Raw genomic sequence first — 72,089 nt, forward strand, 5'->3', positions numbered from 1 at the left:
CTTACCTGCTGCCCTGTTCACATGTTTCAGGAAGACGGTGGCGTGCCTGCCATACAGATGACCCCACCATGAGACCACACCATAAAAACAAGACTAGAAAGTTCCACTCAGAAAATCCTCCAAAGGAAGGTTGAAACTTCCTAGCTAACGACCCAGAATCAGTTTTATATTATGGAGCTTTTTCCAAAATATGGACTATTTTTTAAAAGATTTTATTTATTTATTTTTAGAGAGAGGGAAAGGAGGGAGAAAGAGGAAAGAAACATCAGTGTGTAGCTGCCTCTCATGAACCCTGCAGCGGGGACCTGGTCTGCAACCCAGGCATGTGCCCTGACTGGGAATCAAACCGGTGACTCTTTGGTTCACAGGCCAGTGTTCAATCCACTGAGCTACACCAGCCAGGGCTTGACTATTTTTTAAATAAAAACATATAACTTAGGAGCTCTGAGATTTCTCAAAATTCCTATTAAAAATCAAATATTTTCTAGCAATTGTTTTTCAAACATCTGAGAATACACTGAAATTTGTAATTGTCATATTACCAAGATATTTTGCTGTTATAGTTTTTGGTTCTTCATGTGTTAGTTGTTGAGCTACATTTATTACTAAATGTGATTTCCAAGAAACTGTGCTATTATTTTACCTGAATCCAACTCAAAGCAGTTAAACAAATTCTACATTTCATGTGGTTATGGGATGCATGCATATAACATCTCTGAAGTATGGGGGTGTAGATATACCTCAAAATATGATATGTCATAAATAAATTTACAGCATTTTTTTCTTTCATGGTCTATAAAAATAATTCACCCCATGATGGACAATGTATTGAATTCAATTAAACTTATTGACTCTTTGATTATTTCACTTTATCACTTAAAATCAATAATGTGAAGTCTTGATTATCTAAACACCAAATTACCAAACTCTAAACCTTAAGAACACCCTCTAAGTTCAGAGCTCTTCTCTCAAAAATAATGAACCCCTTAACCTGAGAAATAAGAATTGCTTTCTGGAATAAAAGACAGGCAGGACATGGACAAGTGTGCTGTTTCCAAAGTCTGTATAGGACAAAGTACCCAGCAGCACTATAAACATGTTCATGATCTTTTCAAGTTTGCCATGAATAATATATAAATAAACTATTTGACACCGATGGCCAAAGACATTGCAAACATGTCAAGGCCAGCTTGGCTGGGACTCTGAAAATGGACAGTCAGCATAAAGGCATAACACCATCTAAGCTTCATACTCAGCTAGGAGAGTGACACACTGCTTTCTGACAAGTACTTTAAATATCTCTGGCAGATGGCTCAGAACCTGGGTGAGGGCGATCATGTTATTCCTGAAGAAGGACAGGCAGCTCATTGTGGCCCTGGGTCCCTGATTTCACGCTAAAAAGAAATCTTCAATCAATATAGCATTTTTAAAAATGTGTATGTAATGAATACAAATACTACTTTATTTTGTTTTTCCCAAACTAAGGGCATGTTTCACTTAGGACAAACACCCATTTCCAACAGATCTGATAAAGAAGAGCAGGTTAGTTATGATACCTGCTTAGTTATAATCAGTATTTCTGTCACATAGGAAATTTTTTTTCCATTTGGCTAGTGATATCTATTAGAGATCATCTGTTAAAAAAGGCAAAAGACACAGACAGAGAACATGAAAATAAAGAAAAAAGAATATAAAGTAACAAAGCCCATCATCCAGGGCAGTAATAGCAGGGCCTTTCACAACAGCTGTTACAGTGCATGACCAGACGGCCATCAGTAGGAGAGAAGACTGTGATAGAACCAAAAGATGGAAATATCTTTGCAGCTGAGGAATTCACACATTCATCTGCATCAGTCTCTTTTATAGGCCTATATTATATTCACAATAAATTTATAAATGGATAAATAACACACTATATATTGGCAGCGTACATCACCCCTATCTAACTTCTGGTTACACCTCTCTTAACCTTAATACCAACATTCTTAAAACTATGGAATCACTACAGTGTGTATGTGGTAGAAAATAGATATAGTAATGCCCTATTCCCTTAAAGAGCATCTTATTTATTAGTTTGTTTAATGTTTATTTTCTTCAACTAGGAAGTAAGCTCAGTAAAGACAAAGGGGTTTTGTTTATGTGTTTCTTTGTCTTCATCCAATGCTGTATTCTCAGCACCAAGAATAGTTCCAGCATATAACATATGTCTGATACATATCTGTGGAATAAATAAAGTGTACATATCATTTAGGAATTTCATATAATTCACTATATCTTTATAACATTGAAGATAAAATGTTTACTATTCCTTAAAACTGAGTAAGTGCAGCAAGTTCAGAAATTTGTCGTCTGGTGTCATATCAGCTGAAGTGTATTTCAACTTGATAATTAAATAGAAGGTTCACACTTTCCAGTAAGCACTTCCAAATACTCTAGCCCAAATACTTGAAAATTGTAAAAGTCAAATACACTCCTTCATGGCCCATCAACAAACTCATAAGAAGTAAGTGAGAACATAAGATATAAGTAGACATGAGGAAACCTGGGTTCTACTCTTCTGTGCTATAAAAACAATATACAGTATGGTTAATAATATTCCCCTATTTCATTCATTGCCAGGGATGCAATGAAAGCTAAGCAGCTCTGGTGGATGGGTGCCGGTAGAGGGCAGCAGAGAGCTACTTTGAAGAAAATGCACACAAAAGGAAGATTAAGCTCCCCTCTGAGAGTAGTAGTGTCCTTAGCCAGATCCACGGTGTGCTAATGAAGAGACAGTACGTTTGGAACACCAGTCCACAGGGTAGCCAGAAAGAAGTGAGTTCCCAAATACATTAATATATGAAGCCAAGAAGCAAGGGAGATGGCAGGAAGCACCAGAATACTCAGAATAATCCAGATTCTGACTCAGCACAGCTCCCAGGAGCCACTGATTCAGACAGAGAGTGATTGCTCTGCAGAGCTTCTGAATCAGATGAAGTCTCACATTTATTCCAAATCCAAATTTTTGGATCTGAAGATCATGAACAAACATGTTGTGAATACAGTCTGTATGCAAATACTATTTCTTCTGTAGAAATAATAGAAAATTGTTAGTATTAAGAGAGGAAAATCATATTTGAATAAAGAGTAGCAAGCACTGACTCCACCATGTAGCAAGCACTGACTCCACCATGTTGCAGGTCCCTGAAATTCTCTAAAAGTTGAGATTTCTCAAATGGAATCTTCGTGAGAGCCCTAATGTACAGCAGCAGGGTCAGTCAGTAACCTTGGGCCCCAGTGTGAGGGCCCCAACTGAGGACAACAAGGGGTGAAATGCAACCTCTTCAAGAACAGGATTCACACTCCTTTTCTCTGTCTTCCTAGTGGTATGAGCTTAAGTGAGTAATTTAGCCTCTGTAGATCAGTTTCCTCACTTCTAAAACAAAACAATGTCTGTTACTCTTTGGTCTAAGATGAACTCACAAGAGAAAACATGCCTCGTTAACTTTATACAAATACAGGGTATTGTTATTACCTGCCTAAATAGTAAGAAGAGCAGGAAGATATCTAGGGAACAAAAGAAAAGCATCTAAAAATGAACCTTTGACCGATTCAGAATTTTCTTTGTAATGAATGCACCCAGTTCTATTAGTCCAGGTCACTATAGTTCTGATTCTCCTTGTATGTGTCTCGGGCTTGGCTGGGGCATACATTAAATGTTGAGCTTATTCTCATCATGGAGTAATATTTGCCTCCTGTGAACAGTCTTCTCCTTGCTGAATGTGGGTAACGAAGTTCCAAGGCCATCTTCTAAAGGAATATGTTTGTAAGGCCACAGGAGCAAAGAAGAAATGTGAGCAGTTTGCAGCCAGAACACTTTGGCTCTGGTTAATAATAATAATAATAATAATAATAATAATAAATAATCATTACCATGAGGATATGGGAACAAGTTAGAGAAACTCAAATACAGTTGCCTCAGTTTTGTGTTCAGCTTATTCCCATACTGTGATAATTCTGGATGGACAGCAAGAGAGAGCAGAATGCATGCCAATGAGTTAGTAAATGCTGACTGAAAAGCTAAGATTTTTGTCATTCTTGAAATCAGAGAAAGAGGGAGGTAGTTGCAACATAAAGAAGGATTTGTCAATTCAGAATAAATATTTAAGAGTCAAAAATGAAAGCAGGGCACCAGAACAGGGTCATCATAAAAGAGGATTGATGATTTATAGATATTTTGAACTATAAAAGAAAATGGAGAGTTCAACCTCCTAATTTTGTATATAAGAAAACTAATGTTGAAAGAAGTGGTGTGACTAGCTCAAATTCTCCCAGGTGTTAACAAGTCCAGTTATATTATTATTCTAGAATACTAACTGCTAAACTAGATAGTATCCCATAGTAAGCACATAGGAAATAGGGGTTGAAATAAATGGAATAGACAAAATTGGCTTCCTTTAAAGTTACAAATTACAAAACATGGATCCTTATATTCCAGTAGTCATCAGCTGCTTTGCTGATAGGAAATGAAACACACTTGTGCTTCAGCCAGTGCATGAATGAACTTATGCCCACACACATGGCCAGCTTATAGTCACAGGGAAAGAGATGAACTCTTCTTTACCTCTGCCAAAAGTGCTAAATGCCAAGAAAATGCTAAATTGTTACTCTGAAAAGCCTTGGGCTATATGTCTCTCTGCCATTGCTAAGACCTGTGCTCAGATATTCCACTTAATTTATGCTATATAAAGAAGAGATCAAATTCCTCCAGAAATGGGAATCCCATTTCTTTGAAGTTCAAAATGTTTTGAGAAAAGGCTGGTTTATATACAGGGAATATATGTGGTGAGTTAAAACATATTTTTAGTATGCTCCCTGATATTGACTACACAGCTATCTCAAGTTAACTAGATGGTTGGTTCAGACAAAAGGAAATCTCAGAAGTTTCTACCTTTTTCAATTTTGTTAAGCATTTGTGAAGTAATACATTTGACTTTAATTTGGAAATTTATTTAAATAAAGCACAACCCACAAAATCATTTTTTAGAATAAGTCTTTACATGAAATTTAAAACATTAGAAGAATATTCTTACAAATTTTAATTCCCCTGTGTACAGACTTGAGGTAGTTAAGAATATTTTCATCTCTATATCTTAACATAATCTAAATTCAGCAAAATACCCTTTGATATCAAAAAAGTACTGTTTGCCAGGCAGACTATTCCGAAACCCCGGGTAAGCGATTCCTTACCTCCATCCGTGTTATTGAGCATTATTGTCACTAGATGTCGCTGATGCCGTTTGAATGGGATTCTTCCCCCCCTCCTCTCCACCCCCCCCCCACCTTTTTAAGATTCTTATATATTTGGGGAATTGTTTTTTTATTGTGCTTGGGATTTTGGTGAGTGGATAATATTTTATATATTAATGAATGCAGATCACTTATTTTTAGATGAAAAATGAACTGGAATGGTGAAGTAACTTGCCTAAAGATCCGTAGGAAGAAAGCCAGAGTTGAAAAAGTCTGTTCTCATGTTTACACTTACAGGCTTTTAAAAAGCAAAAGTGTTCCAGATGGAAGCAATGAAGGCAATCATCTTTTTATACCAAAATCCATTGAATAATAGTTATTACATATTACATTGGTTTTATTTTGCTTTCTCCCTGATGGCCTTCTCCTTGGAAACTGGATACACATGAAGCATGAGGTCACATGACTTTCCCAGGCCAGACTTTAAAGAGTAAGAGAAACTGACAAAAAGGTTTCATGTAAGTCTAGGTGAATTCTGCCCTCCAGGGAGGTTCCTGGGGGGTGTGGGAAGGAGGACAGAAAGCCCAGGAGAGTCTCTCCTATAAAATTGTTAAAACTAGACAAACATGCACAACAAACCATCTTATAAAGAAAGCATCTCCAACTCAGCTTTTCTGCCAACAGAAATGAAAGCCAGCGGAGTTTTCTTCAGAAGGCTACAGCTAAGCAGGATGCAGAGGAGGCTGTGAGAGCAATGCTGAACCATTTTCACAGACTGAGCTGAGAAGAAAGGAAATGGATAACTGAAGCAAATATGAAGGCAAATTAATTAAGTGCCACAGATGAAGCTTTCAGATATTCCTGCTCTCAAGAGAAATCCAAAAATTCACCACCTCCCGGGTGGATTGGCAGGCAGGAGATAGAAGAGGGAGCTCTCATACACTCATTCAAAGTTGTTGGACCCTTTATTCAGCCCCACTGCAAGAAAAAAAAAAAAGTGCGGGAGGAATGGACAGGCTCCGAAAAGAAAGGAAAAAGGAGCCAGCATCGAGGCCAGCCTTGGGGAAATCTCCGCAGATGAGCATTTTTGCTGCGTTAAGGGGCTGGCATTAGCATCCTAAACACGTAGGAGAAGGCTAACATCGCCTGTTAATATCATGCGGAAGAAGAATGATAGACCTGGGAGTTGAGAGTGGAAGCTCTAGTTTTATATAAAACAAAAACGAAACATTGCTGAGGACTTAAGTCCTTGTTGGGGGTGGACAGATGGAGTGAGTTTGGGGTGAGCCCTCACTCCATGGGGTGGGGGAGGGAAAATTATCTGGGACGTCAATTTTAGAGGCTTTTAAAAATATATATATTTATTTTGACAATCTTAAAAATTAATTTCTGCAACATGAAAATATCTTCTTGGTCCATGGTTCTGAAGTCATGCCTGGGAGGGAGGGAAGAAAGAATCATCTTCAGTATGCCTTCTTTAAACCCCTGCATTGGGACTGAGAACTGAAAATAAGTAGATTCTGCAACTCAGCATTATAACAGTCCCTTCCAAAGCCTTTCTGCTGCTTCCTTTCTTTACACTTAGAAGAGATAGAGATAGCAAAAAGGATAAAGATAGGGATGGGGATGAGGGGAGGGTGCAGGAAAGAGAAGAGGAATGAGGAAGGGGAAAGTGCTAAACTGAAGGAGGAAATGAAAGGGAGGGGGAGGGAAAAAGAGGGGGAAGTAAAAACTGCAGGAATAAAACCCATTTGAAGTCCAATTATTTACCAGAGTGTTTTTTTTTTTTCAAAAGAAATTCAATGTGCTTGTTTCTTCCTCATCTTTCTAGCAAACTTTCAGCTTGAACAATGTTCTAGGTACATAAATGAAAGCTTTGGATGGATGAGGCAATGTTTGGAGGGCCAGTGCACAGATGTGGAAAATCTGCCACTCTGGAAGGAGCCAGACACTGAGAGCACTCAGAACTCTGGTCACTCCTCTTTCCATGGCCCCTACACCCTCACTTAGCATCCGCTGTCCCCAAGAAACGCCTGAGACTGGCTAGGCAAGATTCCAGAGTGAGGACGGCTTTTTCTGCCTGAGGAGCCTATGGGTTCCACCAGACTAAATGGGAAAAGCCTCTAGTTGCTTCGGGTCCTGCCCCAACCGCAGTCCTCTCCCACGCTGTGCTGATTTCTGGAAACTCGGGGACTTGAGGGTAAAGACCGGGGATTTCGCCTCTCTGTTAATGCCTTTACCTCATGAGTCAAGCAATCCATGTAGGGGGATCAGAAGACCGGTTAGACTCGAAGAATTAATCAGGCAGAGACAGGATCACAAACCTTAGTGTCTAGGGATGCGTAGGAAGTCGCGAAAAGCCCCTGCAAGCAACTGGTCCACGGAGGGACTCAGGCTGTGTTTGTCTGCAAGAAAGCCCTAAAAAGCACTGGAATGTGGTGGTTCCGGCATCAGTTATTGCTTCATAAGACCCGAATTCAGACTTGTCTAGAAAAATTTTGGATGAAAATGGTTAATCTCCCCAGACCCCAATACTCCCTGACCTGCTCCCCTTAACGTGCTCCAGTGCTTTGCTAGGAGAACACCGCGTTGCCACTAATTCAGTGCTCTGTCAGTTGTACAGAGCAATTACTAAGAAAATATTGTGACGATGTTGTAGGGCGGATGGGAATGTGAAGGGATGCGGAGGAGGGCGTTAGTGTGGAGAGCAATTTGCAAAGGAATATTAAGTCTGATTCTCGAGGTCACCGCCGGAAACTCGGTTGGCGTTGGGTGAGCTACAGAGCTCTTCCTCTAGGTGGCGGGCGTTGGCACCAACACCCGTTATGCGGGTGCTGACTCCAAACCCAGTATTAAGCTTCTTGCTGGTTAAAAATAATAATAGTAATAATATAGAGGTATGGGGATTTTCCCCCCTTTTGGATATTTATTTATTGTAGGGAAAAGTCATTGATTTTCCTAAGCAAACTGTGTTTCTTCTTCACTTGGTGGAAAATAAAAACTGTTTGAATAAATAAGTTATTTCTGAACATTTTGTTGTCAAAGTGTTAAATGTTCCCGTCATTTTTATTCAAACACTAACATGATTACAGCCAATTATATATTCACCAGTGTTCTTTATTTTAGAGTAATTGTACTTGTCACTAATAAAACAGAAGCATAATGGATCGCTACTGTTCTGGATTTTCAAGCAATTTTGTGTAATTTGATTGAATTATACATCTTATCTGCTACTTTTTTATTTTTATATTTGGAGATCTTATTTTCTTGAAAATTGCAGCTCCATGCTTGTTTTGTTGTTTCTCCAGTAACGTACACTTCGGTAACACTGATAAATAGAAAGAGCCCCTTACTTAGACTTGCTGAAAATCAGTTGTTTCTTTCCCCAGCCCTATCCCCACCCCCTCCTTGGTCTTCAGCGGGGAAGACCCGAACTCTGCGTTGCCAGTCAGTCTGAGGTACTGGGGTGCGCTTATTGGAAAAGCCCAAGGCCAAGACAAACCCTCCATTCACTCTGAAGGCAGCCTCCTCCTTGCTTGGAGTCTTTGGGGTTTTGTCTCTTTCCTGTAATGATACTGTTGGGTGTCTGGGGCTTCAAACATGCCAAGACAAGCCAACCATGGGTCCAGTTCCTATGCAATATGTATCAAGGGAAAGAGTATACACAATGCAGCCAAAAGATAAACTATATATATATTACTCCAATTACACAACCCCCCAACGTCCTACCTACCCAACTGTCCACCCTCACAATAACAACTATTTTTCTACTCTCATGTTCTTCTTGTTTTCAGATATACATAAAAAACTAGGATCAATAGTTTCTCCCTTTAGAAAAAAAAAGATAATTTCAATGAAAAGATAGCACAAAAAAAGACACATATCTACCCAGCGTTCCCATATCTGAGCAAATTAAGAAATAAACGTGACAGCAGATAGACAAGACCATCTACGCAACTGAAGGAGCGAGACTGTGCAATTCTTTTCCCAATGAATTCCTCCATTTCCTAGGACACAACTCGAACGCCCCGCTAGGAGCTGCAGCTGTGAGACGGAGCCAAAGGCTCTGACAAGTGGCTTGTGTATGACCCAATATTTATCAATAACAACAGCAACAAAATCAAGTGAAACCAAGGCTGGGGATTTTGAACTGCTTCTAAAGCCCTGGCATGGACACACACGTGGGCAGGGAAAAAAAAAAAATGTTGCTGGAAATTAGTTGGTTCCATTTGTCAGCCCTGGGGAGCAATTCTGGGGCAAAATCCAGTGCTAATTGATCCCAACCAGCTACACTATCTGAAACGGTTCGAGTGGACAAAGAATGAGGAATGTGTGCTAAAGATAATCTAAGTATTTTTTTTCAAGTAAAACTCGGTATGTACTGAAGAGCGTATACATACATATAAATAGGGAAAGAGAATTACTTCGAATTAATGAGGAAAATAATGTTCCATGTATAACTCCGGACTTCTTTAAAATCTAGTGTCCCACACAGTCTGAGTGTTTTGTGGTCGGAACTTCGAATTTCCTCCAGGAAAACCTGAGGACCCCACGTAGTGTGTTCCCAGCTGAAGAGAAGACACTCATTACTATTAGAAACCTTTCTCTCCTCTTCTGGGGTGTTTACCCTCAGGCCAAAGGGTAGGTCGGGTGAGCAGCTCGGGCTGTTGTCGAGCATGGCGCTGGGCTCCCAGGCAGCCGCGGAGGCGTGAGTGGGGACAGCCCGGAGCCAGCCCGGCGCCCCTCCGCTCCCGGCGCGCCCCGCAGCTGCCCGCCAGCCTCGCAGGCCCTGTCCAAAGGCGCCTGGCGTTTTCAGAGTTTTCTTTTCCTCTTGTCCTCCTCTATCTTATCTAACAAGTTCATGCCCCAGGAGAAAAGAAAAGGGTGACAATGAGAGGAAATCCCTTCACCGTACAGATTCACCGTTCACAGGCAAGGAAGCCAAATTTGTCAAACGTGCTTTCTTCTCCAACGTTAGGTTCCCTACCGCATGCCTTAGTAAAACCCAGAAGGGAGATACTCAAACTGGTAAACGAGACTGTATCTAGAATTGTTATTTTTTAAAATAAGAATGACCCCCCACTACCACTACCTTTGTTGTAGATTCTGAAATGGAGGGGTCAGATTGGTTTGTTTTCACATCCTAACGGTAACGTGTTCCAGACGCCATTCCGCATCTATTTTATCCTGGCCGCTGCTCTGCTCCCCGCCTGCAGCTCCTTCCAAAAGGATGGAGAGAAATGGGTGTATAACGCCTCTCCCCTAATGGGTTCAATGCCCGTTATACGTAATTGAGTATTAGAATTAACTTCACCTGCATGCACCCCAGTCTATTAACTCTGCGCTGTGCTTTATATAAATGATAAGCTTAAAACCTTTAGCTGGTCTCTATTTTTTCCCTGTGTTCGCCGTGGCAGATGACCTCTTAGCCCCCAAATATTGATCTGTGTGCGTGCTTCCGGTGTGATGTGCAAACATGAGACATCTCGGCTGAAAAGGTAACTTGAAGGGGGGAAAATCTGGAAATGAAACCTAAAAGCAAATCGTCTAGCTTGACTGCGCTCGGCAGGCACGGGCAACAAAGGAGCACGGGGCTAGCGCGCACGGAGGAGCGGGGATTCCTTGCCGGAACCACTGCGGTTTCAGCCTCCAAGGGAGAATGGGAGAGGGAGAAGATCAAGGCTTTTTGGCACACACTGCTCCCACAAATTTTCTACTGCTTCATTTTGGAGGGGTAAGGGGAAGACCTCCAGGAATGGCAGTTCAAGAGTGAGGAGGAAGGTGGGTGTGAGGTTGGCACAAAGCAAACCTGACTCATTGGTTTGTTCACCTGGGATTTTAGACAGGAAGAGAATGTATTTGATTAGTAAATCTCTTATATGACTTTCCCCATGCAAAGGGGGGCATTGGGATGGGTGGTTTTCTGTGTGCCTGCTGGCCTGCTTGCCCCATGCATTTTTCTCTCTTCTCATTCCTTCACAGACCATCAGAGGGTGCGAGTATTTTCTAAAATTTATTCATCCATCTCCTATACGGACCTTGGGCTATTCAGTGCTCCTCGTAGACTTGTAAGCATTGAGAAGGTAGCTGGTTGAGAGATGACCACCTAATTGTGACTGAGTCACACCATTCCATCATTTTTCATAAGGAAGTTTAAGGGAACTTTTAGAAGAGTGCTTAAAAATAGGGGAGACTCGAAGCCCCGCATTCTCTGAAGAGTGTGACAACACTTTCCCAAAGTATATTATCCAGGCTTCTACGGGAAATCAAACTGAAGCTCTAACTAATTATGGAGAACAGTGATGGAATAGTTAGAAGCCCAGCATTTTGAGGCCCGTAAACTTTTCTTTCAACCTGATATATATTTATAAAGTCATTTTCCCCTTTTGTTGTGTCACTGATGGAAAATTCAAGGTAGCATTGTCTTGTGTGCTTTCGCCAAGTCTCACTTTCTTTCTTCCTCTTTAGATAGACTCCAGGATTAAAGCTAAGGACCTGAGCTTTAACCTGCACCATCCCCCTTTACCATCACCCCTCCAACTCTTTGTGTTTCTCTTTAGGATTTCCTGATCCCCTTGAACGATGGGCTGAGCCTTTCCTAGGGCAACCAGAGGGAAAAAAGGAATTGGCCTTTTAATGTGTGCTTGCCTGAAAGGTGTGGGACCATTTCTCCCAAATGAATGGGATCAAGAATCAAGGATTCAAATTTTTCTGCAAATTGTCCACCCTCAAAGATCCCAAAGTGTGCTGGAAATAATGGGAAACAAGTAAAAGGGTAGTGGGCATTTTATATTCACAAAAGACGTGCAGATTATTCAACTGAAAGGTTGTTCATAGACTTCTTTTTAAGGACATGGCCCCGGGGTGGTAATGTTCCATCGTGGATCTCTCTGCACCTGTCTTTATGCAGGGAAATATTGTGAAGAAGTTTCTTCCCACTGTTTTGTTGCAGGTGTCCTGAGACCATTCCTTTGGATGAGTTTGTGCTTGCCTTGAGAGAGCTTGGGACCTTTGGTAGAATCAAAGAAACCTGCCTGGAGAGTCCCAGGGATCTAGCCCGTTCTTTCTTTCTTTTCTTTCTTTCTTTAACCTCGGACTTCCATGCTTCCAAAGTGGTTCCCTAGCTGATACAAGTTAAACATTTCGATTCTCAAATACCAGGCTCTCCCATAGACTTTTTTCTTGAGGTTCTCAAGGAAAATTGTCGTTGCCACAATGTTATGATGGAAAGATGCTGAAATGACAGGCCTAGTAGACGCTTGTCTTAATCATCGGCTTCTTAATTTAGTTTTAGTGCGGTGTGTGCGCGCGCATGCACACACACATATACACGAATGAATACACACTCACACATTAGTGTGCGCCCCCGGGGATATTGAGGGTGCGCACTGGTACAGAGAGCAACTGCTTGACAACCTACAGCTCCCTAATGAGTGACGACGCAGGGCTACTGAAGAAAAGTAACACTTCCCTGGTGTGAAGACCTCTTACTGAGAAGTTTAGTTCACTACTGTTCTCGAAAACCTAATCGTGTAGCCTGTAACCAAAACCCACAGAACAAGGATAAAACACGCTAAAGAGTAACTCATAATCACTAAATGTTTGCACCATTACCTGCTGTTAGGAAGGGATTACAGAGGAGTTGGCTCAAGCGAGGGCGGGCCTTGCTCCTCACAGGATCTCTGCAAACACCTGGATGCCCCTGCATGGGTTCCCCTCTCCCAGACATCACAGGGTCAGGGACTCCCTGAGCATCTGCTGGAAGAGAGCTTTAGCTAGAGCTCCATGCTGGGTACCCTTCAAGGACACCAAGTTCTGGGAGTCAAGTGGAGTGATTTTTAGGTAGAAATGACTTGCCCTCCTTTAACCAGCACGCAACAACGGAAAAAGAGGGAAACATCGAAAGCGGGAAGTAGCCCTTAAAAAAGACAATGTAACACTGCCAAATGGAAAAAGTAGTGTGCTGCTCCCTCCTAAGACACAATAGGCTGTGGAGCCTTGGTTATTCATTACAACTAGAAACGGAGTAATCTAATTCATTTTATAAGTAATTCCTCCATTGGAACTGCTCACTTTTTACAAGGTCTGTCCTCTTTTTGCAGGAGGGGGAACACCCTACACAGAGAAGGAAAGTTTACCACTATATATGCCAGAAAATTACATTTGCTCTGACATAGACTTTGATTCATTAACATTGCACATTTTTAAAAGTCTGTGTGTGGGAGATCAAAATTAAGTTGATGGTGAGAAAATATTTGAATGATAAAGAATTTGTTTCAGATCTAGGACAACTGGATGCACTGTCTTCTGACAATAATCACCAAGACTGAGTGAGATGGAAATACAGAGTTAGCGCTTCGTGTGTTTCAGAAAGAAGCCTGAAGTGGACAAGGGCAATCCTTCAGATTAAATTTGCACCCAAATTATCCAGTATGATATACAAAGTTTCATCCAGGTACTTTCAAATTGCAAAATACCAGTCCAAGAACTGCCCCCCACCCTTCATTTCATCTAGTAGCAGCTCTAAAAAGAAGCCATTGTTGAGACAAATGTGGGCTGATGAGTAAACAGTGCATGTTTTGTTGAACAAGCCTACTCCCACACCTATATATGGCACTCTGTCTCACCACAAAGTCCAATTAAAATTATTAACAAGAATTCAAACTCACTTCACCCAAAATTTCAAATAACCTTTTTCACGAGAGACTAGATCTTTAATATAGTAAACTATAAACTATTTATTCCTACACAATATCCTATTTTGGAAGACTTGCATTCATGCAATCTTTAAAATAATATAACACACTCTTAATTTGCATGCAAAACATTTTTCCAGTCAATATAAGTTCCTGGAACATAAAATCAGATTATTACAGCTCTCATTAGCAGGCTTCAGTTTTTGCTATTCGAAAGTAAACAGAAGAGAAACTTATTTCCACCTGCTAAAATGTCATGCAGGAATACAAAAACAATGCACACTCAGCTTTGACCTAAGAAACACCTTAAAATATTAAAAATTCATCAGTCAGTGCTAGTGTTGTATTCAAGGAATGCCCCTCCAGTTTGCTGCTGAGCTTGGATTTGAATAAAATGCCCAATGTTAACAAACAATACCCACGTTTGGCACTTTGTGTATTAAATTGATCAAACAGATTTTAGAAAGCACAATGCACAATTTGTACAGACCTGATTGAGTTAATATAATATCAGCAAATTTTACATCGAAATGATTCTGTTTCTTTTCTTTGTGTTTAAAACCAGCACAGATTACAAATTTTAATGATCTGAAAATGTTTGGTATACAAAATCATGCTTATTTCAGTATTAGCAAAAACACAAGAAATTTTTCAACACAAACACCCAGCTGTGTCTATTTTAAAAGCAGTTCAATGACAGCTTGCACTTATGAGCATGCAATCAGCTAATTTCGCTTTTTTTTTCTTCTGTGTTAATCAACACTTTCCTTCCTGCATATCAGAGTACAAATAGTATAGTTACTCCACATCAGTAAATGTTTACGTAACCTGTCCTTTCCCAAGAATCCGGTTACACCGAATCATTTCACGCTAGACCGACTACAAAAACGTACCGGGCCGTCCACCTCAGAGGGAGCCCTTGTGTGCCATTATAAGTGGCAATGGGAAGGGGGGCTGTGGGGGGGGAGGAAGGGAGTGAGGGAGAGGAACAGAGGAAGGAGATGGGGTGGGGAAGTGTGGGGGGAGGTGGAAGAGAGTAGGGAGGAGGAAAACCAGTAGAGGAAAAGTAGGAATACCAGGCCTTAGGAGGGAAATTGGGAAGAGGTAAAGGGAGCGGAAAGAGGAAGGCCCAGAGATCTCTTCAGCCTGGTCCGAAAAGCCCGTCCCCTCACCCGGCTCTGTAAGAAATCTGAGCTTCGAAGTCAATGTTGGGGGCCATGTCACTATCAACGTTGGGAGATGAAGCCCTTGAATTTTCCCACACGTAAATATTAATTGATTGTAAAGTAAGAAAATATGTAGAAGGAGGGGGTGATACAGAAAATATGTAGGACAGTTGAGGTTAGTCCAGCGTTCAAAGCTGTAACAGAAACCATTTTAACAATCACTACTGATTTTGTAATTGTCTATTTTTCTCTTCAGAGTTTATTTTCTCAGAATTTCCAGGTCGGGGGGGGGGCGGGAAGAGTGGAATAACTCCCTATTCACCTGAGTATGCATTGACTGCATTCTTCACAGTGGGGTTGAAATTTAACGTCACACATTGGCACCGATTTTTCTTCCTTCGTTTTCTTCAATACCACATCTGCCAGAGTTTATCATAATGAATAAGTGTTTACATTTTATTATTTACCTTATAGAGGAGAAAAAAAAGGGTGCTTTTATTTATGCTTCTCCTCCACCTCCCTCTTCTCTCGGGGCTACACCCTCCGTGAAGCGCGGGGCGCTGCGCGCCCAGTGGGGATGAAGCGGCCTTTGATCAGCGGTCTCCGCACCGAATTCCGATCCCTGGGAATTGCGGGGCCGTAGCCCTGCCCCCGGCCACGGGGTCCCTTTAAAGCCCCCGAAGCACAAGGCCCCCTCTCACTTCAGCCCTCACGGAGCCGTCCCAGTGCTGACGCCCGAGAAGCTGGGAAGGCGGGCGCACGCCCCCAGGCCCCTCGGAGCCTTCCAGCGGCACCGGGGTGGGAAAGGGCTGGCTTCCGCACGCGGCTGTTTCAGGATTAAAGCCCGCACACATTAAAAGCCTTTAAGAAAAGGAAAGGAAAAATAAAGAGGGAGTGAAAATAGGAAGTCTTTAAAAAACGGAAAGAAACAGACGCCCACCCTAATCATCCCTCCAATGTTAACAAGCAAAATGAAAACACTTCCAGGGTGATCCCTCGAGGCTACTCGCCTCCAACTTGGATTAAAAACTGAGGAGAAGCTGGAGCGGTGAAGAGAAAAGGACCCGTCACCCAGCGCGTGAGCCTAGGTCTGCGGCTAGGCAGAGGGAAAGGAAGAGACGCACGTACACAGCATGTGTTACCTGGTTTATTTCGAGACTGTTTGGCACTGTTCTCTCTCTGAGCACCCCTCACTTCGGGAGGCCCTCACAGGCGCCCACCACTGAGCCGCCCCTGCCCGCCGCCGCCTCCTCCTCCGCGGAGGCGCGGTGAGCCCCAGGCCCGGCTTCCCCGCGGAGCCCAAGCCTCGAGTCCCAAGCGCGCCGCCGCCCAGGCCACAGGAACCGAGTAAGTAACCCCCACTTTGCCCCGCGCACGCCAGGCCAAGTCCTCCTCCTAGTCCCGTCGTTTCCGACCCCGCTCACAGACCCTCCTCCCCCAAAGGTGGAGGGCAACCCTCCCACGCCAGGAATGCCTTCCCTCCCCGGCCATCCAGAGCCGGGCTGGAGTGTTACCTACAAGGGGCACAGTTTTCCTAAGGACGCGGAAAGGCCGGGCTGGCCTGCAGGGCCGACAGGGGAAAAGTAGTACCTCGCTTCTTCCACCTCCATGCCCTGCCTTTTCCTTACTTCCTCTTCCCGTACTCCCACACGTCTCTCCACCGCTACCGCCGCCCCCGCTTTTAAAAATAAAATTGGATACAAACTTTAATCAGTAAGGACAAATACTGACGCTCAAAGGAAAATAACCCAAGAGACCGTGAGAATGGAAGCGGAAATGTGAGATATCTGCCCTACGAAGGGGATTTCGCCAGAGCTGCCCCGCGGAGTGGAGGGGGCACAGGGGGCGCAGATAAGGGCCGCGGCGCAGCGTGCTCCCGCCGGCGTATCCCTACGCCGTTCCGCGAGGCCGGGGCCCACGGAGAGGGGGAGGTGAGCGCCCGAGGGGGCGGGAGCCGGCGGGCGGGGCGTGGGTGGGTGGGCCCAGGCCCTCTGATTGGTCGATGGTAGGAGAGACGCACCCGCACGCCGCCGGCTCTGATTGGCCCAGCGGTAGGAAAGGTTAAACCAAAAATTTTTTTACAGCCCTAGTGTGCGCCTGTAGCTCGGAAAATTAATTGTGGCTATAGCCGCCTCGATCGCTGTCTCCCCAGCCTCGCCGCGGCCGCTCCGGGACGCGCCCGCCCGCCGCCCGGCTCTCCCCCCCTTTGGGCTGCTGCTGCTGCTGCTGCTGTGACTGCTGCTGCGAGAGGAGGAGGAGGAGGAAGCAGCAGGGGGGGGGGAGCGGGGGGGTGGGGGGGAGACCAAGAAGTAGAGTTGGGAGCGAGGGAGCTTCACCCCCGGGGCGGTGGTGGTTTCTTTTTTTCTCTTTCTTTCTTTTTTTCTTTTCCTTTTTTCCCCTTCTAATTCCTGAGGGGTGGTTGCTGCTTTTGCTACATGACTTGCCAGCGCCGGAGCCTGCGGTCCAACTGCGCTGCTGCTGGAGCGCTCAGTGCCGCTGCCCGCGCCGCCCGCGCCCAGCTCGACACCCACTGGTCGCCGCCGCCCGCCGCGCCGCTGCCCCGCTCCTGCGCCTCCGCCGCTGTCCCTCGACGACTGGGTGATGCTGGACATGGGAGATAGGAAAGAGGTGAAAATGATCCCCAAGTCCTCGTTCAGCATCAACAGCCTGGTACCAGAAGCGGTCCAAAACGACAACCACCACGCGAGCCACGGCCACCACAACAGCCACCACCCCCAGCACCATCACCATCACCACCATCACCACCACCACCCACCACCGCCGGCTCCGCAACCGCCGCCGCCGCCGCCGCCGCCGCAGCAGCAGCCGCCGCCTCCCCAGGCACCGCAGCCCCCTCAGGCGCGGGGCGCCCCGGGCGCAGAAGACGACAAGGGCCCCCAGCAGCTGCTGCTCCCGCCGCCCCCGCCGCCGTCCTCGGCTGCCGCCCTGGACGGGGCCAAAGCGGACGGGCTGGGCGGCAAGGGAGAGCCGGGCGGCGGGTCCGGGGAGCTGGCGCCCGTCGGGCCGGACGAGAAGGAAAAGGGCTCCAGCGCTGGGGGGGAGGAAAAGAAGGGGGCGGGCGAGGGCGGCAAGGACGGGGAGGGGGGCAAGGAGGGCGAGAAGAAGAACGGCAAGTACGAGAAGCCGCCGTTCAGCTACAACGCGCTCATCATGATGGCTATCCGGCAGAGCCCGGAGAAGCGGCTCACGCTCAACGGCATCTACGAGTTCATCATGAAGAACTTCCCCTACTACCGCGAGAACAAGCAGGGCTGGCAGAACTCCATCCGCCACAACCTGTCTCTCAACAAGTGCTTCGTGAAGGTGCCGCGCCACTACGACGACCCGGGCAAGGGCAACTACTGGATGCTGGACCCGTCGAGCGACGACGTGTTCATCGGCGGCACCACGGGCAAGCTGCGGCGCCGCTCCACCACGTCGCGGGCCAAGCTGGCCTTCAAACGCGGGGCGCGCCTCACCTCCACCGGCCTCACCTTCATGGACCGTGCCGGCTCCCTCTACTGGCCCATGTCGCCCTTCCTGTCTCTGCACCACCCCCGCGCCAGCAGCACTTTGAGTTACAACGGCACCACATCGGCCTACCCCAGCCACCCCATGCCCTACAGCTCCGTGTTGACTCAGAACTCTCTGGGCAACAATCACTCCTTCTCAACGGCCAACGGCCTGAGCGTGGACCGGCTGGTCAACGGGGAGATCCCATACGCCACGCACCACCTCACCGCTGCCGCGCTCGCAGCCTCAGTGCCCTGCGGCCTGTCCGTGCCCTGCTCTGGGACCTACTCCCTCAACCCCTGCTCGGTCAACCTGCTTGCGGGCCAGACCAGTTACTTTTTCCCCCACGTCCCGCACCCGTCAATGACTTCGCAGAGCAGCACGTCCATGAGCGCCCGCGCTGCGTCCTCCTCTACGTCTCCGCAGGCTCCCTCGACCCTGCCCTGTGAGTCTTTAAGACCCTCTTTGCCAAGTTTCACGACGGGACTGTCCGGGGGACTGTCTGATTATTTCACACATCAAAATCAGGGGTCTTCTTCCAACCCTTTAATACATTAACATCCCTGGGACCAGACTGTAAGTGAACGTTTTACACACATTTGCATTGTAAATGATAATTAAAAAATAAGTCCAGGTATTTTTTATTAAGCCCCCCCCCCCATTCTGTACGTTTGTTCAGTCTTTAGGGTTGTTTATTATTCTAACAAGGTGTGGAGTGTCAGCGAGGTGCAATGTGGGGAGAATACATTGTAGAATATAAGGTTTGGAAGTCAAAATTATAGTAGAATGTGTATCTACATAGTGACTGTTTTGCCATTTCATTCAAACCTGACAAGTCTGTAAGAGCCGCCAAATTTCCATGTGTGCAGTATTATAAGTTATCATGGATCTAAATGGTGGATGCAGACCTTGAGAACAACCTAAATTATGCGGAGAGTTTTTAAATGTTAAACTGTAATTTGTATTTAAGACACATTCGTAGTAAAGGTGCCCAAGAAATTATTTTGGCCATTTATTGTTTTTGTCCTTTTCTTTTAAAAACTGTTTTTTTTTCTTTTGTTTACTTTTAGACCAAAGATTGGGATCTAGAAAATGCACTTGGTATACTAAGTATTAAAAAACAAACAAACAAAAAAGTGAAAGTTGTTTCAGTTGGCAGCACTGCCCATTCAAATGAATTGGAAGGGGACAAAATTAATGATTGCCTTCAGTTTGTGTTGTGTATATTTTGATGTATGTGGTCACTAACAGGTCACTTTTATTTTTTATAAATGTAGTGAAATGTTAATACCTATTGTACTTATAGGTAAACCTTGCAAATATGTAACCTGTGTTGCGCAAATGCCGCATAAATTTGAGTGATTGTTAATGTTGTCTTAAAATTTCTTGATTGTGATACTGTGGTCATATGCCCGTGTTTGTCACTTACAAAAATGTTTACTATGAACACACAGAAATAAAAAATAGGCTAAATTCATATATATCTTGATACTTTTGTCTCTTTTATTAAGTAGACCTAATTTCTAAAAGATCATTTAAGTTCTAGGGAATTCAAAGGCTTTTTCAGCCACGAAAATTTAAACTGCTCCTTTCTTTTGAACTAAGACTTTAAAAATGAAAATAGTATTTTTTCCATTGTGGAATTACATTTTACCAGGAGCAGACTAATTAATAAACACTAGCTTTAAACAAAATATAGGCTTTTCAGTTTATATCTTTAAGTTTCTGTAGATACACTAAAAATATACTTAATTTAATGTACATAGTTACTTATCTTGTGTTTATTTTCAAATCAGTAATATAGAATGCTTTTCATATATTTTGTTTTAGATATCTTGTTTATACCACTTGGTAAGCTATAAATAAATGTATATGGTTAGATAGAAGTGGATATAATGCACACATATGTAATATATATAAACACAGAGTCCTTCAGTTCAGGTAAAATTTGCGCTCTGAATGCTGCAAATATTTTTGTTTAAATATTTGTATTTATACTAAGTCAGCATTTATTTTGGTGGCTGTTTACCCACAATGAAGAGTTCTAATAAAGATGTGCTGAAGTTGGAATATAGATTTTGCTTAAGTGATCACCTGTTGTAATGACTTGTAGATCAATGTTTATATTTTATTTTTAAATTATAACAATTTAAAATTCTAGATGTTCAGAAGCAGTAAAATGCCTTTCTCATTTTCTTTCATACTTTACAATGTAGAGGTATTTATTTGATTCCCTTTTGGATAAGTTTGTAAAATGTAGAGATTTGTTTCTTTTGCTTACAGTCATAATTTTAACTTGCAGTATACATATGCATAAATGTATATTCACATATATATAAATCTGAAACAAAATGGAAACATTTTTGAATTGTTTCAGCAGTTCAATTGCTATGACTCCAGAAAATAATTAGAAAACCTAAGTAAAAGGTTTAGTAACTAATTGGATCCTGTGGTGAGTCCGTGGAGGACAAGTTGTTCATTTGTTACAATTGTATAGTCTGAAATGTGTTCTGCAGTAATGCAATAAGCTGGCTCCTTCTTACAATGGGCCCAATGAAAAATAATCTGTCCCCAAGATGTTATCGGCAAACACTTAGAGAGTTGCTCAGGAAGAAAAAAAAAAGCCTAGGAGAGAAGCAAGTGTGACTCACATAGATTTGAAATAAAAATACAGAACAATTAATATCGGAATAAGGAGATGGATGGGTTGTGAATGGAGAGATAGAAGTAGAGAACGAGGAGAGGAAAGGGAAAAAGATATTTTTTAAAAATCTACTACCAAAAAGAAAGAAAGAATGAGAAAAAGGGGGGAGAGAGAGAAGAGAGAGAAATCTAAGACAGATAAGGTCCAGGAATATTGAAAGAGTTGGAACCAAATATACTAAGACAGCTAGTTTATTTACCTCCTTTAAGCAGACTGGACATGATTTTATTTTCGTCATATGAGAGCAGTCATTGAAATTTAACAGTTCTTTAGAAGGAAGGATGAAAGAAAATTCCACAGAAAATTCCACAAATAAACTGTTTTAGAAGCCAAATTTATGGCTGATACTAAAAATTGTGAGAGTTTACTGAATAAGATTAGGCAAAGGAGATACCCACTAACATATTTGTGAACAAAAACAGTTCAAAGAAAAGCATGTGTTTAGACTGAAAAAGGTGATGATGTGCTGTTTGCTTTTATCTTGGATTTTATTTGTGGAATGAGAATGTACTGGCACATAAAAATATAGCCTTTTCCAAATCAAAAGTTGAAAAGAAAGTTGAACTCTTATACTGCATTAAAAGGACATAGATGTGAAAGGAAGATTTCTCCCTTGAGTATTTTTTGGCTATATTAAATAGGTATATAAAACATTATTTTTGATAAGTGTTTATTTGCATGATGGAGAAATCAAATTTCAATGGCAAATGTCATAGTTTGAGGTCAAGCTCAAACCTGGCTTATTTAAATTCATAGGAACTAAGAACAGGAGTAAAAATTCTGCTTGGAAACGTGTCCAAGTTACATATACAATGGATGTGATTAGAAGTAAAAAATAGCTTTTGTTTAATAGGCTTACTAGATACAAAGGGGGACAGAGAAAGAGAAATTTGTGAAGGCCTCCTGCAGCCCAATATGAAGATTTCGTGTACCTCAATCTGTCCTATCATCCTTCAAATTATCTTTTTCAAAAAGCATGACAGTCTAGCATGGCATTTAATAGATTTTGCATCAAATTGGTTGTAATATTGCATTCGATATTTATTGTCACCAACCTTTGCCAGTTAAAATTAGATTATGCCAGAAAAACACTTCAAAACTTTTTGAAGTGTTTCCTCTTTCATACTTATAACTTTTTTCATGAGATCAAAGTTGCTCTTTTTGAGATTTTGGAACTGAAAATGATCATAATTTATAACTTAAAATCCCAAATTATAGTTTATTTCCAGATTTAAAGAATTTTATTTGAATTTATCTAGTATAAAGTGAATACAAGTTATTAAGACATAAAACATTGCAAAAGTGATTTAGGTAGAGCAGGAAGATGTTCTTCCAAATATGTTTTTTTAACTTGATACAAAATTGGAAATCAATTGAATGTGAAGTCCAGAACCAACAAGATTTAATACAAATATCTTTATGATCATGGAAGTCTTCATGTGGTTTCTATGACTTACATAAAATTAAGGGTAGAGGAAAATAATGTAGTGTATTACTTATGTATATTTAAGTTGGACATTTTACCCAAATAGATGGATAAATTGAATATATTTAGAACTCTAAATATATGACTGGTTTCTAAAAACTGTATTGTCTACAACATTGTTGAGGAATTTGCATGAAGTAATTTTGCTTTTGAGATATTAATTTTATGAATAGCTAATGTGTCTGGTCGTGCCTGGGACTAAATGCCTATTGGAAAAATAGGCTAACAAAGGGTGAAGGTGAAGATCATTAGAGGTTTGGAGCCGCTGAGACGGGTTGCTGGGGTTGTGTAACTGTGCCTAGAGGGCGGGGTTCCTGTACATTCCTACTTCACCAGATAACCTGCCCCCAACACCACTTCAGCTTCTGCCAGACAGATGGAACTCTCCAACATGAAAACCTGCACAACCATTCCAACAAGCAGGGTAGGTGAAACTTGAATTAAAATTCTACCCTCTTTTTTTTTCCTACTTGAGGCCAGATCCTGAAGATACGGAAAGAATAGGGGTCATCTAGATTCTCCTCTCACGCAGCATACAAGCGCATCTGCATTCTAAGAGCCACCTACCTGTAAGAGTTCAAAGACATTATCTTTCACAGTACTTGATTCTCGATTTTTTTTTGGCATGCCTTTTTTTTTCTTTTAAGTTTCTCTTTTCTAATCCCAATCATTCTCCCCAGCCCCTTTTCAGGGCCTCTCCTTCCCCCAACCACCAGCAGTTAAAATAATCCACCTCTTAGTTTTCCGCCCCCAAACCGACCTTTTCCCCACTGTAGCGGCCATTCACTGGGACCTTGTCCTGAGGATGTAGGCCAAGGTAGCTCCGGGTAATATGTGATGTACTGTTATGTTTTGAGTCTATTTTCTCCCTTCCGATTTGTGTGTTTTTTTCCTCCACCCAAGACTCTGCCTGAGGTTGTCTCAAGGATGCCGAAGAAAAAGACTTGTGGTCTGGGAGCGCTCTTACTCCGACATTGGTAAGTGAAAGTGATTTTCGAAGGGGAGGAGGGGCTATGCCTGACTGCTTGTGACTGAGGCTTAAACCATGATTTTGAGATCCAGGTCTAAAGTGCTCTTCTCTTCTCTTCTCTTCTCTTCTCTTCTCTTCTCTTCTCTTCTCTTCTCTTCTCTTCTCTTCTCTTCTCTTCTCTTCTCTTCTCTTTCTTCTCTTCTCTTCTTTCTCTTCTCTCTTTTTATTTTCTTTTCCTTTTCTTTTCTATCACTTTCCTTTCCTCCCTTCCTTTTTTTTTTTTTATTATTTCCTTAGCGGGGTGTGCTATCATGGAAGTAGCTGAGAGATACATGCATTTCCCAAGTCAGCAGAAAGTCACACTGCATCCCTAAGTAAAGTGGATGTAGGCATGTCCAAGGGGACATAGAAAGAGAAATGAAGAGAAACCAGGTGAATTTATGTGGAAAGGGTTAGTGGGGGACTGAAATAGGTCCCGAAGTGCAAAATAATTTGTTTCGTGGAAATATGACTTCTGAATTTAACCGCAACTGGGAGAATATCCTAACTGGACTTTCTTAACGTTTTAAACCTGTAGATATTTGCTCGCCCAGTTGGAAACAAAGCTCTTTGCTCTAGAGCCAAGGACTTGCCTCCTGCCAAAGTTCTTTTTCTTTTTTTTTGGTGGGGGGGGCCGTGGGTAGAAGGCTCTTCCTCCCCGTTTTCACACTAACATTACCATCTCCCCCCGGGCTGGCCACCTCAGCCCTGGGCTCCACGGTCTGGGTCAGGCAGCGGGATGCCTCTGATTTGCCGAACTGCCCCAGGTAGAGTGCGGCAAGGAACCTAAGGAGCCAGGAACCGGCCTGGGTGGGAGGCTTCTTCTCTGCCTGTTCAAAGAACTAGGGAAATGAGCACCGTTCTGGGCTTGACTTTGTCCCTGCTGGGAATATCCCAGTTCCCGGCTTTGGGAATCTCAGGCAAATTAATTGATTCTTAATGCACACTTAGGGGACAGCGGGGTAAGCACAGAGCCTGGCGGTCCCGAGAGTGGCTACGAGCGCCCCAGACACCAGTTGGCTTGGCCAGAAGCGAATTTCGGGCCTTCACTGCGGTTTCCTGTTACCCTTCCCCGAATCTCCGGGGCTCCTGGGTAAAGTTGGAGAGGGGCATGATGGTGGGAATTGGTATCCGCTGGGAGCCAGCCACTTTGTTTTCTCGGGGTGTGGAATCATGCAAAGTGACTTAGACTGCTGATGCGAGGCGGTTGGCAGAGTGCAGCCGGGGAGGAGAGGTGCTCTCCGGACAAAGCCGCAGGTTCTGGACTGGGGGAAGCTGAGCGCTGCTCAGGGAGCAGCAAGGTGAGGGCGCTCTTGCCCAGGACAAACAGCTTTGCGTTCTGTAGCTCACACTGGCTGATGCCAGGAAAATTGACTCCAGAAGCCTGGCTGGCGCACTTCTCCACCTTTCTCTTTTCTTCTTATTCTCCTATGTTCTCCCCCTCCTTCTCTTTCTCTCTAAAAGTTGTTTCTTTTGTTTACCTTGTGCTGTTTCAGATCTCAGCACTTATCTGCTAGTTGATAAAACTGTTTTCTCTGTAATAGACATCTTTTTTCCTTTCGACTCCCTACTCCTCTTCCATTTAACTTTCTACCTCTTTTTCCTTTTCCGCTCAAGTCTGTGGGCAAAGATGAAGGGTTTTTACAGAAAAGAGGTACCCTTGGGGTGGAAACTCCCTTCGCACTAAGGGAAGCCCTGTGTTGGGGAGAGGGAGGCAGAGGTTTGGGTGGGCAGAGCATCCCTGCCTGTGTGGGAGATTATCAGGCGGTGGTCTTCAGACTTGGCAATACTAGGGGAAGGAAAGGACAATGCAGAACAGAGTTCATCTACTTCCGATTGTTCTTCCATCCCCCTAAGATCCAATTTCCATGCTTCAACATCATCCTTACCTGGACTTCTGTCAAATTTGAGGTAGGCAGAAATTTTGAAATTGTAATCATAAAAGGCATTTAAAGTAACAAATAACTCTCAAAATTATTTTTGTGGGAGTGGAAAGGGAGATAAAATGCCCCAATTCCTTTCCATGATCTGTTGCCTGACATGTATTATCCTCTCCCATGGTATTTGGCCTTTTGGAAGAGCTGCACGGGAGGAAAGCACATAGCATGTTGTGAGATTTGGAAGTTCCTATCCAAATGAAATGAGTGTACAGTTGCCAGACATATTTGGATAATCATTTTCGCCTTGGTTTAATTTGCTTACCCAAGTAACACTCCCAGAATCCAGTCGTGTTTTCCGTTTTATTCCCTCTTTCCCAGTCTCATTCTTTAAATCAGAATGTTCTTATAATGCAAACATTTTCCTCAGGTCTGTATGATCAGGTGTGGTTGATTCCATTGATTGATCAGGAAGAATAAAAACTGTAGTGGCGTTAGTGGGGGAGAGTTGTCTCTCAGTTCTTCATGTTTCCACTTCTCTGAAATAGTGACCTGATCATTGTTGTTTGAAGTTAAATTATCTGTTAAATTAGCCCTCAACAATAACCGATGATATTTTCCCTTTGGGTCCAGTTGCCCCTAAATTCTTCCTAGATGGGAAGGAGAGGAATCAAATAGAATGCTTGGTTACATAAAAGTGGGAAGATAATAAAAATCAATATTTATGTGCTGGTAATACTGTTTAAGAGAAATCACTTTCAAAGAAGCTATATTTTATAAATAAATTCTTTTAGAGAACTGTACTTTAGAAGGACCACACTAATTCAAGGATGAATGTAAATAAGCATCTTTGTTGATTAAGAAAAAATGTGAACACTGTATTTTCATTACTCTATAAAACCTAAATGCTCAAACTCATTATATACCGGTGCTTGCTAATCAAAATTAATTCTGTCATCCAGGGATATTCTCAAAAAAGGAAATTTAACTTTAAGCAAAATCTAAAATGTTTTAGATATATGAATTTCTAGAAATCCAAAGTATATTTATTTCTTTGAGTCAGACACTTGTTTGTTTTGCAATCATTATATGAGACAATTTTGGAATAGTGCAGATGCTCCCCGCCACCCACCCCCCTTGTTTCAGATTGCTTGCATATGCAAGCATAGGCATGAGAGCTTCCAGGGTATATAAAGAAAATGACATTTTTCTCGTTTGTTTTAACAAAAGCCCAAAGAATCTTTAAACCCAAAGGTACTACGGGTAGTTCAAAAATCTTTAAACATAATGAGCACTATTGTGTTTTTCTATTAAAAAGAGCTGAATGAATAATTAGAGGCTATGATGAAAGTTGAAAATTTTAAAACAAGAATAAGGTGGTAATTTTATTATTTAATACTTTTATAATTTTTATAATTAGGGATGTAGTTTTAAAGTTGGCAAGCTTTCTTAGAAAAAGTAGTGTACTCCTCCCACCCCATCAAAGGTACTTTAGATTGAATGAAGAATCAGGTAGTTCTGGCAGCAGGGCTTGTTTATTATTTATTCCAGTAGTAGTATTAGTAGATTTAAAAATACACTTTTAATTATACATTTTGAGCTTACTGCGGGTTGGAAGACTAAAATCGATCATTCCTGCATCAATAGTGTTGTCTATTACTGCATTGATTTGTGTTTATTTATGCAGAGGCTTTTGTTTATTTACGTACATATTTCAGCATCTGCTTCTTGATTATTATCACAGGTTGGTTTTAATGAAAGTGTTTATATAGAAAACATACTTGATAAATCAATTTTAAGTAAATGTGATAGTGAGTTATGGTAACCCAAAGAGTTTATGAAATTATTTATTCATATTTGCTTTTTAGCAATTAGGAAACTATTTTTGATTAAAACTTAATGCTTCTTGAAAACTTCCATTCTTCTTTTCACATATTGTATTGATGTGTTTCAATAAATAGAAAATGATAATTTTATGGTGTCAAATATGATAAAATGAAACTGATGAATAAGCCTTTTTGCTTTTTTCTGTTGGCATGACTAGGTTACCCTTATAACAATAAGGTGACCACTGGGTTTACTAATATTGTAGATGAAAAATCAAGGAGCAGCAGGATTTGAATACAGAAATGATGTTATTCTAAAAACACCTAAGTTATGCCAGAGGTACCTATGCTGCACAGGATATCCCAGAGTTCTTCAGTACATATTAAATACATACACTCATCTATTCTATTATTTAGTGTATGTGTACCATTATATCTTATAAAAAGATAGCTATTTCTCTTGAACTCTATATGAGTTTTCTGTATGTAATAGCTCACATATGAATGTTATATATCAGGGCTCATTTAAACAAATATAAGACTAAAGACCACAGGGTGTGTCCTACATGTACAAAGCAATAGTGGAAGAGCAATGCGTTAGAGTTCATGCTTCTCTTATTGTCATTACAAAATGTTGAAAGATGACTTGGAAATTGAAAAAGTAGCTTAATTTATCGAGGGCTATTTATTCCTCGCTTTACTGGGCTTTTCTTCCTGCTTGGAGGATGAATCTTTCTTCGCTAATAGTTTGGAATACATCTACCAAACATGGTTTACAGCCCCATTCTTTATCTCTTGAGCTCTCACACTCCCTCCAGTATTTGTGAGAAATATAAGGAGGAAAATTAACCAAATTCTTCCTTGAGGACCAAAGTGTCTTGGGAGATAGAAAAGGAATCCCTTCACCCTGGCACATTTTCCTGAAATTACTGAACTTCAGCACCCTTACTGAAGCCTCCCGGTCCCAGGGCTGCAGTCAGAAGGTGGCCAAGCCTCAAGCTTTGCAGAGGTTGAATGAAGAAGCAGGGGGAGAGCTTGGAGTTTGTTAATTTGGTTTATTTTTTTCCTATGCCAAGCCCTTGAAGTTAACACAGGAACATAGCTCTTCAGGACCAAGCACTCTTGGCATTCTTTCGAGACTGAAATTCCAGAGCATCTGATAAACAGGACTTATAGCTGGGGTGTGCTCACCCACCCCTCCGTCTTTTTATGCATGCACTAGCTCGTCTTCACGTGCATCTGAGTCGTGGACAGTGTTGACTTGAATTGCTCTTGCTCGCTCCAAGCCTTTCCTGTGAATGAACCCAAAAACACTCGACAGGTCGTGAATAATTGTTTTAATGAGTGTGCAAAGCATGCGATGGGGTGCACAGAGCTGTCGGGTTAAACAAACAACTTGTACCCTGACCAAATCCGATTGTTAAAGTGCAAAGTGATGTCAGCTCCATTTCCATTGCCTGTTGGAGAACCACAGATCTGACATTTGGGAGTCCAATTTTTCTCATTAAAAAAAACACACAATATTTTCCAACTGTATATGTGATCTTCTCTAATACTAATCTGAGCCAAACAGAACCTCATTTGAGAACCACAGTAGTAGTGGTGTTACTGCTTCAAGAACAATCGAGAGAAAAACAAGGATGAAATCAGAACAAATATAAAAAGTCTGAGAATTTCTTTTTGATAGCTCATATATAATTGCTGACCCATATTGTAAAAAATCTTACCTTTATTTTATATAGTTCACTAGTGACAAATATCATGTTAACTATATCTAATCAACTAGGATTGGTAATTTGGTCCTGTACTAATAAAATCTCTGAACCTGTAAGGATATTTTCTATGGAAAATTTAACTAAAATTTGTTGTTTATGTTAGCCTGTGAGAGGGTAAATGGATAGGTAGTTCCCACATTTATGCTTTCAAGAAAAACAATTTGGAGGAAAGTAATGGGAAAGGAACCCTGATGGACCAATCTAAAACAAGAACAAAAACCACAAACACCAGTGAGTTCTTTAGAAATCACACTGTCTTCCCCCCTCTTTTGTACAACTGTACCAGGGAGACACTGCTCACCCATCCAGTTAAGAGAGCTACTTGGACACAGCCACACGTGCTACTTTCCTCATTGATTAAAAAACTTTCACAATTCCAAACATCAAAAAAACACATAAAAGCATAATAAAACCCCAAAAGATTTTTTAAAAAATCCCTTCTACATATCCCTTCTGTACATTCACAACTCAAACAAAATAGCCAAAATGCTTGGAAATCAGTGTAGTAGTTCCAACTAACTAGCTTCTTTAACCTATAAACAATTTAGAAAATTAAGGTTTATATTTCTATTGGATTATTATAGAATACATATTTTACTTTATTAAAAACTGAAAACATATTATGTTCTACAGCCTGAAGGTTATTTGTCCTCTAGTAATTATAATCTACTTATAGAAATGAAATATTAGGTATAGGGTACACTTTAGTATGGAAGCTCAGCAGCATTTGATCACTCAGCTCCTATTGGTCACATTGTCATCTGTATATATGTCCGTCTCTTTGACCATCTATTTTACATATGAATGTCAATATACAACCAATTGCAATTAAATGAATGAATCTACCTAAAACATAACTGCAGTATTTGACTGAGGAAGCAGTTTCTTATGGAAGTCATAGATTTGTTATTATGGTTGCTAGTTTTTATACATTTATGTCAGTTTAGCCCTAATTGGATAAAATGGAAAGTCAGTTTTCATCATTAAAACTTTGAAAAGACAATCAGCAGTTTAAGATGGTGATTTTTGTTTAACTATTATCTAGTGAATGCCTCTATCAGAATATCAATTCAGAGTAGCCTTTATGTTCTAGGAAGTTTGACAAAAATGACTATCAAAAAGTAGAGGCTTGCACTTTTATTGTTTTAAATATTTTGGGGCACACATCAGACCATGCAGTTATTCCTTAAACGGAGTTCTTCTCTTTGGGCTGAGTTGATGAATTTTAGGAGCCAGTGAAAGAGCCACATCCATTTCTGTTTTAGATACACAAATAGCAAAGCTAGAGGGTGCATCTGTGTGTGTGTGTGTGTGTGTGTGTGTGTGTGTGTATCACCACCAAAACATTAATTATATTTGAAAGAGTAGGGAGCTTGTTGTGGAGAGAATTGAAATACTGAATTTATATTCCATGGAATCTGTCTGTGGAGAGGACTGGAACTGTACACCTGTCTTAAATGATACACCGTCTTCAGTGAGGTACATAACAAGATCAAGTAGATGAAGGAAGCAAACTTGGAGGGGAGTGATCTTAGATATTTGGATGACCTAAGCAGAGGGAATCCACATGTAAATGCAAATCACATGAAGAACAAGCATGGGGTCTTTGTTCTCTGTCAACAAAAACAAGTATTTTTTTCTCTACAAAGCAAATCACAAAATGATGTTAGCTGAATTTGGAGGAGGGGAGAAGCTGAGTAAGAATATTTCAAGTATCATATTTCTGATCCCCAAGTCCTGTTTACTTCATAGCTGCCAAATTTTATATCCAAAATTTAGTTTCTCTTCCTCCCAAATCCTACATGGGTATGAATCATCCTTGATCATTTTTAGTTTTTGGCTTAATTACTAGTTTTCAGCTTTAAATTAGCAATAAACTAATTAATCTGACTAATGTTTCTAAACTTGTATTGAATAGTATAATAAATGCAATAACAACACAAATAAAATAAAATCCACAGAAATAATGACAAAAATAAAATGTTAATAATAATAATGCAAACAATAATAGCAGAAACAATTTTAAAATAATTTATCTGGCTGACAGTATGAAGAGGAAACTTGTGTTTCACAGCTGCACTTGGGCATTCCTCTAATTTCTTGTTTTACTGGTTAGATGGATGATCTGTTCTGGCCCAATTCAAGTATTCTAATAGAAACTCCCTTGGTTTAATATAGTAGGGCTTTTTAATGGCACTAGGTACTTTTTTACCCACTTGTATTCATTGATATGGGCATGTTCCTCTTGGACACCATTTAGAAGTAAATAAACTCTTGAGGGAGACTGGGGGCAGAGGCAGACATGTGAAGGGATTATTGGGTAGAAGGACCTGGTTCCTCTGGCAGGAGTTCTGTTGGTGAATGGGCAACTTGTTGTATTTGGGATCATGTTATCAGAGCCAAGGAGTCTGAGATGGGTAAAGTACTTCAGTTATGAGGTTTCTGTGAGTCCAAAGAGTGGCCCTGAGGAACTCAACCCATAGGGCAAGACACAAAAATTAAGAATTAGGTCCCTTTGGACATTTTTTTTTATATTCCTTTAAGGATGGAGGGATGGCGAGGGGACAGTACGTGAAGAGAATAGAAGTGGAAGGAGGAGGCCAGGTTGAAGATGTAACTGGTAGTGATCTAGCTAATAAAGCTAAACTCATCTATAGAGGAGGCAGAGGTGTTTTTGTCCGTTGTAAACCTAACAAGGTTTATCTGTCTAGGTGTGAAACAGCCACCAGTTCCTGAGGCTAGGCTGGAATGAATCTGCCAGTGAGTCTGTCTGTATCTGTGGGAACCTAACTCTCCTCTCAGTCCAATATTCTGAGCCCCCCAGTATCCCCCCACTCCAAAGGAAAAGGAAAAAGAAAAGCACATGGGAGGGAATTAGACTCAATATTTGTCAGGGAGATATTGGAATTAAAGCAGGTTGTTTGAGAACTGCCTTAATTTGTGGAGGGGAAAGAAAGCTGGTCAGGAGAGGGAGGCTAGTTATAGGAGAGAACAGAGGTTGAGCTACAAATTCCATGGCAGCCCAGTGACCAGGGTCAAATGGAAAGAACCCTAGCTATAGAAGGATAGTTTGGGAGCAAGGAAGGATAGCCATTAAATGTTTTTGCTTCTGTATTCCTGGAAATTAATGCATCACTGACAATTTATGAAAAAAAAAAAAAAGATCTGCATGCCTTGTTAAAAAACAAGTTACAAAAAGGAAGGCATAACTACCAATGCCCTGTTCTGTTCTCTAGAAAATGTTTTTTTTTTTTAGATATTGTTTTCAAACACACACTCACACAATGCATAACTAAAGCAAACAGTAATTGAAGGAAAAAAGGGAGGGGAGAAAAGAAGAATGCAACTTCCCTGCTGGTTATAAGTGCATCCACCTCTTCACTTTTCACAGAAGAGAGGCTGAAGAATTCTTCTTAATTTCAGTATAGTCTTTTCACTTAAGAGAAATATGAAAATATTCCAGTTCATGAGAAAGTTATTTTGCTAGCGATTTTCCAAAACGAGGAGAGGAACTTTCACTTCTAGATTAATTCACCGAGGTGATGCTAAGCATCACCTCGAGAAAATGGGAGAAAAGGGCTTTGGCTGCAACTATATATTGCTCTGCTCTTCAGTCACAATCCCAGGTTTTCTCCCTGTACTACTAATAATTAATAACTAAGTTCATCTCAACACTTCTGAAAGTACAACAATGCAATTTGAACTCAAATTGGAGCTTTCCATACAAAATCCAATTCTAATAAAATAATACTTTAAGAAAAAACATTGTGATTGTTTTTCACTTGCTTACATTGTTTCTTTGATTAAGAGAAAACTATCATTTGTTTCAATAAGATAATTAAAAGAAATCAATACTGTCAGTAAAAAATGGCCCTCAATCCTGTTATATACAACCCCCAAATATGACTATTAAGAATTTATTTTCAAATATTTTGTTTTTAATTATGTATAACTGACAACCCCTGAGTCATTGGAGACATGGCTAACTAAAAGAAACCAAGTTAATACTATAGGAATATTTCACAGAAAATAAAGAAACAATAAAAGCAGTTATTTCACAAAGTAGTAAAAGTCATGCAGATACCAGGTGCACTCAGTTTATGTACCCATTTAACAAAATTAATAGGCTTTTATATTCCACCATGTTAAAAATATTTAGCCAACATAAAGCCGATATTTAAATGCATATATATACGCACCATGCTGCATATAGTTCAAATATGTATGTTTGTTTATTTTTAGAAAAACTAAGACTAAAAATATTAGCATTTCTAACTTTTTAGCCACCAAAACTTGGGGTTTAATTTTGATCTGTAAACACTGAAGGAAAGCCAAAACCACTACATTTTGTTTAGGTTTTATTATGAAGCAAATACAGACTTCTATCTTGGGGTGTGCAACAGTAAGGAATTTAGGGGTAAGTAGAATTAAGATCTGCATATACTTTTAGTAAACCAAGATGCAGTCATTTCACTTTTAAGCACTAATGTCCTACTATTAAATGAAAGAAATACACAGTTTCAAAAACAGGTGGGTAAGCCAAGCTTAAACAATAATATTTCAGAAAGGTAATGGCTTCAAATGATGCTAACTCCAACAAAAAATTTTCAAGGCAGATACAGCAGATCTTTTGCACAAGTGGCAAAGCAAATATTTTAGAAATGGGCTGCAGGGGATTTAATGGACTGACACTCTGAATATTTATTAAGGGTAATACTCCTTTGAATATAGTTGCGTGCTCCAAAAGTGGGAAGAGGAAGGTTTGGGGGTAGACAAGTCCATGCATCCTAAGTATTGCTAATGGTGAAAGGATATGATTGTGTGAAATAGGAAAGGATTCCATGCCATGAGAGGAACTGCAAAAGTCTATTGGTCCTAACAGGTTTATTCTTTTTTCAAGTACACATTTCAAAAAAAGAAATGTATCCTTTCCACTAGGTTCTCATTTGCAGTTATGGTTTCACAGGCAACAACCAGCTTGTATTATAGTCCAATGCATCAGTTCAGTTTTTAAAACAATGGACAGAAAAATAAGGTTAGTCTTTTCAATAAAATTCTCATTGGCACTTGGAGAATAGCAAAGAGGGAGGCTTCAAAACAGGGCAGTGGGAGAAGAGCAATACTCTTCAAGTGCGTTTTAGGAAGATGCTAAGTAAAATGATGTTCAGAAATTGGGATTAATAGAGCAGTTTAAATACAAATCTGCCGGAAATCGCACTCCGTGTGAATGAAAATGAAAGAATTTATGCATATTCTAATTTTCTCTCTTTGGCTGCTATTTTGGAGGAAGAGACTTCTTTTGCTGATGGTGGAACTTTTTTTGTTCTGCACAGGAAATGTGTAAATGAACATAAATATTTTTTCTTCCCCTTCCATTTCTCCCCTCTATTCCTCCTCCCTCTCTATAATCAGAGGTTGTTAGGGTCCTCAGTTCTGCAGCCACTGATCCCAGGATTTCTTCCCATTCCCAGAGAGTAGGGGGAAGGCAGTGAAGAGAAAGGGAGTTAGGGTTCCTCTGAGTCACTAGACCTTTGGATATTAACAAGAGTTTCAATTCCATCTTTGGACATTCGAGGCGTGTAAAGAGTGAGGAGTCAGACGTTTAATGTGATGAACATTAATTTCAAAAACTATTCTCTCTCACAACCAAATTCCCAGGGACGACAAGGTTGAAGAGACCTTAAAACTGATCTTATAAACATGTGAAGATCTTCTGACCTTCAGGGCCGAGCCCAAACACTTTCCCTCTCACGTCCTTGGGAACAAACAGGGCTAGTACATTTTAATTTTATAAAGCCCAGCAAGGAACTCTGTAGCTCGCCTATTCTGACGTAACTTATAGTTAGTCACCTAACGTTATGAACGAGTGAAGTGGAGCGCTATCTTTCCGTGGAAGATGTAAGGGACTCCTGAGATCGTCCAAGGAAGTGAGTGGGGTGCTGGCCGGGCGAGTAACCCGGGGAGAGAAAGGGAGAAGGAGAGATCAAGAGAGGGAAAGAGGCGCTCCCGCTTGTCTGGCTCCCGCATTTGCAGGCCAAGCAGGGAGCTTCAGAATTAATCCGGGGGCAGGGGTATACAAGTTGAAACAAACTCCGAGTTTATAGACCCGATAAAAACCCTGGAGGCAACCTGATTCCTAGTAATTTAATTCCTAATAAAAGAGCCGGTGATGACCCCCCACCCCGCCTCCCTTCCCCCCTCGGCAGCTCACAAGGCGCCGCCTGGGCTTCCGCTCAGTCCCACCGGTCCGTCAGGTGCCGGCTTCTCCAACTGCGTTGGAGGCTGCCAGCCTGGGAAAGGAGGGTGGCGGGAACAGCATCGGCTCCCGCGCCACCCTGCCTTCACCAAGAGCCCCTGGCTCAGATACACGGCAGCTCCGCCCTGGGAGCCCTGGTATCAGACGGCCCGCTTTCTAACATCTCCTCCACCTGACGCCATCCACTGCCCGCTCCTAGTCTTCCCCTGGGGAAGGGGGCACCGCCGGCACCCACAGGTTGATGCTCCCCACCCCCACCCACCCGCGGGATTTGGGCCCGGTGTCCATTCGCTCCCGGGACACCGGTAAGCGTGTGGGGGCGCAGATTCGCCTGGCAAAACACTGTATATGGGAGCACAGACCTGTCCCTGAAGAACTCACATCAGGCTATCGTCACATTCGTTAAAGCTAAAAAATCCCTATTTTACAGAAAGTCTGCTGTGATATGATAAGGTCTTGTGGGCAGAGAAAACCCAGGGAGGCTCGGCCGCTTTGGCTCTGGAGTATAGCCTTTTCCAGGGTCTTTCCTCCCGGGCACTCAGGAGCCCACTTCCGGCTGCTCTGGGAGACCCTGAACTTCAGCTGCCGTACCACTTCCTCCCAATGGACTCCGGCACTTCCGCTAGTCAGGTGGCTGAGGGATACTGAGGAAAACTCTGTCTTTCAGGAGGCTGATGGGACCTTTATCCGTTCCCTTTATTTCTCTTTATTTTGAATTTCTTTTAATGCCTTCCCTTTCTTAAACTTTGGAGTTTAGGGGAGGGAGTGGAGCTGACCCAGAAAATGGGAGTTAAGGCACATTGAAGATAATTTTTTAGGGGGGCGATCTGCACAAATTCACGTCAACATCTTTTTAATCTCCCCTCCCCCACACCCAGAGCTAGGCTGATGTCTGCACTTAGCATGCAATAAATGTTGCAAGAATTACTGAATAAATGACGTTTGCTTCTTTGGGCACCTGGTGCTTAGGGCTGGTGGGTAGCCTCAGAAATTAGCTGACTTCTGACTACTGTTCTGTTGAAGTTAGTTGAGAAACTAATTAGTAATTTTTTCAAGCATTTTGATGTCTTGGGGGCTCCCCCAAACTGGGAGGAAATGTCAGAGTTGTCGAACTTTTTTTTTTTGTATGGGGTAAAATGCTGTGATTTTTAGAATTTGGTGGTTTATCAACTCTTCTGTGGCTTTTCCTTTCCATTTTGCTTTCATTTTAAAGTTTTACTTTCTGCAACAAGAAGTCAAGGCCTTATGAAGTTAATCTCTTGTAACCATTTTGAGGCAGAAACTAAGAGATTTCTCTTTTGCTTTCAAGCTACATTATAGTTTAACTCTTGTCAACCTTAACTCACTTGTTTTGTATTTTCTGCATCATCCAGCTGTTATTGTTCTTTACAATAACATTTGTTTTTAAATGCCACAGAACTTTTTGAAACCAAAAGAGAAATTTTATAGTTGTGAGACTAGATTACATCAGTCAACATATATTAAATGCATATTCTATTGAGCACTACTTGTATAACTCATAGCCTAGTCCCTGGAGCATTTAATGTCTCACTTTTGTGGACTGTGACATAGTGAAAATATATAACCAATAAGGTAACAACAATGAAGGTAATTTGAAAGGTTGTAATTGCAAATTAAATTGAAAGTGTATTTGTTAGCATCATTATGAAGAGGCATTAGAGGGATACAAAAAAAGATCCATTCATATCCTCTGGGAATTTACAATCTACTTGGGCATAAATAATGTAAATGTAAATTGATAGAAACAGCTACTAAGTTATAGTCAGTATTTGGCATATGGAAAACATTCAGCAAATAATTGTCTTACATATTAATTTTCAGTCATGTCATTCTTTTAAAAGAGATATGATACTGATAAGAAATAAAGGAAGGATTCATTAGGAAAACTTTCATGGAGGAAATGAATTTGTACTTCATGTGTCCCAAAGGAAGACTAGAATAAGCAAGCTGTTTGTGTTGGGGGACTGGTTAAAAGTTGCATACATGGAGAATGAAGAGTTTGATGAGATAAAGTTTGGTGGTAATTTGTAGTAAACCTTAAAGAACAAGAGGAGATTGTATGTGATAGCAGAGGTGATAGAGACCTATTCTCTATGCAAAGGATGGCATGGTTAAAATTGAGATTTATATTTAAAAAAATTCTAGCCAGCAATTGAGTGTAGTGAAAACTGAGGGAGAGAGAGGAGAAAAAAAGATTTTGGTGCAGTTCTGGAATGGGATATTATTAGAGAGTGGCTGTAGGCAGAGCCATCATTAGGACCTTTCTCCCCAATTACTATACAATGAAAACTATTTTGAGATGATAAAGTCAGTAATAAGCCTTGACTAGAACAAAGCCACAGTACCAATTGGAATCAGTACCACCCCAATTCTTCATTGCTGGTGGTGGTAGGGAATGCTGTGTTGACTGATAATGATTTAAAGTTAGTCATCTAACCATTATTTATATTTACCTGTTATTCAGTAACAGAAGTTCTGAACTGGGTGTGATTTTTGAACCCCCAAACCCAACAGGGACATTTGGCAATGTCTGGTGACATTTTTCCTTGTAGTAACTATGGGCTACTACTGTCATCTAATTAGTAGAAGCCAAAGATAGATATTGCTAAACATCTTATGATGCATAGGAGAGCCCCCGACAACAACAAATTTTCCTGTCCAAAATGTCAACAGTGGCCTAGGCTGACAAACCTTCAGTGATGGATATGAAGCATGAGCTCTTACTCTGGAGAGCTGTACAATGAGGCCTAGAACCTAACTTCTATTATAGTGACATTTCAACTGAAGAAATGTTTTATTTATTCAGTGGGTCAAATGAAGCTCTGAAAATGGCAGTTATCTTCCTAGCCCTGAGGCCTTAGAAACAGGAAAATCAGGAGGATACCTGCTTGGATTTTCTACTCTTTATAAAATGGAGATAGAAATTTTCCTTAAGGATTTGTTTTCTAAATGCTATTTATTAAATTAATAAAATGTGCCTTTGGAGTTGCTTAGCAACTTATGAAAAAGCTTGTTTTTTAGAAGTGCATTTGTTTGTTTAAAACTAGGGTAGGTTGCATATTATTAGCTACATTACATAAATCAACAAAGAAATGTACACTGAAAATGGAATAAGATGTTTCAACACATTTTCTGCTCTCTGTGTCTGGCAATTAAAACACTCTAATTGTCTGGTAGAATTGCATCAAGTATTCGACAAATGTTATTTATGTATGAAACTTCAACATAATATTGAGTATGTAGGAGAACCAAAGGGGAAAAATTAAGCAGGTTTGTCATAAAGTGTGTGTTTGTCTTAACCTTTCTTCTTCAAAAATCTTATCAACTAAGTACTTTTTATCAGACACTAATTATACTCTTTCTGAAAAGAATTTCTCCAACACCCTTCAGTGCTTGCACCCTTTAATCATATCTCATTACATCTACCTAATCCATATCTTTTTCACATTGCCAGGGCTCATTAACAGTTTTAAAAGCCAATCTTGGACATTATTATTCCTTGTAATTGAGATGAAAATAATGCCAATAATATTTTATTTCTAAAATGTAATGGATCATTTAAAATTTGTTCTGAAGCCACTTCTTTCTTAAATATTAATGAGAAATTAACTTTTTAACATGCATTAAGCTAGCAGGAATGGTGAGATGTGTCTGAAAAACCTAAAGCCCCTTTTTGGAGGCAAAGTTATTTTTATAAGCTGTTTTAACAGTGGATCATCAGTCACTTTGAAGGGAAGTGATCCTTGATTAACAGTTGGCTGATATTGTGTTTCTACAGATGTGTGGAAGCAATACAGGTGCTACCTATGAACCACGACAGACCTGAGCATTTTCTTTTTATGACTGAAAAATATAAGTTCTTGAGTGGGCTTTCATCTTTGTGTATTAGCCCATTTAATTTTAGACAAGACAAACTGAACATCCAACTCAAATAATGAACCATAGGTACTATGTTTCCCATAAACTTAATGAAAAGATTACAAATATGGCTAGTACTTTATCCCTGCTGACTTCTCATTTTTAGAAAAGGAAACCAAGATCCAATTTGCAGTTACATGACTGAAGTAGAGCATCATGCAATGACATTTTAGGACTTGAAAGTCAAGTCCTGTCTCTCAGAATATAACTACATAGGACTAATGTTATTCTCAAAAACAAAAGCTGCTTCCAATATTATTATTGAGTTTCAATTTCTTTCTCAAAAGTAATCTTTAAGAGCCTTAAGTAAAGTTTAATGGCTTATCATTGTTATGCATATACTATTAAGCTATATTAGAAAGAAACACAAACCAAAAGTAATTGTCCAAAAACGCCCGGATTTTGTACGAGTACCTCCAGCTATTATTCAATAGTGGTGGAAAAGCAATAAAGCTTTCATTTAGATTGATTTTTCCCTATTTATTATTTCTGCCAAAGAGTATTTATTTTAGGTGTTTTTTTAGATATATATTTTTTAGTGCTCACCTGAAGACTTTTTAAAATTGATTTTATAGAAAGAGGAAGGGAGGGAAACATGAATGTGAGAGAGGAACATTGACTGGTTGTTGCCTGTACCTACTCTGACTAGGAATCAAACCTGCAACCTTTCGGTTATGGGACAACACTCCAACTAACTGAGCCAAACTGGCTAGGGCTTATTATATATCACTTTAGTGTTTTCTTTCAAATGTTTTCTTTTAGAATTTTATATTTGTTCTTATTTCTCTCTGTTATAAGTTTCAGCTTGCTGTTGGTTATAGAAGATTGTTATTAAACAGAATCAAGTGAAACAGTGTAAGAGTTGATGTGTTAGGTGTGCTGTGTCTTTTCTTTTTCAAGTATAGTTGTCTTCATTTCCCACTGCCACTCTCTCCTGCCCTACTCATTCCCACCTCTCACCCTCAATCCAAACTCCTTTGGCTTTGTCTATGGGTCCTTTATATATGTTTCTTGATGACCCTTCCTCTTCCTTCCCCCATTTTCCCCCCTCCTCCCACCTTTCTGGTTACTGTCAGTTTGTTCTTTATTTCAACATCTCTGGTTCTATTTTGCTTGCTTCTTTGTTTCGTTGATTAGGTTCCACTTATAGGTGAGATCATATGGTATTTGTCTTTCATTACCTGGCTTATTTCACTTAGCATAATGCTCTCCAGTTCCATCCATGCTGTTGCAAAGGGTAAGAGCTTCTTCTTTCTTTCTGATGCATAGTATTCCATTGTGTAAGTATACCATGGTTTTTTGATTCACTCATTTACTGATGGACACTTAAGTTGCTTCCAACACTTGGCTATTGTAAATTGTGCTGCTATGAACGTTGAGGTGCATAGGTTCTTTTGAATTGGTGTTTCAGGATTTTTAGGGTATGATCTCAGCAGGGAATGGCTAAGTCAAAAGGCAGTTCTATTTTTAGTTTTTTGAGGAAATTTCATACTGTTTTCCACAGTGGCTGTACCATTCTGCAATCCTACCAACAGTACAGTAGGGTTCCCTTTTCTCCAGAACCTTGCCATCACTTGTTGTTTGTTGATTTTTTTTACAATGGCCATTCTGACATGTGTGAAGTGGTATCTCATTGTGGTTTTAATTTGCATCCCCCTGATGGCTAGTGATGCTGAGCATCCTTTTATATGCCTCTGGGCCCTCTGTGTGTCCTCCTTGAAGAAGTGTCTGTTCAGGTCCTTTGCCCATTTCTTAATTGGATTGTGTGTCTTCCTGGAGTGTAGTTGTGTGAGTTCTTTATCTATTTTGGAGATGAAAGTCTTGTCTGAGGTATCATTGGCAAATACATTTTCCCATACAGTTGGTTCACTTTTCATTGTGTTGATGTTTTCTTTAGCCATGCAGAAGATTTTTATTTTGATGAAGTCCCACTTATTTATTCTTTCCTTTATGTCCCTTGCTCTAGTGTACATATCAGTGAAAACATTGCTGCGTGGACTATCTGAGGGCTATCTGGCTGCAACATCTGTCACCCCATTGATTGCCTGGGTTATGTCTTATCTTTTACTGTTGCTAAGAACTGAATAGAGTAAGTTAATTAGATTTTTAGGATCTGTAACAATTTTTTTTCAAAAATCACTCTATTGGCATTTTTTCTTTTAAATTCTCTTAATTTCTTTACTCATCTTTGGGGAGGGTAACTTTGCATGTACTCAACTATACATAAGTTTTCATGTGTGTGTGTTTTGCTTTGCTGAAGTAGCTTGAGTATTCAAGTTTTACAAAATACCAAAGGCAATGCTTATTTTAATGAAATTTTCCTCATTTTATTATCAATGAAGTTATTTCTACTAATAAAAATAAAACTTACTAAACTTAACAACATACTATAATATTACAACAATTTAAAAAATTACAAATTCAGTATTAGCATAGTTTAAAACTTTTCATTTTTATAGCATTTTTATCTTTGTTTTTCATTGTTAAAAATGTTTTGCCTTTTCTGTACTGATCATATATTTTCTTGTCCTTTTGCCATTACTTTCAGAGGTGTCTCACTGGTTTGCACAATGAAGATTGATACCATGATCATCCTACTTGCATCAAAGGACAATTATTCATCGGTGTGCTGTTATCAAGCAGAGATTTCCAAATATTAGTTCTTTAACTCAAAGAAAAGTAGCTGCATTCAGGCAGAAAGGCATGTGGGAACCCCTAAGTGTGTATGATTTGTCTCCCGACAAAGTTGCTTCAGCATTTTTGTTTGTTTGTTTTTTAAATGCTTCTCTCTGTAGTATCCTCCAGACTCTAAACTACTAGATGGGTTCCTAAGTTCCTTCAGATGTGTCCCAAGTCAGAATTCTTTATCCACTTCCCACCCTCTAGCTCCATGGATTAAGAAGAAACAATAATAAAGTAATAAAAATCATTTGTTTCTGTTTGACTGAATCATCCCAGGCTTGAAGTGCCTTAATGGGTTAATTAGCCTTATTGTTGCATTTACTATCTTACACACACTGGTTTGTGGGAAAGTGTTCCTCTTGGCCTTTGCCTTGTTAGAAAAAGGAACACTAGGTCTGTCGCATTAGACTTTGCTCTTGAAGTACATGGCACTATGGCAACATAAAGCTTGAGCAAGCTTAGTTTTTCCTTGATGGAATGCTGCTGGCATAGAACCATCTTTCCCTGTCATTGTATGCTGGCTTTGATTTATTCTGGGCCATACCCCCTTCCAGAGCAGTTCTAGTGTAGTATGGGGTTTAGTAGCATTAGAAAGGGAAGCCTGGTGCCTCTTATAGGAGGAGTTCTGAGAGCTTTACCCTAGCAATCAAGATGTGTGTTTTGATTAACTGAATCCTGCAAATATATCCCTTCTAGCCTAAGTGAAAGAAAAAGAGAATATCTGCTATTATTTATCATCATTCATTTCTCATAAATAACCAAGATTTTCAGTAAGTATTATCTTGTCCTTGAATTAATTCTTTCAATTCTCGTCATAGCTTTTGTTCTTATAGATTATAATGAGAGAGGTATTGACAAGAAAACAAAAAGGACTCAAGATGAGCTTTCATTTTGGTTCTTAAACTTCAAGATCAACACTGGAGAGCATTATGCTAAGTGAAATAAGCCAGACAGTGAAAGACAAATACCATATGATCTCACCTATAAGTGGAACCTAATCAACAAAACAAAGAAGCAAGCAAAATAGAACCAGAGATATTGAAATAAAAAACAAACTGGCAGTAACCAGAGGGGCAGGGGGAGCAAGGTGACAGGGAAAAGAAAGGGAAGGTTCATAAACGAACATGTATAAAGGACTCCTGGACAAAGACAAAGTGGAGAAGGATTGAGGGTGGGAGGTGAGGGTGGATGGCATGGAGGAAAGTGGTGGTGGGAAAATGGAGACAACTGTACTTGAACAACAATAAAAAAAAGAATTTTTTTTTTGGTTTAGATTTTATTTATTTATTTTTAGAGAGTGGGGAAGAGAGGAGGGAAGAGAAGGAGAGAAACATCAATGTGTGGTTGCCTCTCACATGGCCCCCACTGGGGATCTGGCCTGCAACCCAGGGATGTGCCCTGACTGGGAATTGAACCAGCAACCCTTTGATTTGCAGCCTGTGCTCAATAATCCACTGAGCTACACTAACCAGGGCAGGAAAAAAAATACTTCCTTTTTTTAAGATTAAAAAAAAAGATTTTATTTATTTATTTTTAGAGAGGGAAGGGAGGGAGAAAGAGAGAGAGAAACATCAATGTGCGATTGCTGGGGGCTATGGGCTGCAACCCAGGCATGTGCCCTGACTGGGAATCGAACCTGCAATGCTTTGGTTCACAGCCTGTGCTCAATCCACTGAGCTATGCCAGCCAGGGTGAATTTTTTAAAAATTTAAGTTATTCATCATAAGTGACTAATTTGATTTCTGGATCAAAACATTAGTGATTACTGTGCATCTATCATTGATAGATGGATCAAATTTTAGCATATTGATAAAATCATGGTGTAAGGTTTCCACTACAAGGGCAGATCAAGGGTTATAATACATTTTCTGAAGTCAACCCTTCTTGTGACCTACAAAATAAACATAAAACTGTATAATTCTGTTTGGGGTAGGAGTGCAGTTGAAGTAAATTACCATTGTTCAAACAAGAACTCAAGTTCTAAATTCACCATTTACTAACTGTGAGATCAATTTAACTTTTATAGACATCAGTTTCCTCTGTAAAATGAATATATTGTCAAAAATCCTTCATATGGTCATTGTGAAATTAAATGAAATAATTCACGTAAAGTGCTTAGCTCTATACCCAGGGTATGGTGAGAAATGGATGGTAGCTAATGCATTGAGCATGTTATCACTAAGAGTAATAATATTATTATAGTAAGAGAACATAAATTCAGCACATGTTTAGGCAAGTAAGACTTTAACAGGAACCAATTGCAGAATATTTGAGACGCTATAGTTTCTAAAAACTATCCTTATTCTATTTTTAGATCCAGTTCAATTATCACCTTTGCCTTCCTATGAAGTACCAATATTATTTTTGCCCCATGTAATTCTTGCTTTCTAAATTAAAACTTCTTTTTATTTATTTATGAGAGAGAGGAAAGGAGGGAGAGAGAGAGTGAAATATCGACTGGTTGTTCCACTTAGTTATCCATTCATTGGCTGATTCTCCCATGTGCCCTGACCAGGGATCAAACCCACAACCTTTGGTGTATCAGGATGGCACTCTAACCAACTGAGCTACCTGGCCAGGGCCACCTCTTATAATTCTTTGTTATTCATACTATTTGAGGAATAACTTGATAAATGAATAATCTTCTAGTCTTTCCTAAGTCTCAGGGCCTAATAATATCAAGATATATTACTCCTTTATGTCACATTACAATGTAGATCAGGTAGAGAGTGGGGATGATTCTTTGTTCCATTTAGTTCCATTTGGCTATTCAGGGATCCATGAGTGGCCTGGCCATCTTCTAGAACCCTGGAGTCCTCCATTAGATATTTTGCACTGGGTTATTAGGAGGGAAGAAAACTTGTTGAGGATTCTGAAGGATATCTTATTTCATTGGCCAGAAGTCACATTGCCCAATCTAATTGCAGGGAATGTTTTAAAGTGTAATTTAGTGGTCTGTTTGGGAGGAAAAATAATGCATTGCTGAACACAGCATTATCTCTGCCCTACCAATCAACCAAACACTTCCACCAACAAAACTAAGTTAATTATCTAAAGATTCGCTGAGGAACTCCTATCTACAAAATTTATTGCACATAATTTTATAAAGGTATATATCTCATATTACAAATACTCTGTCAACAGGGGTTGGAGTCTAGGAAGGCTTTATACTACCTTTTGATATGTTTAGCTTTATAGGAATTCTCTGGGTAACTTTTTGGGGAGCATTTATCCTGCTTCATTTCTACTTAAAGCTTGTATATGTGAAAGTAGATTATATCATCAAATGAGCATTTTCCTTGCTTTTATCATCTTGTGTCATTATCCCAACATTCTTTTATTATAGCTGTTATTGAGAACATACTTTCAGATTTAGCATGGAGATTAACTGTGAAATAAGTAAATAGTGAATTGTTTTGTTAGAATGAAGTCTAAAAGTCAATGCTTTTAAGAGTTTTTTATTGTAAACTGCTATTTCTAAATGACTATAATACTCAAAAAACAGCAGATTGATAACTTTAGATTTAAATTTTTTTTCTATAAAAAACTGCTGTGATGGTAAATTCTATGCTCAGTGCACACTTTACTGTGATACTCCAAAATATGACTTTTTCTGAAGTTAGGCTTTACTGATGAGAGAGTTGCTTATATTACAACTCATTTAGTACATGAGTTCCCAGGCACTCTCCAAAAGACAGACCTGTAATGTTTTCATGATCATGTTTATTCACCAGGGTTCAGGAAATAGTTCAGATGTCCTGCTTATTTTACACTTTACAAACCAGCTGCAAACAAGAGCAACTAGCACTTAGCACTCACATTAATACCAATAATCTGTTTGAGGCTAGCTGTGTGTATGAATGGTTTGATTTCCACTAAGAATATGTTTAAAATTTTGAAAGGAATACATATTTAAATTATTTTTTCATAATTAATATACATATATGAAATTAGTCATATATTTTGATATTTTATTAAAAATCAAACTATTCCTTATTATTCATGTTTAACTAAAAGATATTTTGCAGTCTCATTAAGATACATCATTAAGAATGACATTTTAGTAATTGACTTAAATACTGATATTTAGATGATTATATATTCATGTGCATACTTCTGTTTTTAGTGATTATAACACTAAATAATTTTGACATAAAATATTTATTGTTTTCCAAGTGCATTTTTAGTGCATGCCATTTTTCATATAATTACCTGTTTGCAAATTAAAAGATTATAGAATTCAAAACACTATCATAAGTTTTGTTTCCATGCTATTCTAACCAACTCTACCTTTATTAAATAAATAAATGTAGAAAAATGAATATTCATAAATACATTAGTTTTTTTTAATTGCAAATGAACATTATTTAATTGAATAATTCTGTGACAGAAAAGTGTTTGCAAGTATGCATTTTATAAAAGTGAAAAATGTCATTTTTACTATTTTATTAAGTAGAAATAAATTACTAAGCATGTAGTCATGTGAAAATAAATGTAAAATATCTATGACTAAAATATTCAGTCAGTTAGGTATTATGTATTATAAGCCCAATTATCTTGCATTATCTATCTTTGCATATAGACTTTCATTTATTATATTGTTTGGGTTATATAAATAATTTTCTTTATATTTTAAATAATTATTGATAAAGATTAGGGAGCATTTATGGGGAAAATAATTTAAGTTATATTAACTTTTACACAAGTATTCTAAAACTTTCATTTTATTTACTCTAGTGAATGCGAACCTCTAGAAATATTTCTAAGTTTACAGTCTATTTGGACATACAAATTAGTGAGTATTCATATTAAAAATTATTACCTTGAGTGCTGCATATTCTTCATGAGATTTCATATACTCTATTAGGTATTAAAAGTGTTTAAGTGCTAAATAATTCATTATTTTGTTTCTTTTGTCTTAAATTGGTATTACAAAATTTATGCTTGTATCACTAAACTCTTAGGTTATTTATAGAACATAGACATTTTAACCTAAGGTTTTGTACTTATTTGACAAAAATAATTTTAGTCCTATGGTAGTTAAGTAGAAATTGTTTAGCAGTTGCAGTTGTAATGTAGGTGCTAATTATAATTCATTGGCAAATTATTTAAAATTTTATGTAAGTTGGCTTTACAAAAATTTCTTCTAAAACAGTTGTTATATTTCCCCATGTTTCTTGCATCATGTGTTTTGAATTTAGCATCTGACATGTTTTTTCAACTACCAGTTTATAACGAAAACATGTAGATACTCGAGGGAATGTGTTAAAAGCTAAAATTCTATGATCCTTGAAAGGTAAATGACGGTGCTGAGATTGTCACTTCTGGATAAGAAATATTTCACCTGTTTATCTATCTAAACAAACACAAATAAGATAATTAGGATCTTAATGCATGATTTAAAAAACAACCTATGGCTTTGATTAGGTCAAAACCCATTTTTTTAAAAATTTTTCTTTGCTTCCACAAATGAGTAAAAGATGGATTGACCTTAAAACATCAAATGCCTTTGAGTAATTACAGCAAATCTATTTTATATTTTGAAATTTGAAGGTAAAATTAACGCTTGGTTTTCAAACATTCATATATGTTATGCACTTAAGTATATTTTATATACATATACACATAAATACACATGCATACACATAATCATGTAATTATTGTATGCCTAATTATTCAAAAAAGTTTACCTCACTATATTTTATTCTTCTTAAAACTAATATATATCAGAATTGCTAAACTGTAACTGTGAAAAACCAGTCACAACCAAAGTTAACTGAATTTCTTGTAAGATCACACTTGTTTATATTTAAAATAAGTTCTCAGCATCATAGTAAACTGTTAATTGACTTGTAAATTTAGCTTTGTATGTAGATTAGGAAATTATAAAAGACATTTTAATGTGAATTCTTAAAACTATTTTGATATCCCAAAAACAGAAACTTTAATATAATCATACTTTCTTGCTGAATTGAAAACATCTTTAAATTCTAGTCACATGGCTTACTATTAAATTAATATGATTATACTCTCTTGTTTACTTACTAGAAAAGTAATTGTTTAATGAAACATGTCACTTGTTTACCATGTAGTGTTTCAGAAATGCTAGTTCAAAAGATAGAATAAGGATTTATATCAAACATTTCAATCTGACAAGTAAATTACATTTCTTCCACCATAAAGAGGTAAGCAGAAAACTGTAGCAGTGATGAAAAGACATAGTCTTATTACTCAGAGATATGATATGCATCAGTCTACCAAAATATGACCTTTTCTGCTTTCAAATTTAAGACAAAGTCTCTACAACCAGTAAGATAAGGATTTGCCTTCACTTTTAGTATTTTAAATACTACATTCAAATTATCATTTCTTTCTATTAGTCAACTCAGAGTTCAAAAAATAATGCTATAGGTTTTAATGTGAAAATCTGGGTAAAATGAAATCTATAGGCATTGTACACATATGAAAAAATATGTCTCAGTAAATGCCAACACGAGAATAAAACATATAAAATGTCTCCCATTTTCCAAAGCAGAATTGTTATTTTGTACATTTTATTGTTTATATTTTCTTAACTAGGATTTGTTGTGATTGCTCCTTTTCTTGTTAAAGCAATTACCATTGTGCTTACTATAGTAAAAGGCATTCTCCCAACTTTTTGGTTAAACTAGTACAATAAAAAAAGTAACAATATAATTACATGCGGAAAGTAAAAAAATTTTTGATTCTCAAATTTCAAGAAAGTTTGTATAGTTTTCTAAAGTGTTATGGCACTAGAATGCAGGGTTTGCATTTTGGTTATATTTGATATAACTAAAGTATAATATTTGTCTTTGAGATAATATTTCTGATTTTGATTTTCCCATAGGAATGAAAAGATATGAAAAAACTAAAAGATTACCAATTGTTATGCATGTTCATCAGAACATGGCAAATTGACTGTGGTATGTCAAAATATGAAGAAACTAATTTTCTGTTATTTACTCAAAGTTCAGCTTTATGAACTTGTTAAATATTTTCAAAGGTGCTGAAATATTGCCTTTTTAGTCTGTGAATTATAAGCTAACTATAAACATCTATTTCCTTATCTCCTAACTGATTCTTTGTACATCCCTCTGTTAATTTTAAAAATTATTATTATAGGAAGGTTTATATTAGCTAATATTTATTGAGCGACCATTATATATGAGACACTTTATGTAAATTTTCTCTTTGGATTAATTTGGTCACCTCTCCATACATGACACAATGTTATGCTCACAATAAATTTACATTATTGAGTAGATTAAAATTATGTATGGAAGCAAAATGATGAACTGGCCTGTTATAATTAAGTTAATGAAAGTGGGTGTTAAAGTGTGGTAAAACCAATCTGGTATTATTTTATTTTGGCAGTTATATTTTTTTCACTCCTCAGTGAACCACAAAGAAAGAAGATGGGTATGAGTTTTACAGGGGTGAAATAGGTTGTCTGTCAGTTAGGTTTAGGCGACAGTCTGTCTGCAAGCCGTAAGATGATCTGCAGAGCACTAGAGGGAAGCAGGCAGGATTCCTGGCTTGCAAGAATAGATATTGATCTACCTTAGCCACCTAAACAATGCCTCACCTGTTTGCCTTGTCCATACCTTATTTTACGCAGTCTAATGCTTGTTTTGTTTGACTTTTCTTTTATTTCTCTGGATCTGAGCTTTGATACACTTTGGGAAGTACATAAACACAGTGTTGTACTTGAACATCACCATACTTTTGAGTCCTCTGGTGGTTTAGGACCACCCCTCCCTCTTGAATAGCTCTGTTATTGAAAATTATGAGCCAGAGTGAAATTACTAGGCTTCATATAGAAGTGGTTGATCCAGCAGCCTAGTGTCCAATAACACCGAACGTGAGATGCTACTAATTATGGCCCTATAGATCTCATTTAAAATTTCTTAAATTTCAACTTGCAAAAGGATTTGTTATTATTAATTCATTTTTCCCAGCAGATAGGTGAAAAATAAGTTACTATAGTATTTAGAATTCTATTCCACTTACCTTGGAGCACAACTATGTTACCTATGTACTGCCTCAAGCACTAATGAAATACAAAAGTACATTCAGCTTCCCAGTAAAGTATAATATAAATATTTATCAGCACTTATTATTAGTTTGCCATTTCCTGCTGACAGCTATTCCAATTTTGCCAGCAGGCACTGGATTTCAAAGTTGTATTATGTTTTGAACAAATAGTGACAAACAAAAATTATCTTAAAATAAATGAGCAAGATTTCTTTGTGGGGGGGGGGACAAAACCTCTTCCAATGTTAAATGAATATTTCTTTCAAGTTCTGACACATAATATTATTTAATTTGCATATTGTATATTTCACCCTAACTGGAAAACAATTAAGTTAACAAGGAACTAAACAATATGCACTCAGAGACATTTTAACATTATTGGTTCTTTGATTATGAGTGTTTCAACTTTTTGCTGTTCCAGAGCAGCTTGATCCTAATACTTTTAATGATAAAGGAGGACTCTGGTTTTCAAATGATACCATTTAAAGACTAGCAAAGAACAAAAGCAACTTGTTTTAGAACTTCAAATGAAAATGTTTACATAAAACTGCTTTTTCTGTGCTATCAAGAAATACCATAACACTTAGCAATTAACGACATCTAAAAATACTTAAAAATGTCTTGGGCCCTGACTGGTGGGGCTCAGTTGTTTCGTCATTGTCCCCAAAAGCAAAAGTTCACCATTCCATTCCCAGTCAGGGCACACGCCTGGGCTGCACGTTTGCTCATGGATGAAAGAAAGACAACTAATAGATGTTTCTCTCCCCATCTTTCTCCCTCTCTTTCTCTCTCTCTAAAAATGAATAAATGAAATCTTTAAAAATATATATATATATTGGCTTTAAACTGGTATAACTTCCTAAAAACCTTATATCAGTGATAATCACTTCTCTGCAACCACCATCCACTTTTTTGACCCACTCTTACTTTATTATGTTCAGTTGGGTAAAGTACCACCTTTGTTAAATCAAACCCTTCATTTGTTCAACATTTGTTCCCTTGCAATTGAATGTGACTAAAGAGAAAGAATATAAAACACTGCTAACTGACCTCACCTTAAATTTAAGATCACTTCCCTTTTAAAAATTTTTTAAAGATTTTATATGCTTAATTTTAGAGAGAGAGGAAGAGGGGGAGGGAAAGGGGGAGAAGCATCAATGTGTGAGAGAAACAACTGGTTGCCTTTCCCATGCCCCTAAGTGGGGGACCTGACCTGAAACCCAGGTATGTGCCTGAACAAGAGTAGAACTGGCAACTTTTGAATTTGGGATTATGCCCAACACACTGAACTATAACAGTCAGGGCTAGGGTCGCTTTTCTCAAGCTTCTCCTTAATACTGTCTACCAATCATATTACATTTTTCTACTTGATTTATGAGTCGTGGGTGACTTTTTAAGTCTTCTCTTCAAATTTCTAATACTTCTTGCTTCCTCCTCATATTGCGCTATTGACAATGATTTCTCCTCCACTAAGAAAACAGAAGAGAATTTCCATGAACTATCTCTATGTCTGTTGACCTAACTATATTATGCAAATTTACTTTAGACTTTATTACCTTATTCTTAGAGAAGGCTGGCCCTCTACTTGTGTAGTATATTCTATCCTTCTCCCACCCATTCTATGATGTGGGTCTATAAATTCTATCTTCTCTTTCCTGTGCCACATATACTGTATTTCCCTCTACCCTGGATGCTTCATATCAGCACACACACATGCTACTATTTATCGCATTTCTAAAAAACTCACTTTGGCTCCACTTCCCCTTCTGGCTCATTCCCTCTAAAACCTTTCCTCTTCTGTTGTTCCTTTTAAGAGAAAACTTAAAGAGTTTTTACATATGGTTTCCAATTTCTCCCTATTTTTAAATCCATTCCAAACAGATTTTTATCACTAGAACTCCACTTAAACTGCTGTTACCAAGGTCCTCCATGAACTCCATGTAGCTAAATCCAATGGTTGATTCTCAGGCCTTATCATACTTGAATTCTCATTAACATTTGATAAACTTGATCACTGTCTCCTTAAAATACTTTATTTATTTGGCTACCAGGACAACAGATTTAGTGCTGTAGTGTTTTATGTTTGCTTTGTTTTCCTGCCTTTGGATATTCCATCTCACATTTTTTTTCCTTTCAATTTCCCTGACTTCTAAAGGTTGCAGTGCCTAGTTAGTACTCACATGAATTCTCTTTTCTATCCTTAATAATTACTTTGTTGTACTCATTTATTCTCAAGACTTTAACCACCATTGATATACTGGTATAATATGTAAGTATATATTTAATATTATAGTATAAAGTATACAAATATGTTACATAAAATATATGTATGTGCACAATATAAAATATAATGTACAAACACAAATATATGATGTAAAATTAATATATACATGATCAGTTTAGATTTCTTTTGTGACTTTCATTATTTACAACTACCCACAAGATACACACATTTGGCTAGCAAATAAACATCTTAAATTCAACATGTTCAAAAGTAGTCTGATAGTCTTCCACAACTTGCTTTTTTGGCCAGTCTTTTTCTTTTCAGGGAAAGGCTACTCCATTCTTCCAATTACACAAACCAAAATTCCTTAGAACTGTTTTTGGCTGTTACCTTTTATTTCACAGATAACATTCAATTTGTCAGAAATTTACATTGGTGCTATTTTCAAAATGTTTCCAAAATTCACCTGCTCCTTGCTACCCTCATTGCCACAACACAGGTCCAAGCCATTCATCATATTTCATCTGGTTTGTTTTTTTTTTACCATAGCTTCTGCTTCTGCCCTTGTCTCTCCTTAGTTTTTATATAATTAGTAGCAAGGAAATGTCCAAATACAACTCAGGTAATCTCAGTTTTCTGTTCATTCTCCTACTGTTTTTTTTTTTTCTTTCTTTCTTTTTTTAATTTTACTCAGGCTAAAAGCCAATATCCTCACAGAGATATACATGGTCCTACATGATCTGTGCTCTTCTTTACCTGTCTGACTTCAAGTCCATTCACTCTCTTCCTTCATCATTTTGTCTGGCCATTTTAGCTTCCTAATTGTTTCTCAAAGATTAAATAAATAAATAAACACAAAACAAAAACTGCTCTTGTCACAGGACCTTCCCATTTTCTGTTCCTCTGCTGGGAAAGCTTCTCCTCCCCCAGCCAGACACATATATAACAAATGGCTCACTCATCACTTCCTTTATGCAGATTTCTGTGAGTCCCTTGTAGACTACACTATCAAAAATTCCAACCCTTCTTCTACAATTCCTATGACTCTTCCCTGTTTTATTTTTCTCCTTAGCATTTAACTACCATACTATATATTTTACTCATTTTGTTTATTGTTTGTCTTTTCCAGTATAATTCAAGCTCCATGGTGCTAGTAATTTTTTGTCTTTTGCATCTTATTTTGTCTATGACAAATCTCCAGTGTTTATAATGTGGCCTAAGATGTTCAGTATCGTTTAATGAATAGATGAATGAATGAAGGAAGGAAGGAAGGAAGATTTTCTTGTGTAAAGAAAATATATTATTAAATTTCAATTTTTGGTAATTATTTCCAAATTGTATGGTGTCTGCTGAATTGAGAAAACAATAATTAATGGTGTATTTTCATCTTGGATTTTTCTGATCTGTTCTATCAAATCTGCCATGCACTAGTTAATTTCAAAGGCTCTGATATCAGGATGCAATAATTTCATCTTCTTATATATCTTAGATTTCCCAATTGAGAGAGGATATTAGTTGGTGGCTTTTTATAAAATACATTATGGATAAATGAGAGTAATTTAAATTTAACTATTTTGGTATGTTTAAAATTACAATCAGAAGGAATGTGTAATGATCACTTTCCTCTCTGGACCTTTGTACCTAATTTTCTCTTGACCAGTATACTTTTCCTCCTTTTTCAACTCTCCAAATGCTGTCCTTGAAGTCTCAGCTCAGAAGTCACTTTCTTTCTTTCCTTCTTTTTTTTAAAACTAAAGATGGGACTGCCTTTATTTTTTTTTAAGATTTTATTTATTTATTTTTAGAGAGGGGAGGGAGGGAGAAAGAGAGAGAGAGAGAAACATCAATGTGCGATTGCTGGGGGCCATGGCCTGCAACCCAGGTATGTGCCCTGACTGGGAATCGAACCTGCAATGCCTGGTTCACAGCCCACACTCAATCCACTGAGCTACGCCAGCCAGGGCTAGAAGTCATTTTCTTAATAAGGTTGTCTCTTTACCACTTCCGTCTCTGGAGAATAGGTTAAGTGCTATATTTATCTCCATCCTGACACCTCACATTGGTGAAAATATCTGTTTATTTTTCAGTGTCTTATAATAGACTTTAAACTTATCAAAGACAAGGCTTTTCTGCTATTTTGTTTTATACACACATTCAGTGACCAAGATATAACAAACATTTGTTAGGGGTCTGTTATGCTAGGTACTCCTGCCCAGCAAAGATGTGACTTGGTTAAATTGAGACTCTTGAGAAAATAAAGCAAGGCTGTATCTGCTTTGTTCTTTGTTGCATTCGGTGTCTGTGAATGATAAGTATTTGATACATGGATGTTAGGTAAATGCAATTTTTATAGTAAAATAAGAACAAATATAGTCACACAAATACATTGCTTCCAACTGTCTATAATTATAAGACTCAACAGTGTTTCAAGAAACATCCCCTGATAAATACATTCTGTTAAGATAGAACAAGCACATCACAATAACATAGGTTTCTGGTAGTCTCCTTCATAAAATTCTTTATTATTATTATTTTTTAAGATTCTAGTGTCTTTTTCAAAGCCTGAGAATGTCTTTCATGACAAATATTTATCTAGGATGTTTTAAGGAACATTTTTTTTGCAAAAGCCAATTTGCAGAAGGCTGGTTTGTAAAGTTGGTTTCTTTGTCCTCTATAGTATTAGTAGACAAGTTTTTATTTTGTCATTATAAATATTTATGAAAATAAAAATGTCCAATTTTTCTCTATTTGCAGAGAGTGGAGGAGACAGAGTACAGAATGCAGAGAAGTGGAGGAACACTCAGAATTTCTTTTTACCAACTTTATGTTATTGGCATAATATGAAAACAAGTATCACTCAATTGCATGAATTGAATTTGCTCTTGTTCTACTCTCAAGTGCAAGATAATTGCCAGGTGAATCAACATCCCTCCCCAAACCTACACAAATACACACACACATACATGTGCATGCACATGATAACTTTTATTTCCTAGAAGCCTAAGTAAATGTTAGGTTAAAAGAATATTCTGGCTCAGTGCACTCTCTACCTGCTGCCAGGCCTTGCTGTTTTGTTTTTCTCTGCTTCCAGACCCTCTGCTGTGACCATGCTCTGTCAGATCCTCAGTCAGGCCAAGAAGTATTCAAGTTTGATCCCACTCTTTGTATGTATTGGAGCCGGAGATACTGGCACAGTGCTGTATGTCACACACCTGGCATTGTCCACACACCTGGTATCTATGGGGACAAAAAGAATAACCCCAAAACCCCAGAACAAGCTGAGCCCCAATGAGCAATATAAGTTCCACTCAGTGAATGCAGATTACAGCAAACTGAAGAAAGAAGGTCCAGACTTCTAAATGAAAATTTTCACTATAAAGCTGCTTAGAATGAAGGTCTTCCAGAAGCCAGCTGCACAATTTCCCATTCACCCAGGAAATATTTCCCCTTCAAATGCACAAAATCATGTTGATGTATTCTGTTGGGGTTTACACTGATTAACAAATGTTTGAAACTTGAACAACAAAACAAAACAGAAAAGAATATTCTGACCCACAGATTTGGAGAAAATAACTATAAATCACATAAATGATAATGGACATGTATCTGGAATATATAAAAAAGTATTAGACCTTAATAATAAAAAGGAACCCATTTAAAACTGAACAAAATATTTGAGTAGATAATTTTCTAAAAAAGATATTCAAATGGTCAATAACCACATGAATATATGCCCAATAGCATTAGTCATTAGGAAAATGCAAATCAGGACCACAAGGAGATACAACTTCATAGCCAGGAGGATGATAAGAATAAAAAGATGAACAATAGTGTTAACAAGGATATGTAGAAATTGGAGCTCTCAAACATTGCTGGTGGGATTGCAAAATGGTGCAGCCATTTTGTAAAACAATTTAGCAATTCTTCAAAATAAACACAGTCACCAGATGACTCAGCAATTCTACTCCTCCGTATATACTCCAAACAAGTAAAAACATGTTCATTCAAAAAATTGTATACAAATAATCATAACAATATTAATTATAATAGCCAAAAAGGTGAAAACAACCCAAATTTCCATCTACTGATAAACACAATGTTCAATATTTATATAAAATATATTATTTGGCAATAAAAATAAATGAAGTCCCAATGCACGTTACAACATTAATAAATACTGAAAGCATTGTGCTAAATTAAAGAAGCTTTTGGCTTGTAGGCCTGCGCTCAATCCACTGAGCTACATCAACCAAGGCAGAAAACTGTAAGTTTTTATTTAAATTATTTCCAGTGGTTTTCAATCAGGTGGGAGGTTGGCAGGAATTCTTTGTCTTCCTGCCCTGGGAGTGTATCAGAACCTCAGCAATGTGAGTTGGGGGGATAGGACTGTGTGGATTAAGGAAGAAGGAACGTGCATGTAGTTTCAAGAGTTCTCCAGGGGATTCAGATATACCTCCACCCTGGTTTAACCAATGCAGACGTGTACTTTCACTTTATGGTAGCCCTTCACCCAGTTTCCTAATTACCTTTAACCTACTAGCACTGCTCCTCCTCCCTCCTCTCCATTTTTGGAAGGATGACTAATTGTGATAAAATGAGACATTTTATAGTAAAAGGATACAGAATTAATACATTTAAAACATTCCAAAAAGTAATACAATTAGCTAAGTACTTATGTTTTATTAGTAATATCAAGCAAAATTAATAAGTAAATTCAACTAAAAATGATTTTGTGTCAGAGTGTATAGTTTTTACATTGACATTTCACATAATCTGACTTTGCTTAGAAGAGAAATCACTCAGCTGTTAAAATTACTTTTAAAGAGCTGTCAAAATTGGAAAATCTGCTGTCAAAAATATGATGAGAAAAGTTTGAAAATGGTAAAGTATGTTGACTTAGACAAAAAATATTACCTTTATGGAGGAAATCTTGAATATTTATCATTATCTTCAAAAGGGATAATTTCCCCCCTGAAATTGGACATCTTTGTTTTAAAATTTGTATCCTGACACATGTATTTTTACTTTCATATTAACATGAATGAAACCATTTTTGTTCACACCACAATGAAAACATCCCTAAGTGCTAGAAAATGCTAAAATATGAATGTAATTTATGCTCCTTCATATTACTGTTTTTGCTTAATTTTTAATTGAAGAGGAATTTTTAAACCTAATCCTTATTTTTGGCTTCTCTGACTTTTTATATAAGTATTCACTAAGTAAATATATTTAAAGTAGTAGGAGCATGCAAAGCTATACTTTCTGGAAAGTTTGGTGAGATTTTATCTTTTTATGCCATCTATTTAAGTTATAAGAAAATATTATCTCTCATATGTCAGGTGACCAGTTATGTGCCATTGAGAGTTTCAATTCCAAAATCTTTCAATTTTGAGACTTCACACTAATCTTCACTTGAAGATTGATCCTCTGTCCCTATTATATATAATTGAAAAGAGAAATATTTGAGAGGTTTTAAATTGAGGATGGAGAGATTGATAAAACTAAAGCTGCTTTAAACTGATTTTATTTTACAGCAAACAAAGTCTGTTAATAATTTAAACCTTGAAAAGTTCAATTTTTCCAGAATATTCTAGATTACCCAGAATATCCTAAACATTTGATTATTGATTCATAATAAATTAAATAAGGATTTATATACAGATGAATAAAATATGTGAATATGAAATAAAATACAAGATTATCCCTAGTATATTTTTTCAGCTATTATAAATAATATAGAACTTTAAGTTGGTATGCTAACTACTGTATGGTCTACTTATTATTGTTGTGTGATCTGGGATGTTTGTCTTTTTCTCCATACAGTTAAAATACAAGTAATTGTCATTATCACCTACCTGGCCCATTCACAAAAATTTTGTGAGGATTGTATACACATGATTGTAAAGCACTGTGTAAATGTAAATATTTAAACAGTGCTGTTTTAAGTTATGCATTATTTTTAAAATGTAAACACAGAATAAATTATGTATACTAAGTTGAAAGCATAAACAGTGCTTTTTATTTTTGAAGATGAAAAACAGAGTAAAAATATAACTTTAATGGGGTGAATTATTTTAGCTAGAACTATAGAATATAAAAATTTTCCTATGAAAAGAGTAACTCAAAATTGTCCATCTGAGTAAATACCATCATTTTATGTTGTCTACTATATGGTTATGTGAAATAATTTAGGGTTGGCTATTAGATGTCCCAATATCTATATAACCTTATAATTTAACACCTCTAGATTTAATCATCAAAGTTTTAAAAACTCAATTTCACAAGCCACGTAAGATGTGCATCCTAAATCATTCCAACTTAAACAATGAAGGTACTTACAACTATTGCCACAAATAAGATGAGTGCAATTTCATAGACATGAAATGTCAACATAATTTTAGGGGATGTCAGCAATATAGGAAATTAAGTGAGAAGATTGTAGATTTAAAGACATTTAAATCTGAATATATAAATCTTATTGATCTCAGAACCATGTTTTCGTATTGTTGATACACACATGGATAAGACTGATGATGACCAGAGGGGTGGGGGGAGGGGATAATGGTGGAAAGAAGGGGAAGGGACTAGATAAAGGACATGTATGAATGACCCACAGACATGGACAACAGTGTTGGAATTGACTATGGGAGTGATGGGTGGAGGAGGGCAGGGGGGGAAAAATTGGGACAACTGTAATAGAATAATAATAAAAAATGATTTAAAAAAGAAACTATAAATTTAGAACTCTCACTGATAATCCAAAATACAGTATGTGTATATTGGAGAAAAGTTAGTGTTGCTATGGGAACTTTGGCTTTTGTTTACATTATACTGCAAACTATATTATTTGCCTTGGTTCACCTTAATGACTACTTTTATATATTGCTAATTATACTATTTTCCCTCATTCACTATGATGATTAACTCCTTAAGGTTAATATTGCTTATCTTTATTGAGTTAGTTCATATTTTTCTTGAATATAGAAATATGAACTTAAATTTACCTTCATTTGTGAAAATTGCATTATGCATGTCACCATCACCTGTTAATTACATTAAGTAAAAGAAGTTTTCTCTTTTATGAAATTCGCAATATTACATTTATGAAAATGATGAGCTTGACCTTGCTGTCCTTCAGGAACAACATATTCCAAATGGTAGAAAATAAAATTTGTGAACATGTTTTGTTTGGGCCATAAAAATGTATAATTTTATTATTCAAATTTTCCTTCAGCATTTTAAAAGAGGAAATCTAAGCTTTAAAAGAATGTTCACACTTTTAACTTATAGGCAAAGACATGATAAAATATTCATTATGTGTCTGCAGAATGTCTTCTGTATGTAGGACTCCACAGAGACAGTAAGTGAATGCATTATACAATAAATATGCCTAAAGAACAGGCATTGAATTGAATCTTAAGGTCTTAGTTACCTTTCCACTTTTGCAATTAAAACATTTGAAAACTAGAAAAAATGCAGAATGAAAACTATATATTTTAATTCAGATAAACTGGGATTGATATCTTTATTCAGAAATGGTAACTGGGTTATTATGTGCTAGATATGAGCTGGGCATGTGCATTCATGGAAGGATAAGTAAGCTCTCATGAGGTTATAAATATGTAAAGGAGTAATTGCAACATAGTCTTTCAGATTTCATATTTTAAAAAGCTACTGTAAAAACCCTTAGAATTTTGTTTTGCCTTCAAGAGTATATTTATTGTGTTTGAGATGATACATCAGGTGATCTCTGAATGACAAAGGGTAAATGAAATCTTATTACAAATTGACAAAAATAAAAGGTAAAACATTTTCCACAACACCATCAACCATATACTCAGAAAGAGTTATCGATTTATTAAAAAGACCTAATGTCCAGTCATCTATGGATACTTTTAAACTAGAATCTAAAAAATATAAAGATTTTTGTGAAGGGAACTATGATTTATTGTCTTCATGTTATATTTTTTAGTTTTGTTCTATTTAATCATTATCGTAGTATTATTTGCAACATTATTGTGTCATTTACTACATACTTACAAATAACATTTAAAACAATATTTAAAATATATTTTCATTTGAAATAACTTCACACTTATAGAAATAATATGGAAAATTTCTATGTAGTTTTCACACATTTATGAATTTTTACATTTAACATTTGTTGTCACCTCTCTGTCTATACACACACACATAGAGGTCTGTCCAGAAAAAAATTTTCCCTTTATTAATATAATGAGAACAGTTTGGGTGACCTTGCTGTAACCTAGCATCCAAGGAGAGTGGACTGGAATACACATATGTGAACAATGACAACTTCACTGTAGTAGTCAGTGGGTGTCATAGATGCTGTGGAATGAGCATGTGTTCTGTGTGATGTCACATTCAAAATGACTGAGCAAGTAGAGCAATGCATCTGCATCAAATTTTGCATTAAGCTTGAACATTCCTCTGTGGAAACTATTCAGATGATTCAGAAGGCTTTTGGGGATGATACACTGAGTACAGCACAAATAAAAGTGTGGCACAAATGCTTCAAAGATGGTCAAGAATCTGTTGAAAGTGATCCACATTCTGGAAGGCCTGCAACAAGCAAAACAGCTGAGAATGTTGAACTTGTATGGGCTGCAATCGACAAAGATTGGCAAATGACAGTATCAGAACTAGAAGCTGATCTGGGAATTCCAAAACCTATTGTATCTGAGATTTGATGTAGGATTTTGGCACAAAACGTGTTGTGATAAAAATCATTCCATGACTCTGCTACCAGAGCAGAAGGAACATTCTGCTAGCCACTTGATTGAAACTACTGCCAATGAACCAGATTTCCTCAAGTAGGTCATAACTGGAGATGACTGAATGGTGGATCTATGGCTGTGACCTGGAAATGAAAGCCCAGCATCCCAATGGAAGTTACTTGTTCCTCCACACCCAAGAATGTTGCAGCAAGATAAAGACCATGTTAACTGTTTTTTGATTGGGAAGTTGTGGTCTGTTATGAGTATGACCTTCCAGGTCAAACAATTAATAAGGAATACTTCCTCAATGTTGTTCTTCTGTTGAGAGGTACAATACAACAAAAGTGGCCACAGCTACGGGGAACTAGTGATTGTCAGCTCCATCACAACAATGCACCCTCTCATGTATCATATTTCATGCAGAGATTTTTTGTGAAACATCAAATCACTCAGTTGACTCAGACACACTACAGCCCAGATTTGGCACCCTGCAACTTTTGGCTTTTCCATAACTAAAATCAGCTTTGAAAGGGAAAAGATTTCAGACCATCTGGCATAGGTAGATACATTTTGCCTCCTCACACAACCAAAAGAAGGGCAACAGCAAATTAAAAACAAACAAAAGAAACATAACTGCCAGAATAATTAAACTGTATGGAAATCTGACAACCAAGGAGTTAAGAAATATTCATCCAGACTGGTAAGAGGGGCAGCGATTGGCAGCCAGCATGGAGAAGACTCAACAACAAGGCAGCAAGATGGTGGCTGGCGGAGCAGATTGTCCCACATTTGTGTGTAGATAAACTGGGAGGGGCAACAGAGGAGCCAGACAGACCATGCAACCCAAGGTTCCACCTCAGGCAAATAAACCCTTAAAACCTCTGACTGAAATAAACTTGTGGGGTTGTGATGGTGGGAGAAACTCCCAGACTCACTGGAGAGTGCATTGGAGAGACCCACAGGGTCCTAGGGTGTACACAAACCCACCCACCCAGGAATCAACACCAGAAGGGCCCAGTTTGCTTGTGGGTAGCAGGGGAAAGTGACTGAAAGCTGGCCAAGAGCCAAGCAAGCAGTATGGTTTCCTCTTGGGCCCCTCCTCCACATACAGCACCACAACACAATGACATGATTGGGCAGCCCTGGCAAATACCTAAGGCTTTACCCCTTATATGTAACAGCTGCACTGAGACAAAAAAATATTACCCAAATGAAAGAACAGATCAAAACTCCAAAAATAGAATTAAGCAATGAAGAGATAGCCAACCTATCAGATGCAGAGTTCAAAACACTGGTAATCAAGATGCTCACAGAAATGGTTGAATATGGTCACAAAATGCTGAAAAAGTGAAGGCTATGCACAGCAAAATAAAGGGAACCAACAGTGAAGGGAAGGAAACTGTGACTCAGATCAGTGATTTGGACCAGAAGGAAGAAATAAACATTCAACCAGAACAGAATGAAGAAACAAGAATTTTAAAAAATAAGAGGCTGAGGAACATCTGGGACAACTTTAAACATCCCAACATCCAAATCATAGGGTTGCCAGAAAGAGGAGAGGAAGAGCAAGAACTTGAAAACTTATTTAAAAAAGAATGAAGGAGAACTTCTCCAGTCTGGCAAAGGAAATAGACTTCCAGGAAGTTCCAGAAGCCTGAAGAAGTTGGATCCAAGGAAACACACACCAAGGCACATCATAATTACATTACCCAAGATTAAAGATAAGGAGAGAATCTTAAAAGCAGCAAAAGAAAAGGAGACAGTTACCTACAAAGGAGTTCCCATAAGACTACCAGCTGATTTCTCAAAAGAAACCTTACAGGCAAGAAGGGGCTAGAAACAAGTATTCCAACTGATAAAAAGGCAAGGACCTACATCCAAGATTACTCTATCCAGCAAAGCTATCATTTAGAATGGAAGGGCAGATAAAGTGCTTCCCAGATAAAGTCAAGTTAAAAGAGTTCATCATCATTGAACCCTTATTTTATGACATGTTAAAGGGACCTACCTAAGAAATAGAAGATGATAAAAAATATGAACAGTAAGATGACAACAAATCATCACTATCAACAACTGAACCTAAAAAGGCAGCAAAAAAAAAAAAAACCATACTAAACAAACTACTAGAGCAGGAACAGAATCACAGAAATGGAGATCACATGGAGGGTTATCAGTGGAGAGGGAGAAGGGGGAGAATGGGAGAAGAGGTACAGGGAATAATAAGCATAAATGGTAGGTAGAAAATAGATAGGGAGAAGTTAAGAACAGTATGGGAAGTGGAGAAGCCAAAGAACTTATATGTATGATCCATGGACATGAAGTAAGGCAGGAGGAATGCTGGTGGGAGAGGGGGTGCCAGGGCAGAGGGAAATAAAGGGGAGAAAAATTGGGAAAACTGTAATAGCATAACTAATAAAATATATTAAAATAAAAAGATTTCAGGCCATTGATGAGATTGAGGCAAATACAATGGGGCAGCTCATGGTGATTGGGAGAACTGTGTGAGGTCCCAAGGTGGCTACTTTGAAGGGGACTCAGGCATCATTGTCCTGTATACAATGTTTCTTATATATTGTATCTTCTTTAAAAATATCTCTATTTTTCAGAGTACATGGCTGGATACTTTCTAAGCAGATCATATGCACACATATATATATATAATGTGTGTGCATATATGTATATATATAGATGCATAGATAGATAAATAGATATAGAGATAGAAAAAGATATATATAGAGAGAGATTATACATACATACCTATATATATATATATATATATCTCCTTCCACATATATAATTTAGTTTTCTAAAACATTGGGAAGTTGGTTATGTACATTAAGCCCTTTCCTTCTTTAAAACTTGAGTAAGATTTTTCAAAATTCAAAGGAAGAATAACTTAAGTGAAGTCAATGTCTGTAAGATCTTGTAAAATGTGTGTTCATAATTTAGGGGACCGAGACTTTTAAAAGAAGGAAATAAAACACTGTACCTCGAAGTTTAGAAGACTCAAGAAGAAAGTCTATAACTGTAGTGTGATTCCCTAATTGCAATCGTAGTATAGAGGACAGTTTACAGCTACCTTTAGAAAAATGTGAAAGAACCTTACAAGTTTCATCTGATAGATAACATTGAATGGAGTGGGATACCAAGAAAAATATAACTTTAATGAGCTTAATGGTCCTATCTATTTATATTTAAGGTATTCATTTCTTTAAAATCATATGATAAAAATATGGCATAATAGAAACAATGTCCTATGTTAGAAGTATAGCAAAACAGGCTGTCCAATGCAAAACTGTGAGTGAGATCATCTGAAGCTAAGAAAAACATAAATATAGTATAAGCCCACATACCACAAAAAGTTAACAGAAAGGAAGCAGTGGGGAAATCCCAGATCATTTAATCTTATTTTATGTTTGCATTAATGTACTGGAAAGAGTGAAAGAACAGACCTCACACTTCCAGAAATGAGTCAGCTTCATGGCAAGCTGATTATAAACCATTCAAGGGTGGAAGCCTCCAACAGCTGACTTTACCTGTAGTTAGAATAGAGGATGGTCTCTAGTTTGGGCTTTCAGCCTGCTCTCTACCTATGAATCTATTTGGCTTGTTAGATGAACTAACAAGGTAAGAATGCTTTTAAAAACATTTTTTTTGGATTTTTTCTTTTCCAATCCCATTGGGATTTCATATTAAAAAATTTCCTTTTAATATTTTATTCTGAGCACAAGTTTACTTAGGATACATGTCATATGTATAGAGGACATGTGGATAAATCAAAGGAGTTAGGATCCAGGGTGGGGCAAGGGGGAGTGGAGGGGGAAAATGGAGACAACTGCACTTTATCAATAATAAAAAAAAAAAGATAAAAAGGAATACACATAATAAAAGATTAAAAATAGTCTGCCTTGCAAAGGGGACAGAATTTCTGCATTTTTCCCTTGACTAAAACTAAGAAGTTCTAAAACTTGCTTAAGGTTTTCACATTTCTCCTACATATTTTTAAGTGCTAAGACTCAGCAATGAAACCCTCTTTTGTGTTGTCGTTACAGGATCAACTTTGATTAAAATAACTGGAATAGTATCAGAGCTATAAGATAGTAAGTATGTTCTCTATCACTGACAATGAAAACAATATATATATTGGATACTTTATAATTGTATGTTCCAGTTTAGAACAAGTTAATAAAATCATTAGTGTAGATTTAAAACATTACAGGCCAATTTAAAAAAATTGCTTCTTTTTCACAAAATTACCATTATTTTTAAAACAAAATATTGAAAATATTTTCCAGTATAATCAGTGGCTAAAACATCAAACATCAAATATTTTTATTTGTGTAAAAATTTATTAAAAACATGTAATGTTGAATTTAAGAGAAATAGAAGTTAGATTTTAATTATCATCTTCCTGAGCTCAATTTAACCTGTTAAGTCTGGTTTAGAAAATGATGAACCTGAAACAGTTGTAGTGGAAGATTTGAAAACAAAAATTATTTTCCCCCTATGCTTATAGAAGTGCAAACCAAATTAAAAGAGCATACAACCCAAAGTTGCACAATGACATTCCAAAGGAATTTCAAAATTTGAAGATGTGTAACTTAATATGGGAGTTATATGTATTTTTTTTCACATTATCACCTTTGTTTTTATCTCAGATGAACATATGTAAAATGTAGGTTGAATTATTAAGGCTTCAGAACTTTTAAAACTCAACTACTCCCCACACACTGCACTCACTCACTTCACAATAATATATTTAGTGAAATCAAATAGTGAACTCAAATGCAAATCCAAATTTCATTTTTCTTAGGAGGAGACATAGCAAAATTAAATTTTAACTTATTTCCCATGTAAAATAAAAAGTAAGGATGGTCACCATAGCACTTCATATTCCCCTCAGAGTAAAATAAATAAAGCACATAATTAATCCAGGATGAGTAATCCAGGATTCATATAAGTGGTAGTACACATTTCTGAAATGTCCTCCAAGCTAAAGGTTTGTAACGAGTGAGAGAAGAAATTATAATTTACGCTATCAAAAATCTGAAGAGGGAGGGAATATTTTTGCAATGCACAAGCTGAATCAAGTTAATGAGGCATCTAACATTGCAAAAAGAACGTTGTCTATAAATAAATTCAGTCTGATTGGGATGTATTAGTTGTCTGATAATATTCTGTAGTCTACAGATGCTTTGGTGGAGTGTAGATTTCTTGAAAAAGAAAGGCCGGTGGAATTGCTTCTGTTACAGCTCCAGGTCATCTCTGGTAAATGACATTAAAAGAAAATTTTGTGATCAGGATATTCCAAAGTAATACATTTAGTATAAGATGAAATATGTTCTTTACTGAAATTTACCTGAACCTGGGAATTTGGGAGAAATATCTCCCTACTTACTTTTCCATTGAAATCAGTCTGTTAAGGTGCTACTCATATGCTATATACCTAAACTCTAGTGGCTAAGAAGAGAATATAATAAAAATCTCAGCTATTGCTCAGCTCAGCCCTACGACTTTATACATGTACTTATGCTTATTGTTGATGAGAAGACTGGACTTTTATCATTAAGTATAGGTTATTTTTTATTAGCTGCCAGATATTTCCACCGGGTGATATGAATCTAAGTCTTCCAATCAAATTAAAAGTTCAGGTTTCATGGAACTTTTTTGAAAAATAAGATTGTAGTATCTATAAATAGAATACATTATATGTTGGTTATTCCTTTACCTTCCCCATCAGGAAACACTTTTACTTTATTCATGTACTCAGATTTATAACTGTGAAGAGATGTTTATTTCATAATCTGAGAAATATTGTTTGATTTCTTTGCTTTTTTATTATCTCCTCTAATTGAATGACGTGAGGGCAGATGCTTTGTCTTACCCAGTGCATTACCTCCAGAACAGGAAAGAGTACATGAGACGTGATAGATGCTCAATAATATTGGCCAAGGCTATGTAAGAGATCTACCTTATATCAGTTTATTGCCTCACAGCTCCAAATTCATCCTTCAAATACGTCAAATTCTGAGATATAAAAAGTCTAAATAAACTGGGAAGGATCAAAACCTTACAAAATATCTAAATAAGTAACTTTGTAAGTAAGCATGGTCTCTAGGACATTGTAGTACTAATAATAAAATCTGTTACCTTCTTGGCCACAAGACACAGTATGTTGTGTTTCAAGATAAACTGTGGGGGATTTGGAAATAGCAGTCATGTAGTGGATGGTGGGATGTTACAGCTCCCACCATCTTCTTTCTGGAATGAAGGTCTTAGACCCTCTGCAGCTGTGTGTGCTGCTAGCATCAAGTTCTTAACAGTCAGCTACCCAAAGGGAGGGTTTGTTTTAGCTACACGAATATCCTTGTTTGAGGTCATAATTTTTACTGGGGTTGCCCCAGCAGGTGACTATTTGAAATATGTGTATAAAGACCCGAACCATTCACTCTGCCTTGAAATAATTGTGAAGAGCCATCCACTTTTAGAACTCCCTGTAAGATATAGGGGTGTCCAAATTTTTGCCGTTTCTGGGCCACACTGGGAGAAGAAGAGTTGTCTTGGGCCACACATTAAATATGTTATAGCACATATCACAAACATATCACATAATATTTTAGGTAAATTTACAATTTTGTGTTGGGCTGCATTCGGAGCCATCCTGGGCCTCATACTATGGGAGCAGGTTGGACACCCCGGAAGGTCTTTAATTAGTGTGCATTAGAGCTCAGTTTCTTCTTCTGCCCAAACATTTTTTCATCTCTTCCTGTCTGGTGTGGATACCAAGAGCACTCTCAATAAAGTTCTTGAACAATCAACAACGAGCAACAAGCTGTTAGAGGGAAAAGTGCTAATTGACAGAGCCATCATATATCCCTGTGAACTGCATTCCATTTTCCTGGATGTTGTATTTTTTTGGTTGTTGCTGTAAATCCTCTGCTCTGGATTCTTGAAATTTCCAAAGAATCTTGTGATGAAGTCTTGGTATATTAGTTTTAGATTGCTACCGTAATAAATTACCACATACATAGTGGGTTAAAACAATTCACAATTATTACATAACAGTTCTATATGTCACAAGTCTGGTTTGGCTCAACCACTGGTTTTGCTTCAGGTCTCACTAGACCCAAATCAAGGTGACAACAGGCCTCAGTTTTTATCTGGAGGCCCTGGGGAAGCATCCACTTCCAAGTTCATTCAGGTTGTTGGCAGAATTTAGTTCTTCATGTTTGTGTGGCTCAGGTTTTGCTTCCTTGTTGGTTGTCAGCAGGAAGCTGGTTCTTATGTCCACCCACATTCTTTATCATATTGCTTTCTGAATTTTAAACCAAGAGCTCATTTAGTCCTTCTTGCATTCTGACTTCTGGTGTATCTTTTCTGACTTCAGCCAGAAAAAGTTCTTTGCTTTTAAGAACTCATGTGATTAGTTTGTTCCCTATTTCAAGATCTGTAATCTTAATTACATCTGAAAAATCCTTTTGCATATAATTTAACATCCAGAGGCTGTAGAGATTAGGGCACTAACATCTTCCAGGGGCCATTATTTGCCTTGCCACATAGACTTAGTGACCTACAGGTTCATTTCTAAGATAATGTATGCCTTGCAACCTGTTTAGTGACTTCTAAGCTTCACATGTCTTTTTTCCCTCTTTGCTAAGGAATATGGCAAAAAAATAAAGCCAAATTGCTAATCAAATGCCAAAATTAAGAAATTTCTAACAGGTGATAACTTAGAAAGCCCAGTGTTACATGAGCTTTGCATCAGAGAGCTTACTTGAGGTTTTACTCCAGTAAAACAAACAAATAAGCAAAAATACAAAAACAATGAAAGAAAGAAAAGGATAAAAGATGCAAAAATTATTGGGCACATTCAAGGAATGTAATGAAAAGAGATCATAGTTTGACAACTATACATTAGCCAATAAAACAATCAGTCCAAACTAGAATGAAGTTAGACTGATATGAAAAGAGTGTCTTTTAGTCATATTTATTATTATTTTTAATCATTTTTAATTGTTTTTTTATTATAGTTGTCCCAATTTTTCCCTTTTGCCCTCCTCTGCCCATCCCACCCCCCTGCATCCACAGCCAATTTCCACACTGTTGTCATGTCTGTGGGTCATTCATACACGTCCTTTGTCTAGTCCTTTCCCTTTCTTTGCACCATTATCCCCTGTTCCCTCCCCTCTTGTCATTTTCAGTCTGTTTCATGTTCCCATGCCTGTGGTTCTGTTTTGGTTATTAGTTTATTTTCTTCATTAGGGAATGAAGATTGGTGCAGCCACTGTGGAAAACAGTATGGAATTTCCTCAAAAAACTAAAACTGAAACTGTCTTTTGACCTGGCAATTCCACTGCTGGGATTATACATTAAGAATCCTGAATCACCAATTCAAAAGAACTTATGCACCTCTATGTTCACAGCAGCACAATTTACAATAGCCAAGTGCTGGAAACAGCCCAAATGCCCATCAGTAAATGAGTGGATCAAAAAACTGTGGTACATTTACACAGTGCAATACTCTGCAACAAAAAAAAAGAAGGAACTCTTACTGTTTAGCAAGGGTGGAACTGGAGAATATTATGCTAATGAAATAAGCCAGTCAATGAAAAGAATATCTTTAAAAAAGCACTGTCCCAAATAATATAGCTACAAAGCTCTGGATGATTTTAATAATAACAAGAAGATTTATGTATCTTTTGACAATAATAAAAGAAAGAAAATTAATTGGAGCCTCCAGGAAACTTGAGAAAATAAAAATGTTCAGCAAGAAGTAATTTTCTAAATATGAAGCAAGCTAAAATATAGGGTCTGGCAGAAGTAACACCTGCTTGAATGTGCTTGATAGGATAATAATATGGGTGTATTAATTTATAGTTTTAATTTGAACATTTCACCTAAAACATCATATGGTATGCTTGAGTATGATATTGTTGTGTTACAGAATTACATGCTTATGATTTTGTAATAAAAGATTTTGTAATAAAAAAGGGGCATTATTTGTGTTGGACCCTGTATATTATGATTTTGATCAATTGTTGAAATGGGAGGGGAAAAATGTTGACCCTGAGGTTTTTAATGTTCTACTTTTGTAAGCAAAGCAACCTAAATACATTTTCATAGTTATTGCACTGTATTACCATAGTGAATATGTATTTTACAATAATATAGTAGCATACAATATTATATACAGATAGTTTTGAGTTCTTATATTTGCATATCTTCAGTGTTATATACTATATGTGTATTAAGATTTTTAATACTTTTCCAAAAGAAGAAAACACAATTTCAAAAAGATATGTACACCCCCATGTTTGTAGCACAATTATTTACAATAGCTAGGACATGGGAGCAATCTAAGTGTCTATTGACAGGTGAATGGATAAAGAAGATGTGGTATATAAACCCAGTGGAAAATTACTCAGCTATGAAAAATGAGGAAATCCTACTATTTGTGACAACATGGATGGACCTTGAAGGCATTATGTTAAGTGAAATAATTCACACAGAGAATGATAAATACAATATTATCTCACTTATTATATATGGAATCTAAAACAAAAACAAAATACCAACCATTAGAAAAAGAGATCAGATTTGTGTAATGGGGTTGGGGTGTGAGGGGAAGGGGAACTGGAGAAAGGTGGTCAAAAGATACAAACCTTCAGTTATAAGATAAATAAGTATGAGGGACATGATGTACAACATGACAACTCTAGTTAACACTGCTGTGTGATATATATATATATATATAAAAGTTGTTAAGAGAGTAGATCCTATGAGTTCTCATCACAAAGAGATTTTCTTGTTTTTTATTTATTGTGTCTATATGAAATAGTACATGTTAACTAAACCTATTGTGGTAGTCATTTCGCAATATATGTAAATCAAACCATCATACTGCACACTTTAATCTTAAACAGTGACATATGTCAATTACTTTCTCAATAAAACTGGAAACAAATTTTAAACTTTTAACAAAAGGTAAATGCTACTATTTAACTATCTTTTTGGAAGATTGGGAAGATTTAAATAGGGTACTGAAAATAATAAACTGTAAAAAATTTATAAACAAAAAGTGAATTAGGGAATTTTAAATGTCAGAATCAGGAATGTAGAAAAAGAAGACATGGCATAACTTATGGAATTTACTTAATAATCCTGGTAGAGGCTGTTGCTCTGGAAGTCTTGATTTCTAGTTTAAAGTCTTAATTAGGGGAAATAAAACTTTTTGGTTAATCTTAGAAAGCACTGATAAAATTAAAACAACATTCTAGAAGTCAACAAACCCACAGCCTTATCAGTGTCAGATTTAGGAATGAGAGGAAAGTGTACCCATGAACTTTCATTGGGTGGCAATATATGCCACTTGGAATATCAGTGTATGGGATGAGGAAGGTCAAGAAAAGTCCAATCTCATTCACTTCAAGAAGATGATGTTTGGAAACTTATTATGTTGGTGAATGAGAGAAACACTAGCCTCTGAAAAAATAACATTCAATTATCTGAGGCAAGTGCCCACCTGAAATGTGTTAAAAGTTAAACCACTGAATTTTTTGTTATTACTACTATTTTTTTTAATTCCAGGTTTATTGAGATATAGTTGGCATGCAACATGGTATATAAGTTTAAGGTGTAACTTAAAGTATGACTTAAGGTTAAAGTATAACTTAAGGTATGACAACCACAATAAGTTTTCTTAACATCTGTTACCTCGTACAGTTATAATTTTTTCCTTTTGATGAGGACTTTTAGTATCTACTCTTTTAGTAACTTTCAAATATACCACACAGCAGTATTAACTATAGTCATCATGTTGTATAATATATCCCCAGTATTTATTTAACTTATAACACAATTATTTTGCAACTATCCACAACATGAACCACTCTTCCTTCTTTTGCTCATAAC

General features: G+C 37.8%; 2 protein-coding genes and 1 long non-coding RNA gene across 3 annotated transcripts; all 3 read left to right on the forward strand.

Moving 5' to 3' along the window:
- The first annotated feature begins 17,534 nt into the window (after positions 1–17,534).
- Positions 17,535–20,262, forward strand: FOXG1 (forkhead box G1). The gene has a single exon (XM_045841216.1). The coding sequence runs from the start codon at positions 17,693–17,695 to the stop codon at positions 19,160–19,162; it is 1,470 nt and encodes a 489-aa protein (XP_045697172.1). The 5' UTR covers positions 17,535–17,692; the 3' UTR covers positions 19,163–20,262.
- A 2,879-nt stretch (positions 20,263–23,141) lies between these two features.
- Positions 23,142–42,373, forward strand: LOC123820515. The gene is made up of 3 exons (XR_006785980.1): positions 23,142–23,218; positions 23,698–23,771; positions 42,025–42,373. It is a non-coding gene; the product is annotated as an uncharacterized LOC123820515 (long non-coding RNA).
- A 13,171-nt stretch (positions 42,374–55,544) lies between these two features.
- On the forward strand, positions 55,545–55,796 carry LOC123820504 (cytochrome c oxidase subunit NDUFA4-like). Its single transcript, XM_045841273.1, has one exon. The coding sequence runs from the start codon at positions 55,545–55,547 to the stop codon at positions 55,794–55,796; it is 252 nt and encodes an 83-aa protein (XP_045697229.1).
- The last annotated feature ends 16,293 nt before the right edge of the window (positions 55,797–72,089 follow it).

This window comes from Phyllostomus hastatus, unplaced genomic scaffold (genome assembly GCF_019186645.2).
Source record: "Phyllostomus hastatus isolate PE091 unplaced genomic scaffold, TTU_PhHast_1.1 phas_contig_348, whole genome shotgun sequence".
NCBI lineage: Eukaryota > Metazoa > Chordata > Mammalia > Chiroptera > Phyllostomidae > Phyllostomus > Phyllostomus hastatus.

Bases quoted from the DNA above. Each gene is read 5' to 3' on its own strand.
- FOXG1 (XM_045841216.1), top strand. From the start codon at position 17,693: ATGCTGGACATGGGAGATAGGAAAGAGGTGAAAATGATCCCCAAGTCC.
- LOC123820504 (XM_045841273.1), top strand. From the start codon at position 55,545: ATGCTCTGTCAGATCCTCAGTCAGGCCAAGAAGTATTCAAGTTTGATC.